At 46.1% G+C, this 72,089-nt stretch overlaps 1 protein-coding gene, 2 long non-coding RNA genes and 1 other non-coding gene across 6 annotated transcripts in view; 3 read left to right on the top strand and 1 right to left on the bottom strand.

Moving 5' to 3' along the window:
• LOC144175095 (protein lin-9 homolog) overlaps positions 1-9,380 on the top strand; it is a 61,327-nt gene extending 51,947 nt beyond the window's left edge. For all 3 annotated transcript variants that reach the window (XM_077704159.1, XM_077704161.1, XM_077704160.1), the window contains exon 16: positions 6,685-9,380. In XM_077704159.1, the coding sequence (XP_077560285.1) occupies positions 6,685-6,793 (109 nt within the window). In that variant the 3' untranslated portion in view covers positions 6,794-9,380. The remainder of the gene's footprint in view (positions 1-6,684) is intronic.
• Positions 9,381-26,965: 17,585 nt separating this feature from the next.
• Positions 26,966-38,867, bottom strand: LOC144175094 (uncharacterized). The gene is made up of 3 exons (XR_013323610.1): positions 38,649-38,867; positions 38,103-38,245; positions 26,966-28,268 (listed from the first exon to the last, which is right to left on the bottom strand). It is a non-coding gene; the product is annotated as an uncharacterized LOC144175094 (long non-coding RNA).
• Positions 38,868-39,240: 373 nt separating this feature from the next.
• On the top strand, positions 39,241-43,729 carry LOC144175093 (uncharacterized). Its single transcript, XR_013323609.1, has 2 exons — positions 39,241-39,394; positions 42,331-43,729. It is a non-coding gene; the product is annotated as an uncharacterized LOC144175093 (long non-coding RNA).
• Positions 43,730-63,402: 19,673 nt separating this feature from the next.
• On the top strand, positions 63,403-63,519 carry Trnal-caa (transfer RNA leucine (anticodon CAA)). Its single transcript has 2 exons — positions 63,403-63,440; positions 63,474-63,519. It is a non-coding gene; the product is annotated as a tRNA-Leu (tRNA).
• The last annotated feature ends 8,570 nt before the right edge of the window (positions 63,520-72,089 follow it).

Raw genomic sequence — 72,089 nt, 5'->3', positions numbered from 1 at the left:
TAAACATAGCGGGATTACTAGTGCAAATTGTAGTCCGGAGTCCCCAGGCCATGTTTCGACCACTCTAGGCGCGTTTACGCGATTTTATTTAGTAGAAAAACTAATTCGAAAATGCTGTCCTCCTCTCTTTACGCTCGCCCATTTTCTGTGGCGTTTTCGTGTGACGTCAGGAGGGGATGAGCTGGCAATTGGCTGCGCCACGGCTGCGCTACTGCACGGCTCCCCGGCCGACAGAGTCAGTCGGCCCAGCGTTTCGTCCGCCGGCCGCCTGCGGGTCGTCGCAATCAAGGAGGTTAAAAAAAAATTGCTTGGTCGCAATTCGTTCGCTTAGTTGAAACGAAGCCAGGACACGTTTGTGAATGGAAGAATGTGCCTTTCTTTACTTGGTTTGTTTGTACACTGTATCTAGCTCCAAGTCAAGGTCACACAAGCGCACATCGACGCTTCGCTGACTGGTACGCCAGTAGGAATACTAAGGAAATAAAATCAACTGATATTTTTACCGTACAGCGTAAAACTAGGGCGCGGGAAGCACTTTGTTGCGCTGGGCGAACAAGCACAGCGGTCAGCAGCACGACTACGCATCTGCGAACGCTTTTCGGTCTACGAAATGCAATTGCTAGACGTGAGCTACTGTGGAAACTCGGGCGATGCTTACTGCACGATCGCAGTACAACAAATAGTCACCTAAGCTGCTTGAAATACCAAAACTAAATAAAAGTGTAAACCGGTTGTACAATATATACCCTATATTAGCAAGGCCCTCGCGTCCCGCTCCGTGGCTCAGTGGTCTGGGGCGCTGGGTATGTCACCGCAAATGTTTTGCAAGTCACGAGTTCGAATCCCCGCGGGTGCGTGCTTTTTTTTTTGTAAGTTAACTTTTTTGTTTTCTTCCGATGTTTTCTATATTGAGTTCACCTTTTTTTGGGCCGCAGTGTTCATGGCTACACAAACTAGTTCACAAAACGCGCGCAGGCTGGCACTGGCGCGCTATCGAGTTCTCGTTGGCGTGCTGTTGCCATAAGCACCGACTGCTTGCAGGCAGTGGGCACAGGCCAGAATGAATAGACCCTTGGCCTGGTGCGAACACGCTTTTTACGATACAGGCATGAGGGAGGCAAGTTCCAAATATGGGGGAAAAGCGCATGACATTTGGGCGTCTGCGGGTACGTGGAGGGCGTTCATGCACTGCGTAGGTCTCGGCTAGTGAATGCTACGACTACAAGCCATCCTGGGAGGCTTATCTTGTGCATTTTACAGCCGACAACATGGCAGAAACGCGGTACGATGATTACTGAGATATTGAGAATGCCCATCCAACAACGCCATTGGTTATGTTTTACAGAACCGAAACCGAAACCGAAACTTGTGTGATTGCTAACCTTGGGCATCGTCCAATCACGGCGCCCCTCCTCCCAACGTCACAGCCTTAGTTGGTGCGGCCGCCGCAAACTGCGCATGGTAGTTTTTCTTTTTTCGCGCTTTGTAAAATAATTACCGATTTGTCAACCGGATAAACGATGAAAAGTGTGCTAATTTGAGCCAGTCTACGCAGTGCAAGCAAAAACGGGAGCTTGACAAATTCACTTCAGTGTCCCTTTAAGGGGGGACGCGGGTGTTAGAATGGTCCAAAATCGCGAAAATACGCATTTTGGGAAAAACACATTTTTGAAGTCTTTGTACCTTCAAGCACCTACTCTAAAAGTTTCACCGCTGAATTTGATCGGGAATAATCTCAAAAACGACTTTGAAAACGCAGCGGGAGCCGCAAAACGCCGAAAAACGGGCTAAAAAAGCTTGAACTTCGCGCGCGCGCCACACTCGAAGCAGACTGCCGGCGGCGGCCATCTTGGGCTCGCTTTGTAGCTGATTTCTTTGTGCGTATTTTGCGCCAACTCAAAATGGCGTCGCATGAGGAGAACGAGCGGTACCGCCTATTTACCGAAGGTCGTTTCGGAGCCGCTGATTGGCAGGAGCAGGCACGCTCGAGTCGAGCACCCCCATAGAGTTTCATACAATAATAACTAGAGGGGAAACTGGCGCTAGTGTCAACGCGTACATGGCAGCGGCGCTTACGCTTCAATGGGAATGATGGGTAATTGTGGAACCGGATTGCGTAGGATCGAAACAAGCTTCTGGCTGCGCAAATTGTGTTTTTTGACAAAAAAACTCTTATTGTCCGGTTATCCGTTTACAAATTACAAAGCGAACAAAAAAGTTAGTGACGAAAAACTGGTTTTGTACGAAATAAAACGCGGCGTTAAATAAAAAGCAGACGCGGAGTCGAGGAGGTTTGCGGAGCAGGTTTGCCATTTGCCGCCAAATACAGCAGGACGCGGACTTCTTTAAAAACTACTTGTAAAAAGTTTCGGCGCTGGTGGTTTGTAATAGGAAGCGAAAAGTTTTGTGCTCATAAAAAAAAAAGAAACCGATTACCTTTGTAGAAGTTATTCTTGCCTGAATAGTGACATTCATCAAGCTGCGTTCCTATCAACCGCCGATACTGCTGGTCTACGTTGTAGTGGTTGTAGGAGCCGGCGTTCGCATGGTAGGCACGGTAGGTGTGGCTGTTCCAAGCGATTCGCAACCGTCGTTAGCTTCGACAATACATTGCTCTGCCGAATAAGCAGCGCCGCAACTCCTTATTCGCAGACAACTTCGCCGCACAGAGCCCGTCGTTTGTGTTTTCGTGCTCGCTGCGCCGGCAACGAATTGATAACCCACCCAATTCGCAACTCTAGTTATAAAACTTTCTACTCAGGGTGGCGTCAGTGCGCGCGCGGCATGTAGTTCAAGGAGAAACGTATTTTGATATATTCTTCCAACACCCCGCATAGGCAAATGCGTTCATGGAAATCCAAAACGAAAACGAAACTGCCTGCAATCCATAGTAACTTCCGCAAGCCATTGAGCGCCAATCCGAATCCACAACTACCCATCACGCCCATTGAGGCGTACGATCGCAGCGCCAGTTTCCCCTCTAGTTATTTGTATGAAACTCTATGGAGCACCCCGTTCCGCGTCTCTGATTGGCCGGCGCCATTGAGCTGCCATTTTTTTTTCGTTTTGTTTTTGCAGGCGCGCGTTCGGCGCCGCAGTATTTTCAATTCAGGTGTGTTTTCTTTGCCGTTAGTGACTGCAATTCTGTCACAACGTCTTTACGTCTCGCGCCGCAATGCCTGGAGACTTTTACCTCAAGGAACTACGCGCTGCAAGCGTACGGAAACACGATGGAAGACGCCGTAGACGGCGGTGCCGAGATCGCCTGTCACGTACGAATCTGGTCCGAGAAGCGCCGCGTGAAAACGTCCGGATTTAGTTAGCTGTTGTGCTTTGGTCTCATTTGTGAAAAACAAAGTTGGCAGCACAATATGTTTGTGCTTTTCTTTAGTTTGCATAGACATTGAAGGAAGTGCAAAGTAGGAACTACCATACTTGAAGTTCAGCCAGGAGTGCAGTTTTCCAGCGCTGTTTACAAAAGTTTTTCATTACTTGCATAGAGCCTTCCTGATTATTTTTGTGGTACGGTCGCATATTTGTTTTTTGTTTTTCTTGAAGAACAGAGTGACACGGCGCTTTTTATATTGGGCCATGCTGTAGCAAGAGTTAGAAACTAAAGATGCATTTCTCTCTTATTTTGCGATGTCATGCTCTGCCTGAGTGTTTCACTATCAGGCTTTTGACCTAGGGTGATAAGACTGGTATCATTTAATTATTAGATCTAGCAGGTGATGCTGTTTTTATCACTCTGGTATCTATCGCCAAATTGTCTAGCAGGTGATGCTGTTTTTATCACTCTGGTATTCATCGCCAAATTGAAGTCCACTTGCAGCTCTAGTTTATTTTGTGAGGTCACGCTTTTCCTTGCGGGGTGTTTCCTTATCTTACTCTTGAGCCAAGATAACAAGACTGGTTTAGTTTCATTTGTATTGAATTGGTCTAGCAGCTGATGCTATTTGCATCACTGAAGCATTGATGACCAAAGTGCATTTCACCTACAGCCTTGCTGTAGGTTTGAGATGCATTGCAGGACAATCTAGTTCTGGGTGGCTGCTGTGCTTCAGTCTCATTGGTACCGCAAAAATAACAACAGCACATGGTAATTGTGCCTTTCTGTATTCTGTAAAGACACAGATGAGGATATACAGTTTCTGAGGTGTAACAGTAGAAAATTTAATTTTCCTTTGCAATTTGTATGGTATTCGTGTGAATTTACGTCAATCTTTTCAGAGTTATTTTTGTGTTACAGTCATACTTGGTATGCTTTTCTTCGTGAAGAATAGAGCTACAAAATGATGCTATTTATATTGTTGTAGCTATGCTGTAGCAAAAGTTATCGTGATCTGGATCTTCAAATGCATTTTTCTCGGTTTCTTTTTTTGCAAGACCAAGCTCTGCCTTACGGGGGTTTTTGTAATGTTGCTCTTGGGCTAGGATGACAAGACTGGTACCATTGTATTCGTACTGAATTGATCTAGGGGGTGATGCTATTTTTATTGCTCTGTCATTGTTTACCTATTTGCAGAAATTAATAAAAATTAGGCAATTTTATACGAATTGCTGATATCAAATGTTCACCTCTTTCATGCTTTGCAAAAGTCCAAAATTAATAAAAATAGCATAGCCCCCCAGAGTAGACCTTTGGCATTATGTCCGTATAAATCATCATTGAGTTTCCTAAAGCGAAATTGCTCTAAACCCCCGTAAGAAATGCCTCAATAAATAAATTTAAAAGTGTTGTATTTCTTGAACAAATGAAGCTATGTCAAAACCAATTGCATATTTGAAATCAGTGTTAAAAACTGCTTAAGACTGCCAATTTTCATCTAGCTGGCACTAATAATAAAAAAAATTGTCTAAAGACCCACCTCCCCCCTTAAGTAGCACTTACTTTTCGGTGCGATAATTTTGCGAAAAGACAAACTTTAAGCATAAGTTTGGTTCTTTAAATGCGTTAAGGCGCCAAAAAGTGTCCGAAGGGAAAAGTTCTACTTAAAGGTGTTGTGCCACCAAATTTTAACTCTGTAAAAAGCCTGCTGTGGGCTTCCTCTGCATGCAACGACCCTCAACACGAAGTGCTGGGTACAGCAAGCGCTTAATATATATTTTAATTCGCTTCTAAAAATTACCTAAATGCTCTTCTGGAAATCGGGACCCATCGCTAGCGCCACTAACCATGACGTCAGTGAATTGCCAGCACAGTAAAGTTTGTGACGTCATACAACGTTAGCGACTCGAGCGACGTCAACGTGAACTCCAGTTACCACAGTTTGGTCGCTTGGTCGTATCGACACACTATGCCGATACGAAGGCGACGCCGACGAGTCGCCAAAACATCGGCCAACTGCCGAATTGCCAGACCGCGTTGTCACACTACGCCGACGGCGACACAAACACGTCGGCCGATGGAAAGTCGCCGTAGTGTGACTGACTCGCCGACCGAAGACGCCAACAGAACCGGTCGCCTGACTGGTCGCACGACGCGTCGTTAATCGACCGAGAAGCGAAAACTGCGCCCCGACAACATTCGTGCCGCAATGAACGCGGCTCTATTTTGTTAGTTTCTGGAGGGTAATAAACTCAGTAAGTTCCATTAAGCCCATACAACTCAACACTAGCGCTAATGCGATTTGTATTTTGGCGTTCGACGCTTCGGCCGTGCTCTTCGGCGACGCCGCTACCCCGGAATGCGTGTGCGATCGGCTCGCCTGTAGAAAATATAAGGTCAGTTTCGTGCAGAAGAACAGTTACGTAAGGTAATTTGGGTAATAAGAGATCAGTATCGGCAGAGGTTTTTAACGTAAAACGTAAAACCAAAGTACAGCAAGCACTATCCCTTCAGTGCAAAATCGCAGCCGCAGCCGGGCACACTTATTTTTGCGCGCGCTTTCGCAGAAGAGCAGAGTTGATAGCGATAAGCTGTCGTGGGGGCTTCGCGGAACCTTGCTGCGCAAGCGCTATTTAAGAAATTTGAGTTTACAAGTCAGGAATTCTGTAAACTAGCTAGTAAACACCAACGTACGACTGCAAGGATGGGCCTCCATCTAGTACACCGGCTATATCGTGGTGCGAAACCCGTGTGTTCGCTGGCTCAGTGGTCTCGCGCGTTCCGCCCGTACGGTCAACGTTGCGGGTTCGATTCGCGGCGGGGGGCAACTTTTTTAGCATTATTATGGTTTGCATATCCATGGGTTTCATTTGTCTGCATCTGAGGATGCAGACAAAGAATCCGCGTCGGAGCTGTCGCGGCTTGACGTGACGAGTCGGCGTGTTTACTTCCGTGGTGAAGCACGTATGTGGGGGAGCAGACGCCGCAGTAAAGTCGCAACGTACCGCAGCGCCGCCGTGGCAGAGCCTCCTCGCAACACTGTGACGTTACTGCTTCAATCGGCGCCCAGAAACCGAAACCGAATCCTGTTCACATGAATCGTGCGATAATAAATTTTTTACTCAGAATATGCGCATGTGAGAGCATGTATCATGCTTTCTAACGAATTATAAAACGTTTGCAACAAAGAATGCACAAGCAACAAATTTGGTGGCACAACACCTTTAAGTTAGGTTTGTGAATACGGGGGTGAGACCATCTTGATGGTCATGAAAGAGAATGCATTGCAAGTTGTGACAACTGACAACTGCATGTCTTTTTTTTTTTTTTTTCCCTCCTTTTTTGTCTTCCTGCAGGCTGTTCGAGAACAAAGTTCAAATACATGTCAACCACATCCAGAACGGCCTCAGTCAACTGGGGAGCCTGTACGCGTTCACGTCTTCGTCTCACAACGTCGCCGTTTAACCGCACCACCGCACCACTACTACTACTACTACTACCCTTCGCTTGGCCAGCTTTTCCGATGACGGCAAGAGGCTGTCTGGGCCTCGGCAGCGGATGTCATCGTCTTCATCGTTCACTCGCTCGTGGCCCCCAGGGCACTCTCGGCCTCTACACCAGCCTTCCTGCACTCTCCGCTCGAGAGGTGATGTGGCCGAATGGAGGCACCGTTTCGTGACACACATTACCTCTGTCATTGAAGGTGCGCGCGGTAGCACCTAGCACTCCCAGATTAGAAGAAGTCAGATGCGTATCGGAGAGTTACACCAGGCCAGTGCGTGAACGGCGCGCCCGCACGCACACGAGTTTGAGCAGGGTTGTACACCGGTCACGTGTATCGAGCCAGTCGTTACAGCACTAGCTTTTCCAGGCCTGCCATAACTCTCTACCCACTGTGAAAGTCGGATAACAACACCGTCCTGGTGTTGTTATGTACAGTTGCTTCAGCAATGCCCTGGTTTTTGTTTGTTTGTTTGGTTTTAAGTAAATTGTGAGCACACTTGTTTGTTTTTGTCAAAAAGCGCACAGCGTGACAAGTGGGAGGAGAAATATGTAGGCACGTGGTGGACATGGTTGAAAGCTCCTGGTTTTGGCTGACTGTAGATGTGAGCTAGAAGTGCTCTGGGGAGGCCCGGTTCGCGACGAAAACACATACAAATTGCTGAGTTACAATTTCGGTGTGTTTATCGTGTTTTGTAGTTGTTAGCGATTGTCATCATCATCATCACCATCATCGTGTACATTACATTAAATGCATGCGCTTTGGTTTCCTCCTGAACCGAGTTAGCAGCAGTCTGATAGAAATGCAAAGCTGCCTGCATCAGCTGCTGTACTTGTCTTTTTTATAGCACCTTGTGGAATGTATTGTGTGTGTAAATAGTGTTCTCATTTGCGGCGCGTAACGGCGCTTGTTGAAGCCACTATGAAGTCATTGTCGCTAACATAGGCTTGAGCTTTTCTAATTTCTATTTTTGTTTTTGTTTTTTTACCCCTGAAGCAGCACACTCATTGGACTTGCTTGCTTGCTATATACAATTTTGTTTTCTATTGGGCCATCTTGCCTGTGGTAATGAGAAATGTTTGCAGAGGCCAATTTTGGCGCCATCTCGACGAGCTTGTTTTCGAACTGCTTTCATTTGTCTGCCAACCCGTCCGAATAATAGTGACGTGCTTAAAGTTGGATGGGGTTCTTTGGGGTTTCATTTGGTATCTGTCCGCAATTGGTTTTGATGTTTTTGTCTTAAGAAGGGCTGTTAGAAATAGATGAGCAGCTACTTCATTCTGGGGGGCAGTTCTCTAATCGTGGTAATTTTAAAACCGAGGCAATACATGTTTGCTGGGCAGATCAGTTACAGCTGCTAAACGCATAAAATTTTCTTCTGCTTGGTGGTAAAAGGCGAAATTGCTGGCTCTGGCACATCTGTGCTGATTACAGAAAGTTTGGCAAGGAAATGCCGTTGTCTAGTGTTGCAAAGGTTTTTGGGGGGATCATTTCTAAAAGAGGCATTCTGTTAGCCATGGCAAAAAACAAATTTACGAAAGGAATGTCAGAAATGATATGAAATGATTGTTATAGTACCATTCCTGGATGGAACCCTAATTTGATGAAGTATAGCAAAAATAATTGCAGCAAATTTCCACCCCAAATTCTCCAGCTTTGTGTATTGCTGTATGAGCCTACATGCTGTATGGGCCTGGTTGCCTTCCAGTTAATTGAGCTAAATTTTTCTCCAATAAACCCTCCTCTCTCTCTCTCTCTCTTTTTTTTTTCATCTTTTGTTTTGTGTTGTTCAGATGCTTGTCACAGCCATCGGCAGGATTTTTTGTCAGGCAGTTTGTCTCAAATTCACGCTTTTTCCCTCAGAAGCAGTGCTGACAGAATTGCAGTTTTCTTATTCAAAAGACTTGGCATCTTTGCTGTAAAAAAGAAAAAGAATATATCTATATATATTAGTGATAATGAGGCAGAAAACTTCATGCATCCTGAAAACAAGCCTTCGTATGTCGTGGCAGTTGTATTATAAAGGTGATAGTAGTCTTGTATAAACTTTTGTCCCCTCTTTTGCGAGCGAATTTCGGCCTGCGCGTTTTTAGCCTCGGAGAAAAGTGTTGCTGGCTGGCAGGCGCCTTTGAAGCGGAGGCTCGGGGAAAGGGTTACACTTTATGTGCAAGGCAGTTTTTGAGCTGTGTTTTGTTGCAATAAAGCTTTTATTTATTTTCTGCAGAGCCTCTAGGCCAACTGCCGCAATCATACGAGTCAGCAGCGAGTCTTGCATCCTAATTTTTGTGTCCACCTTACCGTTTTGTGTCCTTTCCTTCAGATCCAGCAATTGTGTACTGTGTGGTGTACAGAGGGATGCTTGTTGTGCATAGGGTTTTTTTTAGATTTACTTTATTTTCTGTGCAAATGGCTGTGCAAAAACGGGAAATAGTGGGCACCTCTTATTAAAAGCTTACTAAATAAGACTAATGAAATCACGTCAATCATTTTTTGTTTTAAAGGCAACTAATTAAATTTTTTCAATCACTTTTTGTCGAGAGGTGAATCATAGTGCGGCTTAAACCTTTGTCAGAATAGATATTTCATCATTACCGTGTGTCTCTTTGCACAACCTAACCGTATCCAGTCTAATCGACAGGCATGGAATGCCTAGGTTTTATTCTTGATTTCCTGAAAGGCAGTAGCAATTGCTGAACAGGTGGTGAAGCGCTTTTATTAAAGGTAGTGAATGATTTGCATCACAAACACATGCTTAGGAACGCAGTTTGTGACATCGGCATTCTCGTTTGCTGTGTTGCACATTCATTTTTGGCAGCTAAACGTTTACTTTTTGTTTGGGTTCAAAAATTAAGACTTTTTATGGACAATAAAGGGGGAGGGAAAAATCTACCAGAAAAAACAGTGCGTGCTGCAATTAAAAATCATGAAGTTACAATGTCGGCAAGAAAAAATTCACAATAAATGCACCGTCAAATCAAGTTTTTCATCTCATATTCAGGTGCTAAGGAGGGTAAGAAATATAATGGGATTATTGTGAACATGATAAAGAGAGAAGTCTGTATGTGATTGTGAAAAACTATTGAGCGTGGTTATGGCAGCATCCTTTTTTTTGTGCATACAGCTTGCTCCATCTGTGAGCAATATACGATTCGTGCTGCAAGAATGTCTAGTGGTTGTTTTGATGTACGAAGGCATAGAAAGCTTACGATTGACTACAGCATCGGGATCTCCTGACATCCCATATTTCCTGAAGCCATCTTAAGGGCTTCATTTTGCCATCTTTACTGAAGCTATGCTTTTGGCCTGAATGGTTCAGGTGCTTCCACTGGTCCTTGCAGTACATCACTCTTTAATCTTTAAGAAATTCATCAGTTAGTGGCTATATAAATGTTGACTACCCAGTTTCCAGATGGCGTAGCATTGGTAGTTGATCTGATAGTGATTCGCTATATCAATTTTCGGCATTTGTTATGCACAGCTGAAACACAGTCATATTAGCTGATACAGCTGGCTTCCCGTAAGTTAATTTGCAAACTTCAGCATTGCACAGCTCTGGACTTCATTTTTAGGTGTCACCATTGCACTTTTTGCGACTTTAGGCTGACAAGGTCGCGGGCAAGTGACTGAATTTTTTTTCCCCAATTCATGCAAACTGTAGAAACGTCCCTTGGACAAGCATCCCTTGGCACTGAAGTATCATTGGTCCATTGTGGACAGCTCGGTTGGAGGCTTTTTCCAGTGTTGTATGGCGTAACTATTTTGTATTGTCTTGCCTTCGCTTTTGTACAGCTCCCAATGCTTTGCTGAAATGTGCACCAGTGCTTACCTGACACGACGTTTAGATGTTACGACCAGTACAGAACCCGCAGTTTATTGCGTTGGTGCAAACTATCCTGGGGAACAGTACGGTGATGTTTCGGCATCATGGCCAAGATTGAGACGTAGCCCCAAATACGAAGACTTGAGAATGCAAGCGAGGACGTGTGACGTGAAAACAGTGACGGCTAGCTGTAGTAACGCCTTTGTGCTGTTAGTGGTGCAATCTACAGCCGCTTATTTAATACTGCGGTTCATCTTAGGTGAGGTCTGAATGCACAACCTTGCAATGGCTGTGCACATTTTGAGATTGTCTGCAACAAGGGAAACTACCTTCGTATCTACTGCCGCAATTGATATGCTAGTTAGATCAATGGAATGAACCCACTTGATCTATTACTTCAAAAAAAAAAAATAAGCAGAAGTGTACCTTATAAAATTATTTTCCCTCTAAATCCTGTCTCTTAAAAGGCAGCGACAAATTTTTCAGGTTTTTGCAAGGGGACAGAAAAAACGAACTGAAGGTAGTTTCTTACCCAGAGAGTTAAAACATGTAGATATGATGTCAGCCTCGAGCAAGGTTTGTTTAATCAAAAAGAAGTCACTTGCATTCATGAAGCGGCAGAAGGATATTCGGGTATTGTGACAGTTTCTTCTAGCGTAGCAATTACTGCGCATGTTCTTCGCTAATTTGCTCTCAAAGGGAACCCATTCTGATGCCGTCTAAGAATGCCATTTGAGGTAGGAGAATGATCCAAGAGCAGGGGGAGTGAGTGACAATGTGTGGCAGTGGAGTTGGTCCCGAAGACACTGTACTGCTCTGAATAGCTTGCCTCATTTCCTCAAACTCTTCCACAACAACTGCTTATCTTTTTGGGCGAGAGACAAGTGCTTTTTACGCTTTTCTGTTGCCAGACTGCGAGTGCATGCTTGCTCAGCGGTGTGTGACCGAGCATCTTCCAATTGCTGCTCGATACAAATGTGTCCTTGGGCATTGTAGCAGGCCGTTTATGCCTTTCGTGAGACTGACTTGCTTTTTGCCGATTGTGTGCAGTAAGTGCTTAACTGGCCAGTTCCCGAGCACATTGGATTTCCAGGTGCGAGACGATTGTGTGCGCTTTAGTACGACAGGTAAGGGTAGAGGTGTACTGCTTTGTAATTAATGTTATCCTATTGATTGTGAGCTCTGCACTGACAAAAAATGACTAGAGGTATTTTGCGATGAAAATAAAAGTTTATTTACATGTATCATGAGTGTGAGACTGTCTCTGTTTCCTATTTCGTGCAGCCAGGCACCACTGGCTGTTCGGGAGAAATGGGAAGGCTGTTGTCATGCTGTACTGGCACCGTTCGATGGAGACATACCCTATCTCCCCCTTAAAGAAAAAGAGAACATGTTCTAGCACATTTTTTCCGTAACAGCTATGTATAAAACACTTTCTCACTAGTATAAGCCTACTCAAATTTGGCCTGAGCTGAAAGGGGACCTAGGTTGAACATGCTGTAACACTCAACAATCCTCCAGTGTGAGTTATGTGCCGCAAAGCATGAGGCATTACTTCCGCTAATGGAGCTGTATATTAAACGTGCAATAACGGAAGGCACTGATGCTCGCATATCGAAGCCACATTGAAACTGGTCCTACCAAATATGTGTGGTTTTAGTCAGGCGGGACGCCAGGAAGTCTTTCACAGTCACTGGTGTCACTGTGTATCGTATATCCACGAGCACAGCAGCAAATGCAAACACATTTAAAGACTTGCACCATGAGAATAACTAAAAGGAGCAGGAAAAAAATCGGACATTTAAGACTTTTTCCGCATTATAGGCGACAGCCTTATAGGTATCCTCAGGTTTATTTAAAAAATGCTGAGATTCACTTATAAGCCGCATCGAATCCACGTGGACGACAAAGAGAGAGAAATAGTTTTGAAAACAATTGTCTTGGGCTACTTAAGACAAATATTTGTCTGTCTATTACTCCACTCAACCGCTTGCTGCCGGTTGGAAGGCAAGTGAATGATTCACAAAATACAGGCAAGACCATTCCAAACTATTAAAAGTGCTGCCCTGGCCCATATGCGTCCACATATTCAGAGAAAAGGAAACCTTAGGTAAATTCGAGACAAAACGTAAGTGCATAACTGAGAGTACTAACATTCTTTTAATGACAAGTGCACATATTTCTTTTTACGATAAAAAAATCTGAAAAAAAAAGCATGTTCAGAATGGTGTCAAAGAGCTGAGATAAAAGCAAAAAATGTCAGCTCAAGCTGTTGCTCCAAACATTCCATAAACAAAGTCAACTACCCTTCTGTTGAAATGACAATGCAGGGGGAACACGAAGCTTTCCAAAATTACGTACAACACCGAACAAACCGACGCAGAAGCGAGTGAACCGTTTACTGCTCTGCAATTGCGCTCTCTATAGTGCTTTGCTGATACAAGAATTCCATGACTTTCCATAGTGTTCAACAACCACCATCGTTAGGCGAACGGAAGCATGATCCAAACTGCTTAGACCTTGTGGGAATGGTGCAATCAGATAGACGTCGGCTTCATAACACGAGGAACCAGGACCGTATCCTACCACGGGAAGCAAGTTACTCTTTCTTGAGCAACTTTAATGCAGAAATTTTGGTCTGCCTGTATGTCTGTCTGTGACTCGATTCAGCCACCCGGCCAAAGTGAAACAATATCTGCGCAATAGTCTTACATACCCACAGCCAAATCCGATGTTAATGTTCATACTTGTCTTGAACAAGAATAAGACATTAAGCAAATATAAGGCAGAAAATCAACACATAAGTGATATCTACAGTGTTTCTTTATAAAAATGTTCATGGTAAACCAACCAGCAGGTAAACCAACTCTCCCGCCTGGCCCTGACATCTACCGGCAGAACGGTCCTCCGATCTCTGGATCGACCAACCCCTCCACCAGCAGAGACACTCCAGCATCTCCCGCAACCTATACGTAGCTTCATCAGAGTAACCCCCATACCGCGCCACATGCACCCAGAGTACAACAAGGGCCGCCGTGAAGCTCGGGTCAATTACCTCAACAGACGTTATTCTGGCCAACCATACAGCAGATACACCGACATCGCGCACTGCATTTTCACATCTCGTGCCACCCTGGCAGTCACGGATTCTACAGGTGCTATACTTCACCTCGGCCACCTTACCTAACACCACATCCGCAACAGCAGAAGCAACCGCCATAGCCCTGGCAGCCACGACCACTACAAGTACGGGCCACCTCACCATCTTAACAGACTCTCGGCAGGCCTGCCGCTACTACCTCCTTGGCCGCATTCCCTACCAGGCTCTCAAGATACTTCAATCCCTCAAGACTCCCCCAACCATCCAGATAGTGTGGACACCTGGGCATGCCTTCCTACCTGGGAATGAGGCGGCACATTCCGCTGCCCGTGAACTCATTTTCCGGGATTTCCGTTTTAGGACAGACGACTTGGCATCCGCACCATCCCCCGCCCTCTGCCGCTCAGATACACCGACCTGCTTGCCCACTACCGCCACACTCGTCCTCCCCACCCGTCGCTCACTACAGCAGAGGCCCGGACGTGGCGCCGGCTACAGACAGGCACATACTTCAACTACCGTACTGTCGCACATCTCCCCTACCACATTCTCCTACTTCTGCCATTCATGCAACCTCCCCACCACAACAACCCATCTTGTATGGTTCTGCCCGCACCATCCCGATCCCCTCCCTTCCCCATCCCCTGAGCGGTGGGAACGCGCACTGACCAGCCTGCACCCGGAGGACCAGCAACCAACGCCTGATCAACCGGGCCACCCGGGCTGCGGAAGCGCGCGGCTTCCTGAACTAAGGACTCCACCCACCTTCTTCTTTTTTTTGCTCAATAAAACGTTTTGCCTCCTCCTCCTGGTTGCTTGATTTTTGATAAATGAAATACTACATCCACTGCAGAAAAAAAATTCACTCCGTTGCCTGCTGTCACCCGCGCCACTATAGTTTCTGGCGGAGTTTCTGGCGAACAATACCGTTACCCCGGGACGCTGCCTTGGTGCTCTATATACTTGGGTCGAGCGAGTGAGCTAGGGCGACAAGGCGAGCGCCTAAAGTGCTCTGCACTTAAAAAAATTAAAGCCGTTCCACGCAATGTGAAAGCTGTCGGAAGTGCAGAGCAGTGATTCACCATAATGGGCTGTACCGCCGTGCTACCACCCCATGCAATTCAAATTCCCCGCCTTCGCGGTGCTCGCGCGCCCCCCTGACTGAAACTGCTCCAGCGGGAGTTCTGTTCTCTTTGTGCTTTCTCCCTGCATGTGCCGGCGTTGCACTGCCACATTTTGCGCTTAATCGTAAAAACCAACCCAACGGGCGTCCTTAACTACACTCTTAGTCAATTCCTGGTTATACGACCCGCATGCAGGCGGGTCGCCGCGTCATTTTAAAGCCGCTTATAAAGCGGCGGTTCAGGCGGCCTCACGCCCAAGCGGCCCGCCAAACACGCGGCCCACCGAACACGCGGCCCCGCGTTTAAGCGGCCGTATTGAGGGCCGCTTAACCAGCGGGCCACCTAAACACCGGGCCGTGTGTTCGGCAGGCCACTGGCCGTAATTTTTCTACGCGGCCCGTTATGCTAATCTATTCCCGCTTACGAAGCGGCCCCCAAATCAAACGGCCCCTCAAATAAGCGGCCTTGTTGCTTTTCACATAAAAAAGAAAAAACAAGGCACTCGGCCAGAATTGAGTTTATCCGTTTTTTTTTTCGCTCGCATTGCCAGGCCAACGTCAGAATCCCGTGACGAACGCTCTAACACATGTTACATCATACGCGACACACAAAGTGCACATAGGCACACACACGCAACCCTACAGAGAATCGAACCTGTGTCTACTACAACACATGAAGAGGCGGGTATCATAACCACTGCGCCACAACCCACGGGTTGCTGGGGAGAGCAAACATGGGCGTATAAGTATTCTGCATGCTGTTGCGCGTCAAGCAGGAGTCTTAAATAACACATTCGGCGGCGAGTGACTTTCTTTAGACCACCGTTTTTTAATCACTCTACCAAAGAGGCATAATACTACGGTTTGGGGGCTTTAAGTACATTTGTACGAGCGGAAACCTTTTGTCATGCTGTGTGCCCGATTCAACAGTATGATGCGCCATGCGGTGATTTATTCCGTCGATGCAAACGGAATTGATAACAGTTCTTCGGCCTTCTTACCAAAAGTATACTTGGACATTGCCGGAAAGTGCCCCCTATGACAATGCATGCAAATAACTAGCACGTAAGGCACACTGTCGTGCACTGAACATAAGAGATGTCTGGTAACGAGGGGCAAGTATACCAAGCATGAAATGGTGCACTGAATTTTTTCTGCTCGTCTTAGCTCTTCTGATGGTGTGGTTACATGCCTTCACCTTTATTTTTGTAATAGGGGGCGCTAGTAATTTACGTATCTGGTAATGTAATGAACCAATAATAAATTACTCACTCTATATAACATTGTGTCCCGACGCCTGCAGAATTGCTGCGTCGCCTGAAGAATTGGTAATCGCGAGCACACAAAGAATATCTTAGCGTTTTCTCGCGCAGACCGGATGGGCGCTAGGCCGTGTAACTTGTAACGGCCTGCATTTCCAGAAAAATGCAGTTTTCGCGGTAGTTCCACCGTTAATCGTTATAATATCGGAAATAAAGATCATTGGTCGAAACAAATTTTGAGAAACCAAAAATTAAGAAAAGTATTAGAAAATGACGGAAACTGGCAAACAGTATAACGGCCTGCATTTCCACAATAATGCACATTTCGCGGAAATTCCACTTGTAATCGTTATCATAGCGTAGATCGAGATAACTGGCCGAACATAATTTTGGAAAACTAAAAACCAAGAAAAATATAAAAAATACGGAAAATTGTGAGCCGTGTAACACCCTTCATTTACAAAAAATGCAGATTTGGCGCAAATATTACCTGTGATCGTTATAATAGGGTAAATGGAGATAACTGCACAAACAGAAATTTGGCTCTAAAAGACTCACACTCAAGAGAAGCGGCATAAGAATGCTGGGCATTAGTAGACAATTCTCTTAATTTCTGCAAGTTTTTTAAGTGGCCTCATTCCATTCGCGCTTCTGTTATTAAGGAGTTATATTATTTTACGCGGAAGCGCAAGGTCGCGGTTCAGCATTTTCAACATTTTTAAGGCCGTTTACCAAAACCATAGCACTCGGTCATGAACGCACACTTGTGCATCTGAAGGTTAGACCGTATAAAACAATGCCACCAATAAGTGGGTTACAATGGCTGCAATTGCACTAACACATTTGTGATTTGTGCACTTCTGGAACATCTTCATAACCTCAGTTGTCATGCAATGAGGTTTTACCTTTATAATCTCAGTGTTTTGCCACCTGATCTATCAGGTCTCAATGCACATACCCCGAATTAAAAAAAAAAACTCCATATATTTATAAGGCCATGTTGCAAGCAAAGCTGTAAAGCAAGTATCTGTATACCTTAAACCTAACCGGATCTTGAAGTGATAGTCTACTTATACAAGCTTGGGACATAAACAGAGAGCTGAGTTGGGTATGTAAATTTTAAGTATTTTCTCATTCTCGAATTCATGAGCATGCACAAGTGTGAGATGAAAATTACATTAATGACACCATGCCGAAGGAACAATGTTTTCTTTTTATTTCATATCAAAAATACAAATATGAACACGAAATACTTATACTAAAATAACAAATACAAATATTAGCAGATTGCAATTGTGGAACACACAAATGAAAATATTCTTTTGTGGAAGAGCAAATAAGGACCTGTCAAGAAAAAATTATTGCTTTAATTTATGGAATTTTCAGCAGCTTGCTGAACAGGGAGGAAACTCATCTTTTTTGCAGGCTGCTGACTGTATAAAGCCCAATGTTTGGCCTAAAGCTGACGGGTATCTTATGACCTAATGTGATATATTACCAAACAAAGAAAAAGTACTTTCTCCGCACTTCAAATCATGGTCCAGGTACACCACTTCCGATGATGTAGAAGGCCTTTGTAAAATCCCCCAAGCAATATTTGGCCCGGGAGCTGCTGCTTCCGGAATTTCGTCGCCCTGAAATGTGGTAGCATTCTGGGTAGCATTCTGCTGTGTTGGCACTGCGTGAAGAAAAGAAACAGCAGTTGAAAAAGTGACCAGGTACAAAATTGTGGTGTTATTTATCGGCGGCAAAACAGTATAGCCTGAAGGGGCGCAGCAGAAGTATCACCAACGCCTTAGCAGATATGTGAAAATACCATAAATCAGACAGGTGCATCGCTGTAGTTTAGGCAATTATTTCTTTCTTACTGCTTTAGATTCAGACGCTTTCCAAAAGGACGTTTTCATCATATACATAGGAAGGCCGAGCGGTTTTTTAGTCCAAAGGCGTGCGAGAAAACTTTGCCATAATTTTATTTGACGCCGGCACGTCAACTGGACGTCGCAAAAAAACTGTTCGCTGTTACACACGGGAGGTAATGTGCCCTAGTTTCTTTTTATGAAACAATTTCCAGCAATAGTATGGCGCCAAACATTATGAAAAATCGAACAGAACCGCTAGCAATATTTTTTGCTAAAGCATAGGTAAACTGCGCGCACCGAGCAACAGCCAGCGCATCTGTAACAACCATAGCCTCAAGTATAACGCCTTTACAGAAGGCGTTGTAACAACATTAGAAGCCACCGCTTTGAGCAACCCTACGCCGGCGCCGCGGCGCGTTTGCGCTGCCAATGCTATCATGTTTCTGCAAACCGCGAGTTGGCACTTCAGACAGACCACAGCCGTGCCGAACACAACAAGATGGGGACTGGTGTTACTCATGAATGTTGCTTCGTGTGAAAACTTTACCACTTAAACGCACCATAAGGAAGTTCCTAAATCGACACAGGATCCAGACTACTCAACGTGCCAGAAAATTCACTAGCCGAAACGACGACGCGAAAACCGAGTTACGAAAAAACGTTACCTAACGTTTTGCTACGCCTACCGAAAATGACAAGCAGTGGCCATAGAATATTGAAAAATACAAAATTCAAACTGCGTTTTATGTGGCTTGACCTCGACAATGGGACGCGTGTAAAAATGCAAATTCTTAATGGCACCACGGTATACTCATTATGGCAACGGAAGTACCTCACATGTGCAAGCGTTTTCGTTTTTCTCCTGGATCCCGAAACGGCCGCCGCACTGGGAAACCGAATCCTCTCTATAAAGCACGTCAAATTTACCGTACGATCCCGGGTATCGGAGAACGGTTTTGGCGCGGGCTTCTTACGACGACGCAAGAGGCATAATTTCGTGGCCCTTGCTATATTGTCCGCAAACACAAATTCTTACAGTCTGCGCTCCCCCATCCATCGAAAAAAAAAAAAAAGAAATCCAGGGACTTACCTATCCGCTCGTGTTCAACCGGGCTATGCCCGTAATACACACACCAGCCGGCTTGACATGGCACCGCTGCTTGGCTTGCGTTCCTGGTGGCCCTAATAAACCCATCGCATTCGCAGTTGCTTCCACTGTTACACCGACCTCGAAGCGCACATTTGATGTCAGCGGAAGCGAACGTGGTCAATAAAGTGTGAACGCTCGGAACTAAGTATGAACTATACAGAGCAAGAGTCAAAGCGCGGGACCCCAACTTGCCCCACGCTGAAATTACTCCATACTGCGCACGCGCGGTAAAGACAAATCACCAGACCACCGCTCGCCACCATAGAGAAATAAAAAAATTAGAAGAGTGGACACACGGGCTTATCGCGAAGCGACTAAAACCCGCCCGCTGACCGGACGTTGTTGCCAGCATACTCGAGAAACGCGTGCTGGCAACACTGATTTGTTCCGACCGCGACCGACGCTGGACGCTGCCCCTCATGGCTATGCTGGCAACACTTGCAACGCGCCCGGAACAACGACCGTGTTGCGGGCGGGTTTTAGGGTTTTAGCACGACCGGCTCCGGTCGTGGGTTTTAGTCGCTGCGGTCTGCTGTGATGCTGCACAGCACGGCCCAGCACTACAGAACCTAGAAGCGGGTATCGCGCATCAGCCGATCTACAGAAGAAGCCGATGTCCACTGTGCAGCGCCGGAAATGTGCCCATCTTGCTGGTTGCTTTCATCAAACTGCTGCTGAGTGTTCTCCGTGCGATCCTTGTGTGAAGTTGGCTCACCTTGGTGCATTTGGTGCAGCACCGCCACCCGTTTGTGCCAAGGAATCGGAGAGTGGAAGGCTAGCTTTACGCTCCCTGCAAGCTTTCGACATTGGTGCCTGTGCTTCTTCGTGTATTAGCCGGCGTGCTTCCGGCCGTCACTTTTATCTCGTAGTTGTGATGGAATATGCCTAGCAATAGTGACTAATTACCCAGGACTTCTATGAATAACCTCATTCTACTAGAGCCTGCAAGCTCCGCTTCGGTATGTTTGTAGTGTATCAGCTTGTCAAGTCTGTTTGAATTTGTAGTGTATTCTAGCCTGTTGGATCTTTAGTCGTTGCATAATATGACGTGTGCCAGCATTTGTGTTCAGTTTAGAAGAATCTAAAAAAGCATGTAATCTTAAGTTAGTGCGAAGGGTGAACAAGGAAACGGACAATGCATTTTAACTGTACAGGTCCAAGCAGAAGTAAACGGAGCACGGGAGCGGTGGCCGAACTGCATTGCTGCGCCGCGTATGGGCGCCGACGGGAACCATGGAGCGCCGGTCAAAGAGTGTGTTCGCACTGTCCCCGCCGCCCTATCTGATATGTTTAATCGCCGCTCAGCTGTCGTGTCATGTTGGGCGAGACGGTCTTCATAAGGCAGCGCTGGGCTATGAGAGGGGCGCTGGTTGCATTGCCGCTCGCAGGCATCAACGGCGACCGAATCCGCTGCTCATGAGCTACGAAGCTGCGCGCGCACGGAAACGTGCCTTGTTGCACGCTGTAAAGGGCGGAATAAAATTGTAGGCCGCCGCGGTTTGGCGTACGCGTAGTATGTCATTTGCAATATAATTTTATTGTAAGCCGGCAACAAAATTGCCCTGGACAATATAGAAAGCACAATCACAAACATGTTCGTTGTTGGGAAGAAAAAAAATCTCACTTCCCCCATTTTTTTTTTAATTTTGAGTTTGTCCCAAGTTATTGCTGCCGCTCAGTCCAGGTCTGTTCTGTAGAAAGGGGGGAAAGATATCCATGCGGTGGAAATTCTGTATTAGAGAACGCCGTAAAGAATAGGAACAATCATTTCCTGCTATTATAGCGGGCCTCATAGGGTGCGTATTTTGTTGTGGCATTAAAACCGACGTTGTTGTTTTTAACAAGCACCTTATATTAGTTAAAACAGTGTTGCAAATTTAAATTAAACTCCGCATTGAATTGAAAGATGGCTTCACCGCATGACCTAAATGTCTTGCAAAAAAATCGCCGTCAGGGCCCCAAAATGACCGATGATGAGTATAGTCATCATGACCGATCCATACTCGTCATCGGCTAATTTGGTACAAAATTTTGTGACGGCTATCATTGTTAACGGGAGCGAAAGGGTTAATGCGACAACAAAATATGCGCCCCATGAAGGCCGCTGTGATCGCAGGCAACGTTTGTTCTCTAATACGTAATTTCCACCACATGGACATCTTTTCCCCCTTTCCAGAGAACAGACCTGGACTGAGCGGCAGCAATAACTTCGGACAAACTGAAAATTAAAAAAAAAAATGGGGGAAGCGAGATTTTTTTTTTTCCCGAACAACTGAAATGTTTGTGAATGTGTTTTCTATATTGTACACGGCAAGTTTGTTGCCGTCTTACAATACATTATATCATAATGACATGATATGCCAAACCGCAGCGGCCTACAATTTTATGCCGCCCTTTACAGCGCGCAACAAGGCACGTTTCCAGGCGCGCGCAGCTTCGTCCAGCTCATGAGCAGCGGATTCGGTCGCCGCTGATGCCTGCGAGCGGCAATGCAACCAGCGCCCCTCTCATAGCCCAGCGCTGCCTTTTGAAGACCGTCTCGCCCAGCATGACACGACAGCTGAGCGGCGATTAAACATATCAGATAGGGCGGTGGGGGCAGTGCGAACACACTCTTTGACCGGCGCTCCATGGTTCCCGTCGGCGCCCATACGCGGCGCAGCGATGCAGTTCGGCCACCACTCCCGTGCTCCGTTTACTTCTGCGCGGACCTGTACATAGAAGCTCTAGTTACTGCATGTGGCTTGTGCTACCCACTATGATGCCTGCATCGCTTATTAATTTCAGCAAGGTAGGTACAAAGACATACACAACAGAAAAGTGCCGCGCTGTTTTATACCAAATCACCCAGGATTGAACTAACAGGACGGACGCTACTTGCAACTGATTTATTTAGGGTATGTCCATCACGTATGAGAAAAGCAATAACAAAAGGCCACAAGCATTCGACCAGAGCGCACACAAAAAGAACTTATCTAAGAAGGCACATTCCTTAGAGTAGATTGATAAAGAGGGGTCTCACTCACATATTGTTCTCCTTCATTTGATACAAACTTAATGTGCCATTACACCACAGCTTCCTTCCGCTATTTTTGTTTATCAATTTGGGTACACAATTACAACCTTTGCAATGAAACAGCCTGGGTAATTTTCTACCGAAAGTCCGTGTTTTCAAATGGTCCCTAATAATTTAGGTCATTTGGCTGATGTAAACTTGTCAAGTCAAGGGTGTCTCATCACACACTTAACAAGAAGCTTAGCATGCTTCTTACGACCAACTGTGTGCAAGTGTGCTGAAGAATGGCGCATGCCCACTCGAGGATTGGCAAGGGCAGGGTATTATTAGTGCACACGCACTAGGGAGGCTGACCACGAGATATTCATGCACGTGTCTGGTGCCTCAAAAGCCGAACCCCTCCGACGGAAACGCTTGAGTTTGTGCAAAGCATTTCCAAATTAGCCATTTAAAGAAAAAAAAAAAACCAAAGGAAGAGCAACTTATGCTGCGTCTCATTCACACACGCTAAAGACAAGCGGGTTCCATCTGGGCCCACTTAGTAAGGGCTGTAGCTGCACAGGATACACAGAACGACAGTAAGGAGAGTAGGGTAGAGCATATATACAGTAGATGCTCATTAAGACAAACTCGAGGAAACCGTAAAAATATGTATTACCAGAAATTTCTTTTAAGCTGAGGTTTTTGCGTTGTGGATGTTACAAGCAAGCAAAAGTGTTGTTCATCCTATTCATGGAGTTCGTCTTAACTGGAGTAGAGGCGTGAAGGTTTGGGAAAAGAGAGCTGAGCACAACCAGTGGTCAATTTACTAAAACAGCAAAGAGGACAGCCGCTGACTGTGAGAAGCGGGGAGCTCAAGCTTAGTTTTCTTACAATATATATATATATCCGCTGTCCGGCCTTTGCGGCTTTATTGCCTCATATTCGTGCAGTGCATTGGCTCTGCAAGCTAAATAGTCTCACGGGTGGACAGGCAAAGTATTTCAACTGATATCAATGCTCAGTGTCACACTCGTCAGTCTGAACAAAAAAAAAATCAGAACGATAATCAAACTGTGCTTCCCCCGCTCAAGCGCTACTACTCACACACTGAAATCAAACGACTGCCAAATTCTTTTTTTCTATAATGGAGGGTATGTAATTTACAGAAAAAGCATGCTGTGCGCGTTGCTTCAGATTGGGGAAAAAAAAACTTCCACTTCCTCCAAAGAAATTAGATTTACTACTCCTGCGATACACCTTTTTGCAGGGGTGTACAAATATCAAATTTTGTACCGCAAATCACACACGAATAGAAAAAGTGACTGCAGATGGAATAAAATATGTTCGACTGAATATCATTGATTTAGCGTGTTTACAGCTTTGAAAGCAGAGCTCAAAGAGAGAGAAAAGATAAATTGGTTAATCACAACCTGACATGTAGAGTTTGTGCACTGATTTAGAAATGGTTGATTGATTGATTGTGGGGTTTAACGCGCCGACGCAACGCAGGCGATGAGGCGCGATTTAGAAATGGTACAAAAAAAAAAAAAAAAATGGTACAAAAGAAATGGATTTAGAAAATTAGAAATGATTTAGAAATGGTACAAAAAAAAAGGTGAATAAGAGACTGGAGCAGTGAAAAAAGTTTGGCACACATTTTCTTGGAGACATGTGGGTTCTTCAACGTGCTCTAAATAGAAGTATATTTGACGGGCTGCAGCCCCTCCAGTCATTGAAATAAGGCCCTTGCTATGCATGCCTACTAGGACCAGTATGCTACCGAGGCATAGCCAACAAGTAATAACTCAATTTCTCGTTCATGCCATCCCATTGGCCGGACACTTCTTTCCGGCTTATTAACTTTGCACAGGTAACATTCCACTTCAGTTACTGTACAGCAGAGTTACCACTCTGGCTTTGCTCAAGGTGTTGCTTGCATTAGGCTTTCTTGCAAGGCTTAGTCGTCGTGCAGAAAAGCCGACCCAAACAGGCGTTCGTTGTGGTGAAGCTTGAAGGATTGCGTGTTGTATGGCAGAGCAAACTTTTATAGCTCTGTTCGTAAATTTTGAATACCTAGAACGGTAAAATTTCACTTCGGATAGAAGAAGCGTACAGCATAAATCTGCCATTTGCTCTCTATAGTAGCAAAATAGCGTTAACTGAGGTATACATGCGTGGCACCTGTGATATCCAGCCGGACGTCACATTTGCAAGCTGGCTTTCCTGACTAATGTGGCCCTGCCTGAGGCATAATCAAAATAGGTCAAAAAAGGAAAAACACAGCATAATTTACGCTAGGTCACTCACTTTAGAGGTGCTGTTAGAAGTTTCTAGGCTATTGCGTTCATGTGTTCCATCGCATTTTCTCACTACTTACATTTTGAAAGCTCGGTCCATATAAGTTTGGATAACACATTTGCCTTAATCGTGGGTCTCTATTTTGCGATCTTCTGAAAAACGTCTTCAGGATCTGCCATGTGTTCTATAGCTTGATACAACTTAAGGAGCTGTGCGTTCTGTAGGGAACCTTAGAAGGTTATTGATGCAAGCAAAAATTACCAAAACCACTTTTTGTTCTGTTTTAAATTACGTTTCTGCTAACAAGAAATAGATCCAGTTTAAATTAAAACCATTATGTACTACCCACTGTAACGGCCCAGCGGCTAGGATGTTTCACTGACAGGATCGAAGATGTGGGTTCAATCCCAGCCATGGCAGCCATTTTTCTGGTAGAGGCGAAAAAGAAAACCTGTGTGTAGAGATTTTGCTGCACATTTCAAGGTCCCCAAGTAGTCAAAAAAGCCCCCAATATGGTGTGCTTCGAGGTGCATGTGCAGCTTCGGCCCACAAGTTGAACCAAGCCTCTCTCTCCCCCCCCCCCCCCCCCCCCCTCCCACACACACAAAAAGGGTACAAGTTTCAGCTGTTGGGGTTGCTCAATTACATAGACCAATATAGGACCTTTACTTTCAGATTTTATAATATTACGACTCAAAAATTTAGTGCTGCTTTGACAGGCCAGTGTTATTTTATTGCAGCCTTTCAGAATTTGGGGTATTGTTTTCAACAGTGAGCAAACCATGGTGTACACCAGATATTGCCTTTTCAGACAAAAATAGCAGACAGGTAGGCAACGCTCTTTGTAGCAGTGCAAAGTTGTGCCACCTCTGTAAACATTTCGGTCGAGTTGTTGTCCCAGTCATGTTACGAATGGGAGCTCCTTCAATTTGTAATACTTCCATGGAGGCCTTTCCGGCCAGCTAGTGTACACAGACCAACAGACAGTTCTTCAGTGAAAATTTTCTGTATGCACTTAGTGAAAAATAAAGTAGGTTTGATGACTTGCTTTGCTGCCATATTTTCATTTTAATCTGTTAGGCAGGACCTGGCGATGAAGGTTACTCGTAGGACTGACACTTGGACAAGTAGATGCAAACTATATTGAAAAGGTGCAACACAAGAAAAGGAATCGCTCTTGTAAATAAATTTTATTTACACAAATGCACTGTACACACCATTTGTGTGGTTACAATGAGGTGTACAAAACAAAACTATAGGCACCAGAAAGAATAGCAATAGCCATGAGAGGAAAACACGTGCCCATTCAAAATTATATCCTGGCATGCTGCAACTGCACTTCAACAACAATACACTTATAATCCATGTGGATTATGTGTATGGTCAGGTGAAGAGGATGAATGAAAGGATCTTTCCTTCTGCGCTGTTTTTTTTACTCCGCTGCGGCTAAAACCAGGCTGGCTTCATAGATAGCGACCTTCCCATGGCAACCGGCGACAATGAGGGCCAGCGTGCTGAAAATTGCTGGGTAGGGACGGCGCACTCCATCAGGTGGTGCTAAATAATCTCCAACCTCACCAGCTTCACTTTGCTCACAGAGTGACTGTTGGCACGAAATGCAGTGGCTGTACCAATAACAACCGACCGTTCTAGTTAGTATGTATATCACCAGTCAGCACCTAGAATACAATGGCTCGTCCAGACCTGACTCTCACCAATGGAAAAGTCAACGTATACAACTAAACCACACGGGTACCACACTTTCTGGCTCGACTACCATTATTAATTTTTGAGCATTCCCATTCATTCAAACATTCATAACCTTTACTAACCTTGGCTCTACATGGAGAAGCTTTCTTTTGGCGTGACGGTCATTTGCGCACATGCGAAATTTGACAGGAAACGCTTGAGTTTGTGCAAAGCATTTCCAAATTGGCCATTTAAAGCAGGGAAATGCCGTCATTCTTGCGCGGGAGCATAACAATTTTCCAGCTGCAGGAGCACTAGTTGATCCAAACTTCGTCAGGGGCTGCGGCTCTTTCACATAAACTGTGCCACTCTTGTAGCACCGTCCTCAAGGTGGCTCGCCAGCCCTACAAATGGCAAAGTTGGGTATACGAGAGTTGGCCCTGGTCAGGGCCGGCGATGAGAACCGTACACATAGTTATCTTTGTGATATCTTTTTGAGCCACGCCCGTATACCAAAGCGATAAGAACCAAAGAAAAAGAAAATGCTTTTGCCATGCCACTGCTGGCCTTGCTCAGCTGTATGCAACAGTAAACCATCGGGTTGACTCAAAGTGCAACGCAAGAAAATTGCACAGGATCTCACCATATTCTAACAGGGTGAGAGCGCGACAGCTTCTTTTATGGCTCGGTTTGTTGTCGAGCGTTCCGCCAATGCCGCCTATAGCCTACAATCCTGACAGTGAACTTGGTGCAGCCACTCATTACAGAATCACTATCCATGCTGCTGCGGCACTGCCTCGACTGAAGCAGAGGGCCAACAAAGACTGCAGTAGCAATTTATTTGAATGCACATTTATTTTTGTGTTGCACGTTTTACGGAGCGTGTTGCAAGGAAATCGGAATTGAGCAAGCGCCAAATGTTTCTTTTTCTGCAACAGTATATGCAACAGTGCACACCAAGTGCTTCTTGTTTATTTCTTTCTGGTCCATGCCATGGAACAACCATCCATGGAATTCCATGGATGTGCGCACCATTCTGTGACATGGAATGTTAGGAATGCATTAGGAAATTGTCAGCTGTTGTGGACGCTTTTTGCAGACAATATCCGAATGTGCATTCTGTGGACACCGACCGGGTGCAAGCGTTTCGCAACATAGCAAGTAATATTTTCGCATTTAGAAAGTGATTCACTGAAGCACACTGTCGAGCCCACAGGTGTACTTGGCGCAGTGTCAATGAGCCTATAAAAAGTGCAACAAACTGAGGAGGAGGCGAAATACCATTGACAACAGGCGGACAAATAGCTCACAATGCTTCAATGGGGATCACAAGCAGCACAAGCCGGTGCACTGGCATAGGAAAGAACTAAAAAAGGCCAAACAAGGAGAAAAAAAAAAACATTTGGCATCAGCGAGCATGGGAGGTCACTGTATATAAAGTCGGTCGGAGCAAAACTGTTTTTCATAAACCCCCTCTCAATTTTTTTTAAACTCATTCCTCACTCCGCTGCTGTCATTAAAACAGTTGCACGAGGTGTGCATTTCTAGAGCAGCTGTTTTTCTTATGAAGGCAAACAAAATTGCCTTCGTGCGCAAAGTCTTAGACAACATTACTGCACCAACTGGTTTAATTAGCCGATAGTCTGCAACTACGGTATGCATTACAGCTCAAGTATGGCTTCCGTGCATTAACCTACAAATTTTAACTGCTGTACGGAAAAGAAAGCAAGCTTCTTAAATATATGTGCTGACAGCAATGTAAACTTAAAATTCCTTATAACAGAGCTAGAAATTCTTTCAGAGCTAAAATGCAGTGCTGAATGATGCAAGGCACCACGAAGTACTGTCATATATGTACACGCAAAGAAAAAAGTTTAGCAGTGTCAGTAACTCTTCATAAAACTTTTCTTTGTGCCCTTTGGCAGGGCATGAGCAACAAAATGTCACTGAATTGCTCCACAACAATCGCTTTCTTCTTGCTGCTCTGCAAGTGCCATGGCTCCAGTCCACCGCTCAAACAGATGAGACACTCTACCCCGCTGACCACGAACAGAAGTTCTTGGCTCGCTCCAGGGACACAACACCAGTGGTACCAATCTGCACCAAGTTTGTTGCTACCTGGCTTGTGGCTCCCTGCTGGCAAAAGAAAAAAAAAATGTGCAGTGAGAGTTAGACAAGGGATTGCAGGGAAAAAAAATCAATTTCTCCTTTTAAATGATTGCAGGACACACTTCGATTTCACGTATGCATTAGCAAACACACATGCACTCCTTAATGGAGGCTTCATGTCGATGAGGCATGGGTGACATAACATTGCCCCTTTGGAAGGGAGGTGTGTTCTCTTCATCTTGCTGGATGGCATGGCCAGCATGACAAGGATGGCAAGACCCGAGGGAAGGAATGATGATGTGGAACAGAAACAGCGGCATTCTACTTATTCGTAACTGTCGCACATAAGAAGCTGCACCACTTCATGACTCTTACATTAGTGAGGTCCACATCTTCTTGTAAGCACAGTCGTGATCCCGCCCATTGTTCCCCACCCTCTCCTTAGCGGGCTGCGGCTCCTCCCCCGAGTTAGTGGCGGCTTTGACGGTGTGTAGTGATGCAAGTAGTACGGATAAATTTTAGCCCAAGCTTGGTAGCTGCCCTACCTTATCGAATCGCATCTGTTATTTTGTCGAACTGTGGAGTCAATGGGCATGGAACAAAAAAGTGACGTGCAAGACAGAAAAAAAGAGAGTAACAATGTTAGACCACACAGAAAACACAGTGCAGTAGAAACAAAGGACAAGGTGAGGCTGGGGCAAGAGCTAACTTTCGACAAATGCTTTATTGCAGGACCTGCGCTTATAAAAACATCTGGCTCATAATAGGAGAGAAAGAAAGGAAAACATCAAAACGAACAACGAAAGATGAGACAAAAACCACCACGCGCCGCCTACACCAAGAAATAAATCTCTAGCTTTCATAAAGCCATAGATGGTCTATTGATGCATTGATCACCGGAACTCGCCATCTCAGCTGCTTCCAGAAGTTCTTTCGTCAGTCCAGACTGGTGGTAATGCAAAGCAATCATCTCGTCGTGCAGGGGATAACACGGGTACCCCGATACGCACTTTTTACAATGGGCAGCCAGCTGGCCGTCAGTGGCAACGCTGCTTACTTTATTCTTGTACTCTTAAATGGACATTCAAATATCTGCTTGTTTGGCCAGTATAGTCGCTGCCACATGAGAGTGAAATTTTGTAGACAGCATGATGCCCACAGCGTACCAGCTTAGAGCAGACCGGTTTTTGCACACGCGTTAGGCAGGTTAACCTGCACAAGCCCAAAAGCCTGTTCGGGGCTGTGAACAAGACATTGATCCCACTAACAGCCACCTAGCTGCCCATTGTAAAATGTGTGTATCGGGAAACCTTTGTTATCCCATGTACGACCGGACAATTGTTTTTCATTACCACTGCTCTGGGCTGACGAGAAACTTGTGCAAGCAAGTGAGATAGCATGTTCTGGTGATCAGTGTGTCCGTAGACTGTCTGTGGCTTTATCAAAGCCAGAGCTTGATTTCTTGGTGTAGGCGGCATGTGGCGGATTTCGTCTCATCTTTTGTTGTTTATTTATTTTTTATTTCCTCCTCTTACGAGCCAGGTGTCTTTATATGTGCTGGCCCTGCAATAAAGCATTTGTTGAAACCTTGCACTTGTCCCGTCCTCGACTTATTCTGTTTTTACTGCGCTATGTTTCTCGTGAGAGTATGAACCAACACGCCCAAACATTTTCCCTTCTGCTGGACAGCATCCAGGGCATAACAAAAGTTCACAGAGCGAAAGAATGTTAAGTGAGCAAACGAGCTTTTCTAGGCAATGCCCAGGGGCGTCGAGTATGCTAGGTACAGCAGTTGCTGCAAGAACGAATGGAGAGTGCAGTAACTGCACAGAGACGGCAGTAAGAGGAGGAGGCTAGGGTATATATAGTCAGGATTCAGCTTACATGGCCTTATCGTCTGGTGGTAGGGCAGTGTATCGCCTTTATCACCTTCCAATAGTTTCAGGGAGAGAGGCCATGTAATTCAGCTGATATTAGTGCTCATTATCACGCATTTAGAACTTCGCAGAGTAAACAATGCCAAGGTCATCATGAAGTGTTGAACCCAGAATAATGGCTCAACTAGTTGCACAAAACAAGATAAGTAACAGCCACTAAGCAGTGCTTAGTGACTGTTCGAGCGCTACCACATCGATTCACATAAGGTAAACAAATTTTTCTCATCCGGCATGCATTGCATTCTGTAAGCATATATGCTGGTGCATGTATATATGTGTGCCAGCATATGTTGTATACATATGACTAGTGGCATAGGCAAGATACATAAACTTGTGTATAGCTTGAGCCAATGCATTTTGGCCTTGGCAACTACAACACCACCTGAAGGTAAGGCTAGCCAGATGAAATTGTGGTGGAGGAACTCCTGACGTTTGTACTGTGGATACAGGAAAATTTTGATATAGTCAGGTACACATCACATTTTCTGATAAAATGTGGCACTCCCCAGCATTCAGCTGAGCGACAGTGGAGTGCTGGTACTGGATGAATTGCATGGACATTGGAACGTAACGAAACCCTGCAGTGTATGAGCATAGCATTCCAGGTTACTCCATGTGAAGTAATACGTGATAGCTTAAGCAAAAAGCACCATATTCGTTTGGTCGTGGAAGTCAACCAATGTGTGAGCAAGGTGCTCACTGCATGTTCCAAAACATGCAAACGTCTATTGCAATCTCGTCCTGTCTATTATGTTCGGCTATTATGCACGCTTTCAGTGTTTAATGAACTTCTTATTTTCGCTACACACGCCCATTGAACGTCCGCTCCACAACCAGCTGCGCCACCGATGCAGTGAGCAATTTTTGCGAGTGTCGCCCTCGCCTTACCGCGGTCCAATAGGATCATACGTTAACACTAATTTACTCGTAAATTTTAACCCCATAAAAATCAGATTTAATCAAATTTAAATGTTTAGAGCATAATATTCGATCACTGACTGATTCGCACAATCGTTACTCGCAAGACATCCAATCGTCATCGCATCGTCACTGCAAGTTCTTGATCCGAATATCGGCACATCGTAACGGTCATTCTACGTAGTTTTTAACGAAATCGATGCCACAAGGCAAGTTACACTGACTGCAAATCATGCCTGAACATCCAAGGAGTACTATAAAAACAAGGGCGCAACCGCAAACAGTAGGGCTCTTTAATTTCCAGTCTCGGACTCGCCGCGGACTCCCCGAGAAGCAGTCCGGCATTCGATTTTCCCATGTATCCCTATGACTTCGGGGAATCCTCGGACTACCCACGGTGAGTCCGAGACTGTGAATCGAAGAGCCCCAATGAAGCAACCAAGTTACAGCCACGGGACGTGCGACAACGCCGGTAAGCAGTTCGGCCTCTTCCACTGGCTAATATTAGTACTTTACACAGGTTAACTGTACAGAACCGCTAGGCTCCGAAGCTTTTCCGGCTTCGGGTGCGTCACGTAAGCTCAAAAACAGCGTAATATAGACCGTAGCTAATGAATAAGCGGTATTTGAGTTCGATAACTCAATTGCCGTAAGCATACATGGGCGCCGCCATCTTGAATGTTTGTTTACATCAATGTTACCAGACCAGCATCGACATTCCGCTAAATTTAGCGGCCACTTAGTTATTGCGATCTGAGTACTCGTTAAGCTTCAAAAGAAAGCAAATATGAAATGGTAATTGAGAAAGCCAAAATATCACGGTATTAATCCACAAAAACGCGAAATCCGCTGTAGCAAATCATGATGCATGAATGTGCTTGTAGCAGAAGCAACAGCATGGTAGATTGGCGGCAAATTTTAAATGCATACAAGCAGATTTGTATACAGTGTTCGACCTAATCTCTTGTTAAGTATTGGTGACAACATATTGTTAATTAGGTACGCTGTCTTTCGGTGGGTAAGCGCGCTTTTTTCCGTCATGCCGCTGCTGCTGACTGTGTGGCTTGCTGCTAGTTTTCTTTCAAGAAAGCCCCGCATTTATACGTTCCTTTCTGTGTGACCAGCCATTGGTAACAGACACGTTTTCACTGTCTTTTTCATGTGGTGCAAGCTATGTTCCATCAGGTGTATGTGACACCTGAGGTAAGCTTCCACAAATTTCTGCATTCTCCAAACGGGTGAAATAGAACAAGCTATGAATCTGACAAAAAAAAAAAAAAAACAAGAAAAGCGGCGGGCAACCAAGAATACCTTGTTTTTTTTTCTTTTGGTTCAGAAACAGCGATTTCTTGTGTATGGTTGGAGTATTGTTGGAAAAATACACTGGCACACTGGAGTCCAGCCTGATGATACCTTTGCCCTCTGTGCATATAAAGCTGAAGTATCATTCGAAAACTCGGAATGCAAAATAAATGTGCTGAATACTGTCGGCAGACCAAGTGTGTTTTGTTCTTCAATTGCAGTGAGCTGTTTACGGTGTGATTTTGAGATTATTGGTAGCAGCATATCTGCATTGGGTGCGCTAAAAGTAAACATGATACAAAACTAAGATACTGCAAACTTTTCTGAACACTGCGCTACGAATAATCATCAAAGAAAAAACGACGGCTCAAGAATACGATACTCCCTAATGCAAAATTGGAGCGCAGTGCGAACTGCAGTCTTCTCGGTGACAGCGTGTAGCTGCTGTGTCTCAGGAAGTGATCGTGTCATCAGTGAACACACGACGCAGACGCTACTCTGGCGTTTTCTCACAGCGCCTCGGTGCCACTGAGCATGTCTCGCGTGGCCTCTGCGTACTGCCCTCCCTTTCACACTTTCATTTTACTTTCCTCTATCTCATTGATCTCCAGTGCCCTCTTCTTCATTCGGTTACAACAAAGTCGACGGCCACACGAAACCACAGGAGTCAAGTGGGCACTTAATTTCGACCTCTTTCGACCTCTTGAAAACACCATTTCCGTATAGTCTGCTGAAAAAGAAAGCAAGATGCAAAATACAACGGCTGAAATACGCGTGTGGACGCCGCAAGCAGTCAGCAAAAACCGGCGATTTTGAAACCGAAATCGAGGAGAGCGTGGCCATTAAAATGACATTGCAGCCATCCAGCGAGCGGCCGGACGGTGTACGGGGCAGCAAACGGGTGAAGTGTTCGCAGCAGAGCTTGACCGGTTCTCTAGCTACATGGCTGGCCAGAGGAAGAAGCCACCGTCAGCTGGAGCGTCACAGGCGTGTCATGGCTGTTTACGCAATCTGCCGGCAGGTGCAGTGTGGTCTACGGCGGAGCTTTTTTAAACGCTTCTGACTGATTAACGAGGCAGTTCACGGGGCTACCACTCGTGTCCCAGCTGATGTGGGGGTACTTACTAGACATTAAAATAAATTTGGTCGAGGTGAAATTTGAGTGCCGTTGGCCACTTAAGAGGTGTGCTCTAAAAAAGAAATGGCAAGCAGACTGCCTTAGCAAGCTGCGTTGCAAGAAATTATTTCTGTAGCTGAACAGTTCTGAAATTTGGTTGCTTCTGAAGTTTGTTCAATCTATCCCAGTCAGGAAGAGTATGATATACAGCTGTATAACTCCAGCCCTTTTTCATTTTTAAGAAGTGTTTTTCCCTGTTTTTCCTTACATTTCTTTTTTGCTGCTGCAGCAGCGCTGGGAGCATGAGCATGCAAGACAGAATGTAAAAAGTGGTATGGTCACGACACCTTTCACTTGCATTACAAATTTCCTGATCCACTTTACTCGAAGTAGTAGAATAATTAAGTGAAGTATCAGTTTTACAGTTAAAAAATGGGTAAAAGAAGTAAGTCCACCACGGGTATAAACATTTAAAAAAATTAGATGTCTATTTATGTGTTGTATTAGCTGGCGCAGAATCTAGCAGTGCACCCGATGTCGAACCATATTCCATACCGAGACACGGTGCTAGTAACTATAATACCTTCGACAAACACCACGTAAACTGATAGGTTCGCCTGGTGCACTGTCGAGGCACGAGTCATGAGGGCCCCAGACAGCTCCGATGAATACCACGCAATCTGATGGCTTCAGCTGGGAGGCTATGGAGCCCTGCAGTGTTGTGGAGCCACCAAGGACTTGCTTTCGTTTTGTATGTTATTTCTCCTTGTAAGCCATGCTCCATGTGTACCCAGGGATTATAGTGGCTCTTCACTGCTTATAACACTAAATATTTATCCTCATGGAGCAGATAAAGTTTGCAGCTCATTAATAGAGAAATAAAAGTTGGCTCTGCCACATGACATGCAAGCTTCCAAGCTTCACTGCATGGCATTTTCTTTAGTGTTAGCTTTTTTGGCACGACGCCGAAGCCATGCAAGAAAGCCTACACAAAAGCCTTGCACAAGAGTGGAACTCTGGCAGCCAATGTTGGCTGAGGTGCAACGCTACCTGGGCAAAATTTATAAAGTGGAAAGAAGTTTCCCATCAATATGGTGATATGAGTGAGAAATCAAGGTTTATTACTTGCTGGAAATGCTTGCATTAAAGTAAAGGTCATACCAACCACTAACGTACCTAACGTCTTTTCAATGCCAGGAGCAAGCCATTCAAATGCAGTCGACTCTTGATCATCACCTAATTGGAATTTTCGGGTAATTGGAAGCAATGCTCAGGTCCCACCAATGTTACATTCAATTCAGTAGAAGAAATTGCTTGGTAATTTAAAACTGAAACCCAATTTTTTGATTAATTGAAAGTTATTTCGAATAAAAAGCATCAAGGTGAACTTCACATCTTGATAAAATTGGAAATTTTAAAGCGTCAAAACACCGCCGTGTCCTGCAATGTTGGCACCATCACAACCGAGGCAGCGCATAGCTGATAAAGCAGCTGGTCACCTGAGACTTGTGCCAGTGTAAGCATCTCTCTTTTGAGGCCCTCAACCTTCTTTGTTGCACACAGCTCCGTGTAACAGTTTGCGGGGTGAAAGCTTCAGGCTTCAATTTTAACCACAAGTCTGAACTATCACGGCAAGCTGTGTCACATTCGAATAGGCAACAAAACAAAACCAAGAAGATAAGACTGTTGCGGACCAATAGCAATGCGCTTATTGTGCCTTCTGTTTTTTCGTTGCGGACTTTGTACTAATGGTAACCAACTGTATAATTTCTCTGGTCACAACATGTTGAGGAAACCGCATTTTCCACGGCAGGGTGTGCCAAATTCCATTCGGCTGCCTTGCCATACTGTCTTAATCTTTTAAGGGGCAACCACACGCAGCGACGTGAAAACTAACTCAATGGGTACACCAAACAGATAGCACGAGTGACAGCAACAAGTGAAAACAATGATCAAACTGCCGCCAATGCCCTGCGTTGTCGTCGTTCGTCGCTGCTGCTCACTTGTGGGCTGCTTCTGTCCAGCAAAAAGCAAGCGGCGGCATCAGCCCGTCGCCTTCTGCTGTCGACTCCCTTAGCAACATGCTTATAAACATTTTCGCTTGTCACCGTCATCCACACTACCAGTTTGCTGTACCCATTGAGTTACGTTTTGCCGTCGCTGCATGTGGTTGCCGTTTACTTGCCATTTTTTGTACCATTTTCCTATCGATACATAAACAATCTAATGCCTCAGGTCCTGACGACTGCCTAAGTTATCTTTTTTCTCACTTTGTTTTAAAAACTCTATAAACAATGAAAAAGATATCTGTATTCGAATATATTTGATTCATTCAATCCAGTCAGTTTTTGCTATTTGTATTTTATGCACAGTTTGAAATTTCCTGTTTGCACATCTCTAGTTAATATGTTATGCAAGATTAAATGAATGAACAAGCTGACCAATTGTTCAAACTTTCTAGGGAATGTGAGAGCAGTTGAAAAAACTAATGTACACAGAGAACGAAATCTCACTGGTAATAATCGTGTGTAGAAACCAGGGTCGGAGCAAAAAAAGAAATGCCAAAAGCAGATATCTAACGCACAGTAAATGCCCACAACGAAGTAACTTGTGATGCTTCCATGTGAAGGAAGAGAAAGAGCAGGCTCAGAGGAGGTTGGCACTGGACAACTTCTTCTGAGCCTGCTCTTTCACCTCCTTCACATGGAAGCATCACAAGTTTCTCCGTTGTGGGCATCAATTTCCTGACTACCTGTGATTTTGTACCCCTTCTCTCTCTCTTCTACCGTCTTATCTTTTCTTCATATGCTGCATGGCCAAAATATGAAGTAAAAAAAAAGAGGTTAGCAGAGGGTAGTACATGAAAATTCTAGTTGAAAGCTGTAGGATAAAGCGAACAGCAATAGGGATCCTGCGGTTATTGCCATTTTAACCTCTCGTCACGGCAAACAAAAAGTCAGAAAAATCAGATGGTGAATGGCTTCAGCATATTAAGTTTCAGATGTCGTTATACAGTGGCACAATAGGGTGGACGGCAGCGCCACTGATGTGTCTGAATGATTGGACAATCTAAAAAATCAGACTGTGACTGTGTACAGGTGCCGTCATAAGTAATTGGAGCACAGGAGCTGTGGCCGAAGTGTATCGGAGCGCCGTGTAGCTGCACCGGCGGTAAATGAAAGGACGAAAAGACGCATGCGCGCCTGCCGACGGCGATGGCCCATCTATACCTCTCAAACCCCTTTTTAAATTTGGCTTCGAGTATTGCTCGCAGCACAGTGCTGCTCTCGGCGACGGCGCTGATAGCAGAGACGATTCTGGCAGCGTCTCTGGCGCACTTCCAGCTGCCGGAGAAGCGGCGCACTGTCACGGGAATTTGTAGTGAGTTTTTCGTTCAAATATTTTTACGTGTGCACGCTATCAGCGCTCTCGCCGAGACCAGTATGCTGCGAACAATGCTTGAAGCCAGGTTAAAAAAAAGTGGTTTGAGAAGTACAGATGGGCTATCGCCGTCGGCAGGCGCGCATGCGTGTTCTCGTGCTTTCATTTACCGCCAGTGCAGCTACACGGCGCTCCGATACAATTCGGCCGCAGCTCCCGTGCTCCACTTATGACGGCACCTGTACGTAAAGATCGAAGTCAAACATTGCTTTCAAGATTAATTTTTCATCAAAGAATTTGGCATGACCTACTCGTTCGAAAGCACCATTTGTCGCATGAAAGCTTGCTCACACCTATGACAATGCCACCAAGGAACGAGAGGCCTGAAGAAGACACCACTCAGTGGAGGGGTGTGAGAGAAGAAAACTCTGGGGCAACAAATGGATATGGACAAAGCAAGATAGCAGCAATCGGAAATGCAGCAGGCAGGCCTTAGTTCTTGTTCTACAGTGTACACAAATAGGCTCAGGACGATGACTATAGCATGAGCAATGCGAGAAAAATTCTCGTCTAGTGATGCGAGACTGGCCAAGAAGTGCCCCGTGTTAGCGAAAAGTAGCGATTGCTACCTATTCTTTGATTACCTACGAGACTCCTGGAATTTCGAAACCACACTTGCATTGCTTGAGAAAATTTCTTCTGAAGTGCAATTACGTTAGTAAATTGCAATCTTTAGCAATTCAATAACCTATAAAACGACCATGCTCAGCAACCCTTGTAGTGCGAATATAGCAATTGAAAAAGATAAGCAGCTGCATTACGTACACTCAACACCAACTGTCGGGAATCAAACGTGAGTGTGTTAAGTGGGCCCACCACATGCTACACAGTATTTGTTCATTGAAAGCATCAAGTATCTCTATTGCGCTTTCCCTCCAACAGAATGTCATGACATGCATTCCGTGAAATAAATTCCATCTTCCAACTCCTGCATACAAACGCTGAAAATTCTCCATTCTGTTTTAAAAAAAATTAGAACAGAAATTGTGAGGACAGGTGCAAATTGTATCGATATACACACATACACACACACACGCACGCACGCACGCGCGCCACAAATATATGTGGCTCCGCAACAGAAATATACTTGCACTGCACTGTCTACGAAAAACAGGTTCGGGAGCGCAGATTCGGCTAAACACTTACATCCGCAATGAGAACAGTGGCACCCTGTATGCCAAGGCTTGGAGAAGCAGTCTCTTGAGGTAGGTCTGGCTCTAAGAAACGGAGCAGGTCACCGATCAGCGACTCGTACACATGCTGGGACTGTGGTGGAAATTTATCAGCCCCTGTAACGAAAGCGCAGTGAGCGGCGTCTCGATGACACATGATACGAAATAAATATCTCCGAAACATTGCTTGCTTTACATTTGTGCGTGCAATCTAAAACCCCTGTTCTGCTTACTACGGCTGTTAACGTAGTAAGCCTCCATGTAATAACTGTCACTAGTGGTAAGCATAGTGACAGCACAGCAGATTCTAGCCAACAGTTACGCATATGAGCCTGTAAGTTAAAAAAGAAAAACATTACGACACTAGCGTGTGTTTCGGGTGTGCTTTCGCAAGAAATGGCACGTAGCTTATCCACTTTGAAATTAGCCTACACTTCTACCACGAACACTAAAGGCAACATCACCTTGTGTGTTTTCTTCTCCGTATGAAAAGGGCGATGTGACAAGTCTAAACACTTACCTCCTCACGACCTTGTTGCTACCACCGACGTTGACGGCCACGAAACCGAGCTAGCGAAGTCTCCGACTTTGCGCCGTCGAAGCTGAGGCGCAGACTGACGTGAGGCTCGGTAGGACCCTAGGAACTTCAGTTGGAGTAAAAGCTGCGATTCCAAACCACGAAGGCGCACAGGCCGTCCGGCCGCTAAGTCGAAACGGTGCCGGAGAAGCAGGGAGAAGCACGGCCCTAACGGACGGACCAGCAAGAAATGCGCAAAACAATGTTGTCAGCACGGCCAAAGGCCCTCGATTTTTCAGACCAAAGTTGGAGACGTTTTGAGGCAAAAACGACAGCGTTGCCAGCATAGTTTGGTGCGTTTAGGCCGATTTGGTGGCGGTCGCGGGCGGGTTTTAGTCGGATGCGGCTTATCGCGGCCGAGTGGCCTGACTCGCGCGCCGTCCGGCAGTCGGCGCAAGTGGTAAAAAATTATATATTTAAAATAAACTAACACACAATATTATACTTTTAAAATTTTGTTACACATTAGACTACACATTTTTATTTATGTAATAAGTTGAATGGCTGTCAATGTAAATTTTTGTGGCTTCTTTGCGCCAAGCCTGGCCAAGCCGCAAGCGCAAGCCGCCATTTGGCTCTTCCGGCAGCGTTTGCACGTGCGTTTCTGCAGCCTCGTGCTAACCTCTGTTGTTGAGAAGGAAACGCCTAGCGCTTTATTTGCGACATCGGTTTTGCATCCTGAACGAAAGGTGAGACTTTCTTTTTTAAAGTGCTGGTGTGGCGTATCATATTTACGTTTCCTTGTACTGCAAACGCTGCGAGCACTGAGTAACCTCAGGGAATGAGGCATAGCTAGTGCTGCGTCTTTAAGATAAGCGCTTTGGAAACGCGCCGGAAAGGCGTAAGACACCATTTTTTAGCTGGACGTAATGGTATTTTAGGCTGGTTGTGCAGTTTTATCTAGCGCTGAGGGATGCCAGCGGTACGCGCCCGTCGTCGCACGTAGCGTTTACGTGCCGCAAACGACGGCTGTGAGTTGCGGAAGTGGCCGGCCGGCCGGCGGTCCGTAGGCGAAGCAGGCGTTGTGCGCTGTCGCTGCACTGAATTACGTGAGCCGCAGGCTGCGTTGTATTATACTAGCTAGCCATTGCTAGCTTGGCCAACTGTTACTGCTATTATGGCCGTGATGCGCTGCAAAGCCGTCCGGGCTAACGTACAGTCGCCAGCAAAAGTTTGCGGGATGTGCAGCGCGTGGCGGAGCGGCACAAAACTGCATTGCTGCGCCATCTGTAGCCAGCAAGCGCCGGGTCGAGGCTCAAGGAACTGGCGTGTTAGGCGCGCTTTGCGCATGCCTGTCCTTTATTTGTCACCGGGCATCTCTGATCACTCGCTTGCCCGTGACATGCTTTCGATATTCGCGGCAGCCGCGGTGGCGCCGTGTGACCATCGCCGTCGTTCTGCTATCACTGGTGCTACATGCTACAAAATACCCAGCCCGCGGCCGCCGCTTGCGCGGCGCGCAAGGTTGAATCCATCTTAGGCTATGTTCAGACTATTGACGCAGAAACTATATCGTGATCCATGGACGTAAAAAGACGGCGTGTCACGCTGGTCGGTGGATTGAGACGTGAAATGACGTCATTCTTCAAAGTTAGTTACGACAGTTGCGGACAGTCAGAACCCGGCCTTATCATTCAAGAGGCACTGCTGGTTGAATAGCAAATACTTTTATTAGATTTCTAACCTAACCACCGATAAACTGTCAGCTGACCCACAATTGTTTTGTATTCGTCTCGGGGGTTAATTATCACAAAATTTCCTTTGGGGTAGTTCCAACAAAACAAGAGGTACAGCCGTTTTAACTGTACATCCTCCTTAGTCTGTCATGTATAGAATGCGGTATCGTTTACGGCTTCCCTAAAAACTAATTATGGGAAGTAAATGTGATTCGGCGTAATTGTATCGGTCTTCCTCGCGGCCAATTCCAGTATGATGTTTACATGAGACCTACATTACATTGAGAGCTAGATCTTTCCCCAGAAAGTTTGCTTTGCCGCATGATTAAATTTGTCGACGGGACTTTTTTCTAAGCACCACATCTAGGTACGCAGTTTCCGCAGGTAGCCTTTATTAGCACCTGTAAAATAAATTTAGTCGTGGACCATTACATCACTTGGAAGATACGATTTATTGAATGTTGCGCGCCGCGCAAACGGCGGCCGCGGGCTGCGTATTTTCTAGCACCCGCCGCGGTGGCTCAGTGGCTAAGGCGTTGCGCTGCTGAGCACGAGGTCGCGGGTTCGATTCCCGGCCACGGCGGCCGCTTTTCTGATGGAGGTGAAAATCAAAACGCCCGTGTGTACGAGATTTCGGTGCGCGTTAAAGATCCCCAGGTGGTCAAAATTAATCCGGAGCCCTCCACTACGGCGCGCCTCATCGCCTGCGCTGCGTCGGCGCGTTAAACCCTACAATCAATCAATCGTATTTTGTAGCACCAGTGATAGCAGAACGACAGCGATGGTCACGCGGCGCCACCGCGGCTGCCACGAATATCGAAAGCATGCCACGGGCAAGCGAGTGACCAGAGATGCCCGGTAACAAACAAAGAACAGGCATGCGCAAAGCGCGCCTAACACGCTGAGTTCCTCGAGCCTCGACCCGGCGCTCGCTGGCTGCAGATGGCGCAGCAATGCAGTTTTGCGCCGCTCGGCCACGCGCCGCACATCCCGCAAACTTTTGCTGGCGACTGTACACGGCGAAGTAGCCGTATCTGCATTAATTTGGCTTATCTGGGCATAACCAGTAGCCGTACACTCATCGTAAGTTTTACACATGGGTGCATACCAAGCTGCCTGCGTACAAAGCGAACCCGCTCGCCGACGCCGATAACGCGCGCTCGTCGCTTCGCTTTGGCGCGCCAGGTACGGTAAAAACGCGTCTTTCGTCGGCAGATAACAGCTTTGCTCGAGGCGGGGTGAGTGGGCAGTGCATTGAAACCATCAAATTTGGTCTTCGTTCTACATCGTATATCAATTCCGGTATCGCAGGCATTGCATACAACTGTTCCACACTTGCCGTTTTTTCAAGCGTTTGCTCTCTTTTCTCTGGTCATATTTTGGCTAGTTTCATTAAACACGTATTGCGCAGATTGCACCTATTCAGTCGGAACTGTGTGTTTCTTGTCATGTCTTTTTAAGGCATGGCCTTTGGCGGTCAGTAGTACTCAGTACGACGCTCACTGCTGCTTGCCATGGTGCCCACACAGCGCCCAAATATACTTTCGCCAGGTGCCCGTTCTCGGGATGCGTTTCTTTCGCGAGCCCGTGGGGCAACAGGTTTGTTTAACGTTCAGCTCGCTCTCGCTCTTTGTCCTGATTTTACAAAAAAGACAAAGGGATTCAGGCTATGTGAGCAGCGTTATCATTCTTGTTAACCCAAACAATAGGTGAATTGCATTAAGAATGTGCCTAACCAGTGTTGCGAAATTACAAAGACCCATATTTTAAGTGTTGCTAATAGCTTGACTGCATGATTGCTGAATAGAATAAGAGAACTTGTGTTTTAAATAGGTGGCATGCACTGGAGGCAATACTTGAATACTAGTTGCAGTGAAATTTACAGACTATTCGCATATCATCTGTCATTGCAAGCAGTTTGTGTACTATATCACCTATCACCTGTGCAGGTCTACAGGTGCCCTCAAGACAGAGCCAACCAGCCAGCTGCATTCGGCATACCAAACATGGTGCAAGCACTTCATGAATCGTGCCCTCACAGGACTCACAGAAGTGGCCGTGCCAACTGTTCTCCCAGAGTTATTCAGTTGTATTGATGACTGCCTGCAATGCTTCTTGCTACCTCATTGATGCTTCTGATGGATACCGCAACTGTATTCCATCTATTGAACCTTGCCATTAGCACCTAAAATCTAACGCAAGTCTCGGCACTCAATAAGGCGTGACCACTGAAAAGACTATCGTTGACTCAAGGAACAAATGGTTTTTTATCACTGACATGCCTCATATCATTAAAACCACTAACAACAGCGTATACAGTCTCCAAACTCCACTCGCAAGTTATTGTTGCTGCTAGTTGTAATATTGTGAAAACAGTACATTCAGAAAAACCCTTTTACATTATGAAGACTGCCAGGGTAAGAGGTCATGCTAAATGTCGTTTGTCACCATATGTGCTGCCTGTTGTCGAACTGGCCTAGATGAAGAGAACCATGCTGGGACCTACGTTGTCAAATGCTTATGGGATTCTGTAATGTGCCACCATTGTCTCATACACGAGAAGCATATACTGCTTCCCTGTTTCTTATATTAAATTGTTCGTATTGACAGCGGAAGGCATGAATTTGTGTGCCTTAATCGAGCCTGGAACCTGTCGGTTGACTACGTGCACGTACCTAAAATATCCCCGCCTGGCCCTTTGCCTTTACTGGGAAGGCAACGCTTTCGTAAGGTAACCCGGCTTCTTGGGAAAATGCACCATTGCAAGAAACCAATAGTAAGGTGATTTTTTTCCTCTTAACCTTTTGCGTGTGCATCTCCACATAAATGGGATTTCTGTTCAATTACTGATACTGATTTGAAGTTGCCCCGAGGCAATAGATCTCATTAGCGTTCATCAAATAAGCGAGGCCATCAAAGCTAAAGTTTTTCCCTTCTTCCACATCCTAACTGGAGAAATTGCCAGACTAAGAAAATTATCTGCGGAGATAGGGGTTGTAAACAGTTGCAAGTATCCGAGTGTCTAGATTATGTTATTGTTGATATTTTTGTATGACTGCAACAGCGCACACAGTCTGAGGGTGTCGTAGATACAAGTAAACCTGTGGATGGCTGAGTTTCTGGGTTTTCTGCATTTTCAATTACCGTGGAGAAAAAATCCTTTGTGTGGTTGTGATACCTTTACTTGTGCATTTTTTTTTCATTCCTGGAAACGTATTTTCCTCTCACTACTGTGTATTGTCTCTGTTGTGTATTACTCACTGTTTATTATTATATGTGTGTTGCAAAGAATGATGACAATTTGAACTTGTTCCGTTTAGTGCCATGCAATAAATATTTCTTCATTTATGGTGTGTCTCTTTTATGTGGCTCGGCAACATGTGAACACGCGACAGAATTCTTAACCAAGTGTGAATGGTACTGTAAATTGCAATTTCACGTTTTCAGAAAAAAGTTTTTTTTTTGTAAAAGTATACGGGCACTAAGCCTGAGAATGATATATTCAAATAAACACTAATTATTGCATGAAAGCGTCCGAATACCGTACCGATGCCCGTCGCTGTGAGCAGCGCTTTCCAGTCCTTCAAACTACCCGCCAAAATCGGTGTCCGCGAAACCGAAACCGAAAGTGAACGTACGAAAGTATGGTTAGTAGTTTGGCTCTCCGTCCGCTCGGTGCGCTACACTACAGTACAGTCATTCGGCCGCAGGGCTCTATGGGAGTGTCCACTCTTACCAGTATTTGTTTCTCTATGTCGCCACGTGCGAACTTTTTTCCACTCCTACTGCGCATGTGCGCGCAAGATTTTTTTTAGTGTTTTTCGGCTTTCACCGCGTCCCCGGGCGCTCGTCGTCGGCCACCGCAAAGGAAGGTCGCGGGCCTTTGTGTGATTGGGAATACGCGCATGCGCCGCAAGCCACACATATCGCTCAGAGCTTCATGATTGCCCCCCTCTTTTCATTTATTTCCTGGCGTCAGGTTTCCCGCTAGTTTATAGCCGTGACACGGGTCGTTGGCGCAGAATATAAGCGTGCTGTAACCACCTGAGGTTTTGTCACGGAAAAGAAGTCTGTCAGGGCCTCTTATATCACGGTATTGAGGATGCCCACCGCATATAAATAGGATGCCATCCGGGACGCGACTAAGAGTGTAAAGAAACGCGGGCGCTGCCGGTTAATTACGTATATTTTTCCTCAAATGTACCTATTCTTTGCGCTAAACAACGGGAAGATGTATGACAAGCGCCAGCGTTTTACGAGTTTCGAACGCTTATGACTATAGAAACCGCTTGGCTTTCGAAGCCTCTGGGGTACGCCGCAAACAACAGCGTTACCCCAGGACGCCGCCTTGGTGCTCTATATACTTGGGTAGAGCGAGCGAGCTAGGACGACGAGGCGAGCGCCTAAAGTGATCTGCACTTAAAATGGCTCCATTCCACACTGAAGGTGGTTGGACTGGGAAGCTGTAAGCAACGCCCACAACGATTACCCATGCGACGTCACTTGAGTGGCTTTACAAATAGTGAAACCAGAGAGACTGTCAGCCGCCTTTTGCGGGAGCGGAATCCCAACGCAGCAGTGACGGCAGAAAGAAAACGGAGGAGCGTCTGGCGAAGGGTGAGGTGGAGGGCGGCTATGGCTCTCTCACTGCCTCCCCCTCACGCGTGTTTCGTGAGTCACCGCGAAGGAGCGCCCTCCCCAGACGCTGTTCCGTTCACCGCTAATCCAAACCACATGAAATCATACATTATGCGCTTTGCACTTAACACGAGGGCATTCAGTGAGCGCAGGCGGTATACCCGTCGCTGTGCTTGTTGAGTGCACCGTCTGTCTCCCCGTCTCGTCGTGTGGGCGCAGCAATTAGTCGGTAAGACGACAGGCTGGCGCTCCGTTTTTTTATTGGCGGTGAGCGCGACCACGGACGGCGCTGCGAAGCGCGTCTCCGTGACGTCGGCTTAGGTATACGCGCATTTGTCGTCTGTTTCACTCGGGCTTAAAGTACAGTTTTAAGTGCAATGCACTTCTTAAGTGACCCTGAACCTGCGTCCACCGGCGATGTCCGCGCACGTGGAGATGGGCGCGCGCAGCCTGGCCGCTGACATGGCACATACCCACGTGTGGGATTGGCCAGGAATCTCCTCGTCTTCCTTGGCAACGGGGGGAGATGGGCGCGCGCTGCCTGGCCGCTGACATGGCACATACCCACGTGGGGGATTGGCCAAGAATCGGGCGTGAGAAGGGCTAATGCACCTGCTTAAAGGAGTACTGACACGAAATTTCGAAGCTGAGATCCGCTCTAGCAATCAAGTACAAGGACAACACAAATAGGTGTCTGTGAATAAATGCATCTTTCTTTCTTTGTAGTTGTGTGTGTGTGTGTGTGTGATCTCTCTTTCGCGAACATTACCGAACCGCGCAAATTCAACTCGTGCATTCGCACTTTCACATTCTTCCCCTCGGGGAAATGCGGGAATTTTTCGATACCGCGCTCCGGAAGAAACATTGCCAACGTCAATTCATTCCTTGCGAAAGCGGTCCTGTGCAGAGCACGTAGTCCCGGAGCTAGGCGTCAGCTATCTATATTCAACAATCTTTAGAACAAAGGAAACATCCAGAGCCTAATAACCGACAACAGCGAAAACTTGGCAGAAGGCATTGCGATTCCCGGTAATCGTATGTAAGGTAAAACAGTTTTCGCAACCTTGCCGAACGCTCAAAAGTATTGTATCGCATCGCTTTACGTTGTCATGGCATGAAAGTGTGCCGGCATGCGCTATAGGGGCCGCAAAAACTAAAGGTTAAATTCCAAATAATCTTACCTACTGTATACGTAGAGGCGCGTGCTGGTTTTATACCAGGCTTTTAATCAGCATGGCGGCTTACTGAGCAAAACGAGTCACGCGTATGGTAAAAATAGTAACGCAATGTTTGTTGAGACCTGGAGGGATATTTTGGTACATTTCGCACGGCCACATCTTCCCAGTATTCAGATATGCGTTATAGTAAAACTGCACTCAAGAGGAGGAAAATGTGGGGGAGAGACTTCAACAGTAAAATCGAGCTGATTAGTGGCGGGCTCCTCAGTCCAGGAGTAATTTTGCGTTCAACGTCATCCCGAGTAGGCCAGGATTTGTTGTGTACTCCTAAAAGGGTTGGGAATTGAAACAATCATTCATCGGTTTCGGTTCTAATTATACTGAAAGCCAGCACATATACTATTTACTGCGTGCCTTCAACAACGTAATCATGTCATAATTGCTCGGGTTGAGAGTCAGTTCGTTATGATGACGATGGTTACGATAGAAGTTCGGGGCACAAAAGCCGCCTTCGTTACTCCGCATGGATCCGCGCCTTTTCGCGGTGGCGTAGCACAAACCTTCTCATTGCATTTGCTGTGAATAAACAACGCACGCTGCTTATATGCACCTTCTTGTACGCAGCCATAACGAAAGCCAATAAGAAGGTATGCCTTACAACCCGAAGAAAATATCCACACGAACTTCGTGATCCTCCCAAACATCCAAAACCTCCTAATAAGATGTATGTGCCTGTCCTGAAAAATTAATGCTTTGGGCACAGAAAAAGCATTCATCTGATACCGGTCAACAACAACGAAAGAAACAGAAGACAGCCGTTTTATTTCTTCTCGTGCGACCCATTGCTTGCGTAGCATTAGACTGTTTAATCTTCATATCTCAAAAATACTTTAGGGAAGCCTACGCATTTTGAATAATAATCGAGGAGCTCTGAGCAGTGAACCTCGCAAATAAACTAAAAAGGACGAGTTACACACGATCACCTCAGAGAGAGAGAGAGAGAGTTAGCCGAGCCGTCGCGTTCGCTTGCTACGGTAGACGACAGAAGAAAAATAACAACAAAAATAACTATAAGAATGAAAAGATGCCATTTGATGCGCCCAAAATTTTCTGCCGAAGCTCTGTAGAAAGTGGTCTCTCTCTCTCTCCTCGTGTGTTGCACATACAGCTTGAAATTATTCAGAGGTGTCAGAAGCTGGCAAAATAAATGAATTACTGGAAATACGCTTTTTGATCCCCATCAAAGATTCACATTATAAAGCGGGCGATTTCTAGCACAGGCACTGCTGCCCCTCACAAGCGAACGACAGCGGCGCGAGTGCAGCAGCGGCTCGAGTGCAGCAGACGACAGCGGTGCGAGTTCCTAAGCTGACGTCAGAGCCAGGGGGCGCCACTCAAATATCTCACCGCCAGTACGGGTCCAAGTTCGATTCCTGGCGGTGCCATAATGTCTTTCATTTAGCCTGGCGTTTCCTGCTGACTCGGGCACGAAAATTTCACTGGCTGTCACAGGTATACTGCTTCGCAATAAAACACATTTGGGTGTGTGTTGGACTGAAGCCCGGGTCGCCAGAGCTGCAGGCAAGTGCGCTAACGACAGCGCTAGCCTGGCACCCGGGCAGACTCGTGGAACAGATTTACCTGAAGCGTGCCCCGTGACAGGGGAACGGGACTGCACGTGAGCAGATATACTAGCACGTGGACGAGAGCTCTGAGCTGCCGCGTGAATTCATGTCACAGGGCCAGTCAACGAAGGCGAAGAAAAAGGCGAACACGATGTAGCAATAAAGAAGTCATTGATAATCGTATATAGGTTTTCGCATTCAAAGCACGCGAGCAGGCTTAAGTTCCCGGCGTCAAAGGTCCAGGCTCGGGCAATGTTTACAGCGGCAAATATTTCACGTGACCCAACGTTGGCGCCCACGCGGCAACCATTCTCGAGGATTACACGGCTAGAACCAAGAACTTACCACCCCCCCAACTCCCCTCCCCGCTTCCCCCAGAAGGATGAGGAAAGTAACTTGACTGACGACGCACGGCAGTGCGCGCCATTCCCCTGCAAGACGGGGCCGATGACCTCGAGAAAAAAAAAAAAAAACTGGAAGCGGGTAAGAAAATGCAGGAAAAAGGTATGTCTTTATTTGTGCGTGTTAGAGTCGGCCGCCGGCTACCTTTTGTTGTTGCTGCTCTTGTCAACTTATTCAATAACGTGGCCAACTCTATAGCGCTCCGTTATGAAATCTGCGTGGGACGCTGCAGCTTCCGTTGCTCAAACAGGTCGATTGCTCGGGAAGTGGTAGTCTGGCTGGGCTCCTGACGCGAAAAAAAAAAAAAAAAAAAGGCCGATGTTGGGGAAAGTCCGCGTGGTTCCCTGAGAATACTGCGTCCCACGCAATACATCGATTCCCGCCGCCGTCGTGTGTGGGCTGCAGGCTGCCCTCGCAATTCGCTTATTGTATTCATGCGCTTGTGTCACGCCCTCACCTTGCACCTGTAGCAGCAGCTGCGGCATTTTCGCCTCTCCGTAACGTCCTTCCTGACCTTCTCGGATAGAAAGACTTCAGCGAGAGAAAAAATGTGGAAGAGAAACCGACGGCGCCTAACTGCGAAAGAAGAGTTCTCATTCGATTTGACAAAGCAGAGGAGTTCTGTTCGCAGCGTGTTCGTTTCGCCGCTGTCTACCTGCAGAATCTGCTCTAGAGTGCCGCGTGCCGCTTCGCTTTGTTTGCTGGCGAACAAAAAAATTTACAGCTTGAACCTCGTCCAGACGTCGCGGCTTCGATTACCGGCTTGGAAGAATGTATTTTTGTCCACATTTTTAAGGCAAGCTTATATGGCTAGGGTGCCGCTCATTTTTCACGTCCGCGAACAAGAACTCCCGAGGCTCCGCGGTTCTTTGAAGCGCGAGGCGTTAGAGAACGAAGTCCCGGTGTGCGTACTCGTGTTCACCGCCAAAGTCACGCGCCGTTATTAAAATCATGATTTGGACCTCAAGCGTGTACACGTCTCATCACTTGGATATGCATTTTCAGTACACAGACAGACAGGCGCCATTTTCAAGATTAAAACACGACGTTGATCTCAAGCTGATATGTCTCATCATTTGGTATGCATTGACGTAGTACCCATTTTCGAGATCCGTAGAGTCAAAACCAGAGTGTGTGCGCATATATACGTGCCTTTATACACACACAGTCTGCTGGTGCCCAGCTTTTGCAACCCACCGTACATTCAAATCACCCTAACCACATCCCGATCCACAACAAACGGATGCACAACTATGATCTGAAATTGCAGTTTATTCAATTAAAAGTGGTATAGCGCGGGTTGTTTGAGTGCTCCTCCCCCGAACAAACTGGCAACTTGTGCGACCTCCTGACTCTATTGCGATCACCACGAACTCGCCCATTCACTGCAGATTCCAAGAACTGGCCCAGTTATTAACTCTACTGAGAACGGCCACGACTTGTTTAGTTTCTCTTACCCTTCCTCCCCATTCCTTTCGTCCATCGTGACCAGTGGCCATCCTTTCCTAATAAGGGTTCTCTCTCTCTTTTTCTTAAAGATGACCACCATCAACGCTCAAAAGACAAAATTTCATTATACCAGTCCACGTAAACTCGGTGTCACCACTATGTCGTGGGCTAAAAAAACTTATCCATAGATCAGCTCGATATGGATCAAGCCATATCGGCTCGATACAGTCTCTTAACCTTCTGTGACATCACGGCACATTACCGCCTCTCAATCCGCCAGCTTCCTCCGGCACACCCGGATTTATCCAACGCCGAAGAACGGCTACGGCGATTGGTAAAACCACATGTTGGGGAAAGGTATCAGGGGCAGGGCGTCCGGGTACGTGACGAAGGCCAGCACGGCGCCGGCACTGACCGCGACCGAGATGGGGATGTCCAGCGTGTGGGCTATGTTCCCGAGCACCGACAAGACGACTAGGGAGGAGAAGGCGCTGGTGGCGAAGTCCACCAGGGAGATGAACTTGGTGCTGGAGCCGACTTCGTGGTGGAAGGGCTGGTAGCTCCCGTACACCAGCAGGACTGAGCGAGTAGAAGGTCTGCTCCGTGGCTGCCCGCCAGACGTCCGGCTGCCAACGTAAGTGTAGGAAGGGTAGAAGGCGACGTCAGCAACATTAGGCATGTGACAACAGTTAGCTCAGGTCAAGCATCATTTTTTTTTTCATCGCGCGAGCGGCGCGAGAAGACGAGATTATGAGGAGAAAACTCGTGCTTTTGAGCGGTTAATATGTAATGAGCCTAAACCAGGTATCCCATGCCTCTAACCTGCTCTCGTAACTACTTACTGTGCCCGTACGAAACCACCGTGATTATTTCGTGGGTATGATATAAAAATTGTTTTGTCGAATGGTTGGCAATCATCAAGTGTAAAGTGCATATAACACATACCAAGTTTGGCAGTTTAGTGTTGTCGTTTAAATGGCTTTTGGAGTATATTATTCGTACTCCCATTATGGGTATCACTCAGTAACAGTCGTAATTACCTGCTTTCTTATATAGACTCAACGCAACGCCTGATCTCCGAGATGCTTAGGAAAGTAAAGACCATAATAAAAGATAGGTCCAAACGTAGAACTATGTTACCGTTTGCTGAACTCTAACGCACGAAAGGCGCCTTTTCCCCCCAATGGATAAAAAGAAGGACATTGAAGAAACAGGCTTGCCTTGGTCCCCTTGAATATGACGAGGAAAATGACGATCCAGCAGAGCTCGTAGCAGATGACCAGGTTTCGCTGAATAAAGCCGACCTCGGTGAAGGACCCCGTCGAGTGCAGCACGAAGCGGCTGTAGAAGGCCGCGGTGGACGAGATGTTGCCGTGCACGCAGCCCGCGAAGCGGCTGTCGTACTCGCTCTGCGGGATGAGCACGCTCACGTTCGCGTAGGTGACCACGGCAGTCGGCTCGAACCCGGTTGCGTTGACGTCGGTGAACACGATGCTCTTGCGGATCAGGTCGCACACGCCGTCTGGGGCACGCCCCACCACTCGAAGCAGTCGGTCCAGGGAAGCGGCCTCTTGAACGAGTGGAACAGGTACACCACCGAGTTCAACTGGTTGTGTATGTATGTATGTATGTATGTATGTATGTATGTATGTATGTATGTATGTATGTATGTATGTATGTATGTATGTATGTATGTATGTATGTATAGGGGTTCAAAAAGAAGGTCCCTTCCTCCCCGTATAGTCTGAGTGGCCCTGGCTACCACCCTCAAGCGTCAGATACAGTTGTAGTAAATATAAATACCCCAGAAAGTGAAGGAGAACACAGTCGCCCAGATAGCCGAATCGGTAAGGCATTCGAGATCTAATCGAAAGGCGTGGGTTCGGTCCCCACTCTGGGCGCGTGTTTTTCTTTCTTTCTTTCTTTCTTTCTTCCTTTCTTTCTATGTAAACTAATAAAAAATATAATTTCACTAACGGTCGAAAAATATTCTAACCATTCCCCTATGCCTCCTTTGGCGTTGTAGACTGCCGGCATTTCTTTCTGTATTTCCTAACGAGCCCCTCATTTCCAAATCATATTATCCTGCGAAAGCTTGGCAAGGGCCTCGGTTCTGGCAGCCTTGATGCCAAGGTAGCATAAGAGGGCTTCCCGCCAGTTACCCGCTCATGACAGGCTGTAGACGTTCGAGTCACGCCCAGGGGTTCAAAAAGAAGGTCCCCTTCTCCCCGTATAGTCTGAGTGGCGCTGGCCACAACCCTCAAGCGTCAGATACAGTTGTAGTAAATATAAATACCCCAGAAAGTGAAGGAGAACACAGTCGCCCAGTTAGCCGAATTGGTAAGGCATTCGAGATCTAATCGAAAGGCGTGGGTTCGGTCCCCACTCTGGGCGCGTGTTTTTCTTTTTCTTTCTTTCTTTCTATGTAAACTAATAAAAAATATAATTTCACTAATGGTCAAAAAATATTCTAACATTCCCCTATGACTCCTTTGGCGTTGTAGACTGCCGGCATTTCTTTCTATATATATATATATATATATATATATATATATATATATATATATATATATATATATATATATATATATATATATATATATATATGTGTATATATCAAAGGTGCAGTCCTTATTGCCAGTGCTGTTTGGCGTTTTAACAGTGTTTTATAGTGCCGAATGAGGTATGATTGCCTTTTTTTTATGCAGGAATAAATAATTGAAAATTCAAGTCGAGAAAAAATGCGTTCGAAAGCGGGAATCGAACCCACAACCTCCGCATAACGCGTGCGGTGCTCTACCATTGAGCTAGTTCCGCGGTGACTCCTCTCTCGACTATACCGCGGGGTTTTGTATTTACGACTGCTCAGAGCCCGGTCAACTAGCGCCGCCCCTCGACCACCGCGGGAACACGTAGAACGTCTTTTCCCAGCGGCCGCACGTAAGACGTGGTCGGAAGTCGGGGATAGCCAAAGGCATTTCAGACTGCTGAAGCCAGAACCCTCGTAATGCATTTTGTAGAACAGAGACGTACGGGACGAGGGATTCCGTAAGGACACATATCAAAGGTGCAGTCCTTATTGCCAGTGCTGTTTGGCGTTTTAACAGTGTTTTATAGTGCCGAATGAGGTATGGTGCCGAATGAGTTGACCGGGCTCTGAGCAGTCGTAAATACAAAACCCCGCGGTATAGTCGAGAGAGGAGTCGCCGCGGAGCTAGCTCAATGGTAGAGCACCGCACGCGTAATGCGGAGGTTGTGGGTTCGATTCCCGCTTCCGGAAAAAACGACGCATTTTTTCTCGACTTGAATTTTCAATTATTTATTCCTGCATAAAAAAAGGCGATCATACCTCATTCGGCACTATAAAACACTGTTAAAACGCCAAAAAGCACTGGCAATAAGGACTGCACCTTTGATATGTGTCCTTACGGAATCCCTCGTCCCGTACGTCTCTGTTGTACAATATATATATATATATATATATATATATATATATATATATATATATATATATATATATATATATATAGTTATATTTATATATATATCTGGATTTGTGCACGTGCATGCTTGCGGGCACGGCGCGAGTGATCTGAAATCACGCTATTGGTGGAATGTCAGAAAGCTTCTTAGCCGTAAGGGGGAAAGCGGTTGAGACGTTCTCTCAGAAATAACTCTCAGAAATAAAGTTGCAACAACCACAAGCGAGGCACTAACGGCACTATGAAGAACGTTCAACAAACATGGTGATAGTCTGCGTTCAGTACCTAAACCGATTTAGCGATTGCCCAAACGCCAAGGCAATGTGTAGAATTGAACTTTGAGATTGTTTGACAATAAAAAATTGGCAATAAAATTTAGACTTGCTCGCGCTCGAACCCAGGTGTTTAGCGTCAAAACCCAGAGCTAGACTTCGAGGCCACTGAGGCGCAACGGTTTTAGAAGTTTCCTTGCATAACAGCGGGGGTGTTGAAAAAGAATCAGTAGATGGCGCTAGGTTAGGTTATACCGGAAGTGCATGACTTGTACCCACAGGGAAAAGGAAGCTCGCAGCCATGGGCGTCGGCAGCATTTTGTCTTGAGAGTGGACAATTCATTGTATTGAGGGGAAAGAGTGAGAGAGCGAGGGGGCCGGATAATTGTTCTGGGGTGACTTGGGGGCGGGAGGGGGGGGGGGGGGCACTGCCATTTTTGCACCCCTCTGCCGACGCCGATGCTGCAGCCCCAACACTCAACGAGGTAGGTGCATTGTCCAAGACTTACAACAGAACTCTTTTCCTTTTGCGCGAGTCCGAAAAGTCAGTCTTACAAACCCACAATACACCACATATCCGCTCTAATTGACTCTAAGCTCGACACAGGCAAGCTGGGGCAGCTGTTGCTGTTGTTTCCAGTTAATTCTTTACGAAGACTGCCTAGAGTTCCCCACTCTGCGGAAAAGCGTCGTCGTTGTTGTTGCCTGGTCAAAAAAAAAAAAAAATTGCCCAATACACTAAAGACACGGGTGGCGCATTGAGATTTGAATAAGGGTATCCATTGTAGCAGCACAATGCGCTAGTGCTACATCAGCACGTTGCCAGTACCGCAGAACAAAACTTCTTGTCGCTGTTGTCGTTCCTTTCATCGGGTACATACCCACTTTGGGTGTCGACCACGAATCGAATTTTGGAGAGCAATGAGTCCGCTTCTGACCCCTCCCCAAAGAAAAAAAAATTGAATAGGCAACGTAGAATATAGTACTCGCCGCTCGACAACTGAACGGGATGGCACTTGAGTAGGCCTATAGAACACGTTCACTCTAGCAGCGCAGAACCCTGACTCAAGGAAAGCCATGGCGCGGGCCAGTTTGCTTGCTGACGTAGTTCTCGCGGTAAGAAGAGTAAACAAAAACGAATAAAAAGACGCAAATACGGCGTAGCAGGTTGCTCAGGCATGTCGCGCAACGCAACCTTCCTATCGCAGCATGATTAGCACAAAGTAGATAAGCAAAAAAAAGGACGATTTTTGGGCTGGGGAGCGGTCCGCTTCGTGCGTGGGTTTGCGCATGGCCGTCGAAATTTCAGCGGTCATGAACAGCTGTTGCGCAGCTGTACTTGCTAGTCGGCAAGCCCCAGCTCGAAGGGAGCCGTTAGGGTCGGGCTGGCCCGGCTGCCTCTGCGTCCACACGGAGCGACGCCTAGAGAATTACGCTACGAATGGAGTCGCGCGGACATGTAGCTTCCGCAACGCTTGTTGCTCAGACAGCCTGCAGAGGCTACAGCACAGAGGCGCGGGCTGAAGCCGAACGACCCCGCGAGTGGCCTACACAACTTTTGAACATTTAAATAACCATATATACGCTGACCATTCAGCGAGAAATATCGAGTCGATATCAATCCCGCTTATGCGATTCAACTAATCCACTAGCTTTATTCAACGGGTCGTCATCGCAATGAACTTCCTTGTCAAGCGCAATAAATTCAAATTTGTGGCAGAAACTGTGTGAGCCCGGAGGGCAGTGCTTAAGTTGTCAATTATTACATAGAACGTCCCTCAGGCTTAAACAATTTACAATGTTCTTCAGACATTATTTCATTATTCGCATGCCTGACCCTTTCTTATAACGAAACGTGCGCGCGCCGAAACGTCCGCGTACTTCGATGTCCGTGTACCGAAAAGACTACCGAAACGACCTGTGCCGAAAAAGACCGCAGCCGAGCTCGGAACCTTATTTATGTTGCTTCTTAGGCCCGGTCAAGCTGTGTACCCATGACATTTGGTCCAAGACGTCTTCTCATATACCTCGGTAAAACAAGGAAGAGGAGTAGGAATAACTAAACTAAATTGAAATGGACTTGAAGGTTGTCAACCATAACGTGAGGGCCCCCCCCTGCTCCCCACCTGTTACGAGTTAGTCAGATTCGGTGTGAAGGTGAGCTTGAAGCTCCTACCTTCAACTTTCAATACGGGAAGCGAGCACATTCAAGATCATTTTTATCATATGATCGAGCGGGGCCCCTGACCGCTGGGGGCCCGGGGCTGCAGCCCCCGTAGCCCCCCGCTTAATCCGGCCCTAGTTGACCTGTTGGTCAAATCGCTTTCAGGGGCGAAGCCCCTTAGGGGCTGGGGCTGTTGGCGTCTCCTGCCGTCGTCGTAATTGTCATCTCATGTAGTCACGGGGCTAAAACACCGGGACACTCGTTTACGCCTCGCGCTAGAACGTAACGCGCACTAAAAGAACGCCGGGACACTCGTTTACGCCTCGCGCTGGAGCGCTTCGTAACGCGTACTAAAGAAACACCAGGACACTCGTTTACACCTCGCGCTAGAACGCTTCGAGCTTCGAAGACACGAGACTTTCAGCAAAGCTGTATACCTCTACGCCCCCCCCCCCCCCCCCCCCCCCCCCCCCCAGTAGTTTCATCTGCGTGGACAAAAACGCCAAGGCGCCAATAGTACACTTACACACTGCATGCTTCGCCCCTCCCCAGGTTTCACGTTTGTGGAGATGGCCCGGGATTTTCTTTTTGTCGCATTTCTCGGAAGATTTCTCTCAGACATCAGGGATGTGCCACCCAGAAATGCCATGAAGGACGCTTGGGTGACACATCATGATAACAGGCTGTGCCCTCGACGTTTAGTTTATCCCGCACCCGAGGAAGGAAACCAAAACAATAATACTGCCCCCGTAAAGCATATATAAAAACGAATGAATCAGTAGGGACCATACAGCCTCATGTGACAAATGGCTCCCGCGCGGAGGAGGAATGCGTGCGTTTAGACACTGCTTCGGGCAACGTTATATTTTGCCCTACAAATATATTCATTTCTACGCTCCTAATTAGTTTGGAACACACCAGAAAGTCGCCGCGAGGGTACGTTTGAAACGATTCCAGGGAGGACCATTTAGTTCCATAAACTCTGATGGTCAATGACAATTTGACAGTAAATAATACATACGCATACGATAACGCGGTTTGAGCACAGCTTCTGCGATTGTCAGGAAGGCTTCTTTTTTTTTTTTTTTACTTGGGCGAGGAAGGAATATAGTACTTCTGTTATGCGACTAAAAAAATTCCGCGACATCTCCACTAACGTGAAACCTAGGCAGGGGCGAAACATGCAGTGTATAAGTGTATTCTTGGCGCCTTGGTTCCTTGGAGATAAAAACATTGGCGGGTAGAGGTATACAGCTTTGCTGTAAGTCTCGTGTCTTCGAAGCACGAAGTGTTATAGCGGGAGGCGTACGTTGGAAAGCGTGTGTCCTGGTGTGCTCTTTTAGTGCGCGCTTTTTCAAACTAAATTAAACGTTCCAGCGCGAGGCGTCGGAAAACGAGTGTTCCGGTGTTTTAGTACCGTGACTACAGGATACTACGACGACATGAGTACCGTGACTACATGATACTACGACGAAATGAGACGCCGACAGCCCGAGCCCCTAAGGAGTTTTTCCTGTAAACATTTTTTATTGGAGCTAGACTCGCCTTTTGCGTGGTTCTTGACAAAGGGGTTTGTCAAGACTGTCAACGCGAAGAGTCAATAATTTGCGGAAAGGGGCTTGTTACTGTTTCCAGCTGTCTTTCGTGTAGACAGAAGCTAAATCGTAACAGGCCCGTTAAATGGGGGAGAGGGAGGTGAAAGCGAGGAGGCGGAAAGAAAATTCGGCCACCTTCGCAATTGAGATGTGAAGAGTGAGGAAACAGCGGAGCTGGTGGCCTGCACTAGCTTTAGCTTTTTTTTTTCTTAAGTCTGCCTCTTTCTCAAGATGTAGGTGGTTAAAAAGTGAAGCTTTCTCTGTGCAGACTGAGTCAAATCCAAGTCCACGACCCACCCAGAGTTACTCAATATAGACACAGAACAGGGAGACAGTTGCGAAACTCCGCTTCAGAATCCGGGCGGCGCTAGTCCCCCCACTCCGTGGAAGCTGAGGGGCAAGTCGACACGCGCGGCACCTAGGAGATAAAAACGGAACTTCGCTAAACTATTATTATTCAAAATTTTTTCTGTAAAATAAAGATTTCTTTTTAAATTAACATGCATAACGAAACTTTATTTCAGAAGGTGTTTTAAATTAAAACACAATAATTACGTAAAATTTACTTGTGTTTTTGCGGCTTTTCTTTTTATGACTTACGGCAGCAGCCGCAAGCATAGAGTTTCTCAATATTACCTAGAGCGGAAAGTGTCGCTGCGATCGCACGCCGACATGGGAATTGTGGGTAGTGTGCGAATCGGATTGGCAGCCAGTGGCTAGTACAAAGGACTATGGATTAGGCTTCTCGGCTCTGAAGTGCTTGTTAGTTCTGTTTTCGGTGTGCGTTTCCGTTTTCGGGATGCCAATTTCTGGCATTCAATGGCTATCACAGATATGTCTATACAGTGTGTTGCGACGATAACTGGATCACTTTAAAAATTTTTCCTGAGCGATCCGCCGCTCTATTCACGCTCAAACTTCACACAAAGGTCGCATTTTGTGGTCTATTTTGTTTGACATCGGGAACAACAACGGTAGTTACCTGTTTATTCTGAAAATAAATAAAAACGATTTTCGCCTATGGGAAAATGGCGGCGATTTGGACGTGCGAGCCCGAAAACCGGGTTTTCTGATCGTCTGTTAGCTCATTTCTAGGTGCATTTTCTGATCGTCTGCTGCACCATTTGGCTCAGTACGTGAATCCCAAACATGCGTTTCACTCTGCAGGTGGTTCCGTCGTTCCAACATCAACTTGCGCTGGCTCGCACGTCCAAATCAGCGGCCATTTTCCCATAGGCGAAAATCGTTTTTATTTATTTTCAGAATAAACAGGTAAGTACCGTTGTTGTTCCCGGTGTCAAACAAAATAGACCACAAAATGCGACCTTTGTGTGAAGTTTGAGCGCGAACAGAGCGGCGGATCGCTCAGGAAAAATTTTTAAAGTGTTCCAGTTATCGTCGCAACACCCTATAACAGCGTGATTAGCACTTAACGCATGTGCTCGCGTTAGCGGCGAGTTTCTTAAGATGAAGGGGTGACCACATGCAGTGACGGCGACAAGCGACGCCGAAAACGTAACTCAAAAGGTACAACAGCAGAGAGTACTGGGTGACAGCGACAAGCGAAAAAAAATTGATACACTGCCGCCAATGTCCTCTGTCGTCGTCGCTCGTCGCCACAGTTCACTGTATCGCCGCTGCCGCTCGCTTGTGGGCTGCTTCTGGCCAGCAAAAAGCGAGCGAACGTCCCAGCGGCGCCGCTTGCCGCCGCCGCGCACACTACAGCCACTAAATAAGCTATGTTAGCCCACACTATCCCTTTTCTGCACACATTCAGTTACGATTTTCACATCGCTCGTCGCCGCCGCTGCGTTTACTTACCCCTTGAAGCATTCACTGCCTTGACCAAGCGCAATGAGACAACATAGCTACTCGACAAGCCAGGATTTATTTGCCATTTAACGCATTCATGCAATTTCATCGCGCGTGCTTGAAGACTTACTTGCGGTAATAGGCATCGCCTCTAAGTTTATTTAAATCTGCTTGGACAAAGCAAATAAATACTACGTTGCATCTGTTCTGCCCACGACCGCCTGCTGAAACACGTAGCATACGATAATAATACTGTATTGAGAGGAAGCAAGAGCACAGTTTCAGACAATCTAAACATTTTTTTCAGCAAAATATTAGAAAAAAAATCAAAGAAAAGCTCACCCAGTTTGGAGTATGTAATAATTTAAAAATAAATCCGGGACGGCCCGCTGTATCTGGTGGCGTGAGACAAAGGCAGCACTTCTGCTTTTTTTTCTTTGTAACACCCAAATTTGTTTGGAAACATAAGCCCTCTAACACGGTGTCTTATACAAAATAAAATTTGTTAACAGCGGCACTTTTGGCAGCAATTTTTTAAACAAAAACTCAATTTGCGTAGCCACAAAGTCGTTGCCGGCCAAGCCACGCCGAACTTCCGGCCGAACTACACACTATGGCGGCACTCATGGAGGCGTAGAGCGCCTCCGCCGAATCACGTTGACGCTAGCGCCAGATTCCACTCTAGGTGAGTTAATGAGAAACTCTATGGCCGCAAGCACTTGAGTACTGCTTCAACGTCCTGCCGACAGACGACAGGCTAGTCAACTTGCCCCGTGCTTGCCCCGGCGCAGGGGGCAACCGAAGACCGGCTTTCGATACATGGGGCCTATGGGGAGTTTCGCAACCAGTAACTCTGCGACCCACCCTCCTAAAGTACGAAATCCAAACTGCCAAAGTCCGAATCCAAAGTTCAACTTATCCAAAGCCAACGCTCGCACTATGAACTCAGAGGAAATGCTTTGCGCCCGGAATGTGGCGATAGCGCAATCGGATAGATGCCGGTTGCATAACGCCAGGGACCCAGGCTGGATTACAACCAGGGGAAGCGGTGTTTCTTGAGGCGCGCATCCCAACACCAGCTCTTGGGCTCCTTGCCCCCTCGCCACCTTCCCTCACACTTCTTGGCCTAGCATTTTCCCTCTCTCAAGTTCGCCGATCGGAGTTTCCTGTTCCATTGAACGAAACGATCCGCACGGACAGAAAAAAGCTTTAACAGCTTCGCTATTAAAAGGGGAGCTGGGATGCCAGTGTGGTCGTGTACATACGTCGCTCTTGCAAACACGCGTCAAACGCTGTGCTGGCGTAGCGCTGCGTCCGGGAGAGCTTAATTGACAGGAATGGTGCAGCGACGGGGCTTGTCTTTAGGTGCGGAGATGGGCAGATGCTCGGCATTTAGGCACACCCGCTGCGAGCGAAACGAAAAAAAAAAACAGTGTGAAAAGACACAGAGAATTATCTACTAATGTGCAGCATTCTTATGTTGCTTATCTTGACTGTGAGCTTTTGTGGGCAGATTTTGCTGCGACTATCCAACTCTTTTGGTTTATTTTGTTGTTATGTAGTTTTATTTGTTTTTTCGGCAATGATGCACATTTACACTTTTGTAGCGATTAAGTGGGCTGACATTGCCGACTATATAATTTTGCGCACATGCAAGGCGCAGTGTGTCGTGCAAAAAGCGCAGAACGAAACTGCATTGACGGCCCCTGGCCATTGGAAGCGCAATCCATCGGACTTGGCCCCGCCGCATGGCGGGCACTTGAAAACCGATTTTCGAAGCTTTAGCCGAAAGCGAGAGAAAGGAAAATGGCGGGACGTGCAGTCGTCGCCAGAGCACAGGCCCTAGAATATACTACATTCTAGGGACCGTAATCGGAACACCAAAGGAGCTTCTGCTACCCTCATGAAAATGGTCTTCAAGTTTTAATAAACTTGTATTGAGGTTCTGTATACCCAATAAAAAGTCAATTGAAACTTACTCTATGGACTGACATTATGAGGAAGTCAAAAACCTTTTTATTGCACAAGCTTAACCAACATTCTATTGCCGTCAAGGCATGAAGTTTTAATTCATTGTATATTGCGTTTCTATAGCACGAACGAATGCCCCAATGTTATAAACTGCGGCCAATAGAAAGTCAATAAACTTTTTATTGCAAAAACGCAATAGGCATTTTATTTCGTGCGGTATATTGAGTGTAACCAGGCGTCATTGCACTTCTATAAGGTCAATCGAGCTGCTAATTTGTAGACTCCGGTCATTAGGCAGACAATAATCTTGTTATTACGAACACGTAGCAAGCATCTTATTGTCTTCAACATGTTGAGTTTTAGTAGGCTCTTTATTGCGTTACTATAGATGACCCACGGAGGTCTGGTAGTTTATCGGTGCATATATATGAGGTGCTATTGCGTCGCGTGCCCCGGCGCATGAACCGAGATAGCGCGATGGATGGCCGTAGCCGTCTTGGAAGCACTTCTGGGCCCGCGGTAAGGGTCAGGAGGTCGCGGGGGGGGGGGGGGGGGGGAGCGGGTTGGCGCGTACTGCCAAAGGAGTTGCCCCTGACGAGCGTGAGAGGCAACCTTTTGTTTGACTAGCGGTATTTGGCGACTTGGGTGCGCTGGCGGCCACATCCCGTAGAGATGAGGTCGCTGACAACGTCGCTCCCCGCCGTATGTACAATGCGCGGGAAATTAAACGCGAACACGAAACTATGAATCTGAACACGGAAATAGCGCGGTTTCGTTCCATACAAGTAAAAATGACGCGTGGCTTGGCTACAAAAACGAAGTCCGGAAATTTGGTTTTCCGAATACACCAATAGCGCGTTATTATTAGACCTCAACGAACAGTATTTTTCAATTTTGCATGTTCTGATTCATATCTTTGTGTTCCCGTTTCATTTGCCGCGTATTGTACACACTTGAAGTTTATTACCCATGGAGGTCTGGTAGTTTATGAATGCATATACATGGAGGAGGACGTGCGCCGCGCTCCTAGGTCGGATACAGACAGCCGTCGAGGTGGTGGCTCCTGCAGGGTGACGGACATCACCGCCGGACAGAAACGCTATTCAAGCGTCACTCACAGGCAACAAGATGTTGCATTTATACTTAACAAAAATTTTTTGGAAAGTTAACTGAGCTGAATTTCATAAAAACCTATCAATTCTATTCAAATTTAGCTCATATGCAACAAGATGTTATGACTGGGCACAATAAGGATTTTACTAGAGATAAATTTATTGAAAGGCCTTCAGAAACTATATTAAATATACTAGAGATAAATTTATTAAAATCCCGTCAAACACTATATTAAAACCTGACTCGCACGCAGCAGGACGTTGCGACTACACTGAATAAGAATTTCATAGAAAGGTAAGGTGAGATAAATTTAATAAAAACACGCCAGAAACTCTATTCCAACCTGACTAATAGGCTGCTACGACTATACTCAGTAACAAGTGTATAGAAATCTTATTGAAAAATTTAATAAAAACCCTACAAGAAACTTCCAAGAAACTATATTCAATACCAGTGAGGTCTATTGACTTGGTTCTATGGGCTTTCAATTAAAATTAGGCGGCCAATTTGTAATGTAAACGCAATAAAAATATACTATGAAATGTTAACAAGACGCTTATAGAATTCTTTTAAGCAATCTATATAACAATTTAAACAAATCTCGGTAAACATTTTGATTATGGTACGTATATCTGATTGAGTATTTTAGCTTACCAGAAGTGTATATGCTTGTTTTCTTCAACGTTATCGTCACGGACATATAGTGCATGGTTGGGGCGCTTCAGAATGTTTTTATTCATGTTTCCGTCCTTCTTTTCGAAGCCTATTTTTATTTTTACTTCATTTCCTGGGTGAAATGTATAAGACGCATATTTTTGATTTTATAAATTCACTCTTATCGTTTTTCCTATTGTTTGCATTTTCTGGCTTTTTAATATTTCGTTAGGCCAATTATCTTCAATTACGCTGTTATAACAATTGAATGGGTTAACTACACCAATTACACAATTTTGTGCAAATGCCAAACGTTACACGGTTGGGGCTATGGAAATACCCGGCTCCGCATTATGTGCTACGCATTAAATATACAGAATGCTTTCACAAATTCAAGTCTGATTCTCTGATGATCATCGCGTCCGTCTCGTAGCAGAGCTGAACAGCTGCGCACAGTAATTTATAAAACCCCGCTAAGGTCTCGCTGTCATGTCGTGCGTCAATCCAAAATGCGAAAAAAAAAGAAACTGCTGTACCGGCAGAACAGATACAGCATTCTTTGTTCGCCCCCTAGGCGAGACAATTTACGCCTGTTGGTGGATCTTCCTTTTCCAAAGAACAATAAATGCATACATGTTTGACTGCCAAGCGCGGCTGCCCTGTCCTGTCAGGATGGCCGAGTGGTCTAAGGCGCCAGACTCAAGGTTCTACCTTACCTCATCCCGAGGTCTCGAGGCTTCTGGTCCACGAATGTGGGCGTGGGTTCGAATCCCACTTCTGACAGATTTTTTTTTTTTTTGGCACCGCCTGTTTAAGTAACCACTCTATTAGTGCCTATCCTTCATTGACAAGCCGGGTCGAGGTACCTGGTTCAAATCTCGACGTAGGATTTTTTTTTTTTCAGCGAAGGTTTATTTGGATCTTTTCGCGGAATATTCTCGGAGTCCATGGCAGATCGAGTAAAATTCGAGTAGCACATGACCAAGCGACAGCACAGACAAAATACCAAAGTACAGTCACGGCCAAATGAAACGCGAACACGAAAATATTAACAAAAACACACAAATAGCGCGATTTCTTTCCACGCAATTCAAAATGACGCGTGGCTTGGTTAAAAAAAAATTCGGAAATGTGGCTTTCCAAATATACCAACCTCGCGCTATTATTGGGCCTCAACGAGCTTTATTTTTTAATTTTGCGTGTTCCGGTTCATATTTTCGTGTTCGCATTTCCATTGTCTATGATTGTACATAACCGAGAGTATACAGCTAACGCAGAACAAACTAACACACGAGATGGTTTGTTTCGTCCTCCATGTGAGCGCGCCTCGTAGCCCAGGTGCAGCTTCGGCGCATAAAGCCACCAATATTTGGAACTTCTGAATTTGATCGGAATATCGCGGGAAAACGGCATATACTTTCGTTTTTATGTGTTGTCCAATACCACACAGGGGTAGATGCTGCTACTGTCTGGGTATACAACACATTGGCAGGATTCAAGGGGCTTCTGGGTACAGGCCTATATTTCTTGTGGTTGACCCGCCACGCTTGGGTTCTAATGTACCAAGCTTAATATTAACCGGTATTCAAAACACAAATGTGAAAATGTGTAGAAGTGTCCCTAAACCAGTGCTTGTGGTGTATCCCTAAACCAGTATATGCGCAGCTTAGTCCTAACGTTCCGCTTTGAGGTTTTACAACGTCAGACGGTACCTGCAGCTTGGAGTAGAGTGGGTACTTCTTCCAATGGGCACCAGTTGGCAACGCTCAAAGGTCAAACTCAAACCATGACGTCAGGCCTAACGTCTCCTGTTTGGACTTAAAATTAGATCAACTTGCAGCTGAGCTTTAGGACGCGCCAAGGAACCGCATACTCACCATATGTCGAGATGCGGGTGCTGGTTGACGACGTTAGGCCTCCAAGCGTGACGTTAAGCCTAACACCAGGCCGTCGCATGCCCGCGTCGCCCTCTCCATTTGCTGCACATCAACCTTTGCGCAAAGTGAGTTATATACTGAAAAATACGGGTGGCTTCAAGAAGCAGGCTTCGCTAATTTCGAGCGGAACCAACACAGACAGAATAATAGTGCTTACGCGCCACGCTGTACAGGAGGGCAGCGCGGTGCGTGACTCGACGCGAAAACATTTGTTTACATCTGCATGCATAGCCTCCGCGATAAGCCCTAATACGAGAGGAGGAAAAGGTCCAGTGCCGAGCGGGAAAAGTGGGAAAGGGTGTTACGCAGCGAACGAAAAGAGTATGCCGGGCATACGTTGAAGGGGCGCGACAGAATATCTGTTTAGCTAATAAAAGGACTGCGTTGTCCTGATATAACAACGACACGAATTTTACCGCAAACTTAAAAAAAAAATTATAAATATATTAAGGAAAACAGACGAAGTAGTGGCGACTCCCTAGCCGATTTTCGGCGACTTTTCTATGACGTCACAGAATCTTGTTTGTGCGATTGGCGGCCGTCGACCAGAGCCACCGACAAGAAACTCGACTGGGTAATTGTAGTGAGGCCCCTGGGTCAGTTTGGTCACGTCAATTGATTGCTAACGTGCGGTTAATACAGTCATAACTACGTTTTTAGTGCTGGCCCACATTAAGTCACTCATGCCCGTGATACGCCACTGGAGCGCGAAATTCAAGTTTTTCAACACTTGTTGCCTTTTGTCTTTCGTAGCCGGAACGAAGCTGAGGGAATTACCAAAGGCTAATTCTTTCGAACTGATAACAGTTTTACGTTGTCTGCGTGGCCCCTTTAAAGAGATTAAGCAGTATCTATTGGACCCCTTTATGTGAAGCGAATGACGAAGACAAGGGGTGTCTGCGTGAGGTCGTCCCATAGTTTATTTTTATTTACAAACTTTTGGGTTTCAATCGTAAGCCACCAAAACCGTTTCAATATTTGTTTGGCTTGTTCGGGAAAGTAGTGGGTGAGTCACCACTTTTCAGTCTGCATTCAATAACTTATTCTAATTGAAGTTCGCATAAAAAAATCAGCATTGGTGCCATTTGCGAGACAATCTTTCGATTGGAGCTAAGTTGTACGCTATATTTATGGTCCCTTTAGCACGGCTCGCAAAACTAAGCACAATATAGCGCAAGTGTCTAACGACATAATGTCGCCAACGAGCCGAGTCACTTATCGAAATGAAAAGCGCTCCCGGACGATAAAGCTATTATGCGTGTGATATAATTTAGTGCTTTAAAAGCGTAGCAAACATATAGATGCAGTTAATTTAAAAAGAGCTCTACATTTTTCCGTAGAGACCGTTCATTCGAGAAATGGTTGCGGGGACAGCGATGAACGAAGGAAGCGCCGCGGCTTTTATAGATATGAAATGATAGAAATATAGAAACTATATAAAAATCGTGAGAGAAAAAAAGCTAGCTGGTACACGTAAACTAAAACACAGAAATGTGGACGATGGGATGAAAAGTAATAAATTTTCACGCAGGGTCGTTTGCAAGCGCGTCTCTGCCGCGCTACCGATAGCGGCGTGTGCGAGAGATACTGGGTGCACTTCATTGGCGGATAGATTAGAGTTACTGTATATGCTCCGTGCGGGAGCATCTACAGTTTTTCTTTCTTTTTTGTATTTTTCTACCATTTATTTTTTTCAATTTCTTTTTTTCTACAGTAACAGTCGGTTTCCAGTATATGCAAAAATCGAAACGGATAAATATGTCCAAGCAGCTCGTCATTATTTTCCAACCCCTTAAAGGGACACTGAAGTGATTTGTAAACAATGCGGGATTACGAGCGCAAATTGTAGTCCGGAGTCCCTAGGCCCTGTTTCGACCACTCTGAGCGCGTTTACGCGAATTTATTTAGTAGAAAAATCAATTCGAAAATGCTGTCCTCCTCTCTTTACGCTCGCCCATTTTCTGTGGCGTTTTCGTGTGACGTCAGCAGGAGAGGAGCTGGCAATTGGCTGCGCTACTGCACGGCTCGCCGACCTTCCGCGACCGAGTCAGTCGGCCCAGCATTTAGTCCGCCGGCCGCCGACGAGTCGTGCAATTCGCTCGATCAGTTTAAACTAAGCCACAACACGTTTGGGAATGGAAGAATGTGCATTTCTTTACTTCGTTAGTTTGTACACTGTATCTAGCTCCAAGTCAAGGTCGCTTCACACAAGCGCTGCACAAGCGCACATGCGACGCTTCGCTGACTGGTACGCCAGTAGGAAAATATAAGGCCTCTTGAAGGGGGACAAGAGTCAGCGAAGTCAATACAGGTACTAAGGAAATAAAATCAACTGATACTTTTACCGTACAGCGTAAAACTAAAGTGCGGGAAGCACTTTTTTGCGCTGGGCGAACAAGCACAGCGGTCAGCAGCACGACTACGCATCTGCGAACGCTTTCCCGTCTACGAAATGCAATTGCTAGACGTGAGCTATTGTGGAAACTCGGGGGACGCTTACTGCACGAGCGCAATACAACAAATAGTCACCTAAGCTGCTTGAAATACTAAAAGTAAATAAAAGTGTAAACTGGTTATACATTATATAGCTTATATTTCCATCATCGGCATCACCCGGTGTGTAATGTGTTTCTGTTCGCTAAACTGTGGTACGTTTTGCAAGTTATTCATTGGTCGCGTGCAAATGTACAAAGGTTACATCGTGTATGTGCTGTTTTTATCTGGGGCTCGACCTGGGAGCGGACGAGTAGAACTAATCTTTTCAGACGTGTGCGTGATGGTGGTTTGTCACTATCGCATCTTTTTCTGCGACAAGTAGTCAATAGATTTTATTTTTTGCGTGAGGTGAAGGACCCCCTACTTCGCACTGTAATTCAAGTTAGGTTAGGTCGATTTCTGCCTCAGTTTGTTATTACGTCATCTTTGTGTTATACCGGAAGAATTCACGGATATCTAAAGGAAGTCGTACAGGCAACACAATTTGTATGTTCGCGTTTTTCCATGGAGTAGTTGACTTCAGTGTCGAAGAAGAAGTTGTACAAAGATCTCGTTGAAATCTGCTTTCCTGTGCCACTATACAGATCCATGTTTCGAAGTGGACCAGGACAAAATGTTTTGAAACGTGTAAAAGCAATGGTTGTTCCGCCGGGTGTTAAAACGTTTTTCTTTAAGCTTCATGTTGGTGTGCTCCCGGTTAAAACGTGGATGCTTGAGAAGGGTTTGTTCGTGCCCTGGGGAGCAGACTGCTGGCTATGCAAGAAGCCGGAAACTGTTGAACATGTATTTTTGGACTGTTGGGATGCGGTGTTTTTGTGGGATGTACTTCAGAGAACTTTGAAAAAGGAACTTCCCTTGGATCCTCATGGTATACGGTTTCTGGCAGTTGAGAACGATAATGGAGTGCCTTACGACCTATTGATGTTGCTGGTCCTCCACGGAATATGGAGGTCTCGATTGGCAGCTCGTTACTCGGACGTTGATGGACGGCCCGCGAGGCAGTATTTCTGTGAAAGCGTTCATCGCATGGTAGAAATGTGGAAGGGTCAACCTTGTACACCCGAGTGGCTGCAGGAAGTAGAGAAAGTGTTGTCTATGCCCCGTTTTTAGACATAACACGCTGGCTTAGGCAAAGCTAGCGTTTGTTATCTGTAGCACGTTTTTGTGATGTCTGAAACCGGTAATAAAGAAAAAAAAAAGACCGTAGCCTAGCTGTCTGGGGAACTAAGTATGTCACCCGGAGTGTTTTGCCAGTCTAAAGTTCGAATCCCCGCGGGTACATGCCTTTTTTTTTTTATATAAGTTCACTTTTTTGTTTTTCACCGATGTTTTCTATACTGGGTTCACATTTTTTTGAGCCGCAACGTTCTTTGCTCCACGAACTAGTCCACAGAACTCGCGCAGGCTGGCACTGGAGCGCTAACGAGTTTTCGTTGGCGTGCTCATGGCGTTCTGTTGCCATAAGCACCGACTGCTTGCGGGCAGTGGGCACAGGCCAGAATCAACAGACCCTTGGACTGGTGCGAACACGCTTTTTACGATACAGGCATGAGTGAGGCAAGCTCCAAATATGGGGGAAAAATGCATGCATTTGAGCGTCTGCGGGGACGCGGAGGGCGTTCATGCACTGCGTAGGGATCAGCTAATGAATGCTACGATTCCAAGCCGTCCTGGGAGGCTTATCTTATGCATTTTACAGCCGACAACATGGCAGAAGCGCGGTCGTACGATTACTGTGATATTGAGAATGCCCATCCAACGATGCCATCGTATGTCAAACATGTTGTTTTACAGAACCGAAACCGAAACCGAAACTTGTTTGATTGCTAACCTTGGGCATCGTCCAATCACGGTGCCCCCTCCTCCTAACGTCACAGCTTAGTTGGTGCGGCCGCCGCAAACCGCGCATGGTAGTTTTTCTTCTTTCGCGCTTTGTAAAATAATTACCGATTAGTCAACCGGATAAACGATGAAAAGTGTGCTAATTTGAGCCAGTCTACGCAGTGCAAGCAAAAACGGGAGCTTGACAAATTCACTTCAGTGTCCCTTTAAGGCGTAAATAACAAACGCTGGAAGAAAATTACTCTAGCTTTCTTGTCCTTGACTGAGGGCCCATTCCACTAATCAGCTCGATATTACTGATAATAAAGTTTTCTCTTCCTCCCCCTACTCTTGAGTGAAGCCTTACTGTAACGCACACTGTATATTGAGAAGACATAGCTGTGAGAAATGTACGGTAAATATCCCTCCAGGTCTGAACAAACATAGTAGTGTTACTGTATTTTTACCGTTGACGGGACTAGCATGCGTGTGTGTTATGGTGGAAACATGTCGTGACAGCGCACCTGCAGAAATGATGGAAACCGACTAGCACTGGCTCTTCTCCGTACCGACTTTTTGCACTCTGTACTGACTTTTTGTGAGCCTAGAGTATGTCTAGAGTATGTAATATAAATATATCCTGGACGGCAGCTGTATATGGCGGCGTGAGCCAAATGCGAGACGCCTGCTTTTTTTTTCTTTCCAACCGCAAAATTGATTGCTCAGCCTAAGCACGCTATCATGGTATTTTTATACTAGGTAAAATTTATTATTTGTGGCACTTTTGGTAGCAATTTTCTAACAAAAATGCAATTTGCGTAGCCGCAGAGTCGTTGCCGGCCATGCTACGCCGAACTTCCGGACGAACTACACATTAAGGCGGCACCCGTGGAGGCATGGAGCGCTTTCGCAGAAACGCGTTGACACTATGGCGCCAGTTTACACTCTAGGTAAGCTAGTGAGAAACTCTCTGGGCTGGAAAAATTTCGCCGTGCTGCTCGAACTTCATTTCACAATGTAACTATTGCATGTCGCTTGTAACTACTAGACCAGGGAAGAGAGCACACACAACGCAGACTGAAGCTGGCTTATAACTACCACTCAATGTTTAAAACCTTACGATGCCCTTTTTGCGTCTTATGCGTGATTTGTTGCTCTGGCCGAAAGTGGGCGCTCAGTGCGAAAACGGTCGGAAGGCTTTCCCCGTGGTGGCGGGAAAAGTGCAACGTTTGCCACGTTTGCTGCCGTGTATTGCATCGCTAGACTTGTTTCGTACCTCTAGCTGTTGATTATTTTACATGACTTCATAATACAACCAGTGTAGTAGGGGCATCGCCGTAACATAGCAGAAAAAACAAAACAAAATAAACAAACGCCGCAGAAGCCGGAATGCCGAGCCAGGACAGCTCTAGACAAAGACATTATTGGGCCTCGATAGTGTCAGTAAACAAAGCTTTTAGCGTAGCTTAGTTAGCGGTTGTAGACCTGTATTGCCAGTCACGCACTACCTGGAACGAAATCACTCGTTCCTCGCACGTACTTAGATGAAACCCCGTAACGTAACGCGTAAGAACGAAACGCGTTTAAAAAAAACACCGGGACACTCGTTTACCACTCGCGCTAGAGTCGGTACTGACTGTGGTCTTTTCAGAAATGATACAGTGACATAGCGCAGACATTATGCGTTGCAATTTACGTGTTTAACATTTTTGCACTGAGTAGCGTGTCAGTGTGTGATGTTCTGAATTTACTCATCTCTCGTGATCACCTGTCATTGTATGTGCTAATGACGGCTGCAGTGTAAGTGTCACTCGCTGCTGCGAAATAGCGGCCGTTTGTGAATGGGCATGTCGGCGACTACGCAACCTCCACAGCAAACAGAATTCCGGCAAACTATGCAACCAATGGCCACGCGATATAGCTGGATAGCTTTGAATAGGCTGTTTTCCGCCTTCAAGATTCCTCTCACCTATCGAGAGAGAGAGAGAGAGAGAGAGAGAGAGAGAGAGAGAGAGAGAGAGAGAGAGAGAGAGAGAGAGAGAGAGAGAGAGAGAGAGAGAGAGAGAGAGAGAGAGAGAGAGAGAGAGAGAGAGAGAGAGAGAATAGTCTTTAATGATACTGGTGAGGTTAGCCTGGCCAAGGCGCCTAGCATGCTACACCAGATGTATGAAAAGATGAAATCGATGAAGAGACGACCTATTTAACGACCGTTTTATAGAATTGGTAAATTTGGTGTTGGGGGCTAGTTGTGCATCATGAATAACGGCTGCGAAGGCTGTCTTCGTCCTTTGTCACGAGCAGTAAAAACAAACTTTGTCTCATTTTGTTTGTAATCTTTTTGAGACTGTGCGATATGCTGCGAATATAGGTATTGCAGTCAGTCTTTACTTGCCAAGCAGCTTTCTTTTTTTTTTTGCCAGTTTCCTGTAGCCTTACGTCGGCAAGCAGAAACTCTGAGATGCAGTTAGCAGTTTTTACAGGCAGCTTTAAATCTGGTGGACATGGCCAGAAAACTGCGACACCCGTACGTGTCTAGTTTGATTTGATTGATTGTGGGGTTTAACGCGCCGACGCAACGCAGGCGATGAGGCGCGCCGTAGTGGAGGGCTCCGGATTAATTTTGACCACCTGGGGATCTTTAACGTGCGCCGAAATCTCGAACACACGGGCGTTTTTGCTTTTCGCCTCCATCAGAAAAGCGGCCGCCGCGGCCGGGAATCGAACCCGCGACCTCGTGCTCAGCAGCGCAACGCCTTAGCCACTGAGCCACCGCGGCGGGTGTACGTGTCTAGTGTCGTCCTTGTTATTGTTACGCTGTTATATTTTATTATGCTTTGCACCATTCGATCCCAGGAAAGACTAATGCAATGACGGATTTGACACACTTTTAATGGTAAATGGCTGCAATATCTTGCGTGGGTGTGATGCTTAGTGTCACCACGCGTGGTTGTTTGTAATAGCCAGTGCAAAATCTAGAACATGCATTTTACAGACAGAAAAATACTTGGTCAAAACTGTTTCATTTCTATATTAAGCAGTTGAAATATAGAAATATCTGAGCAATTACGGAACGTAAACGTCATGTATACAAAACAGAAC

This window comes from Haemaphysalis longicornis, unplaced genomic scaffold, assembly GCF_048455015.1.
Source record: "Haemaphysalis longicornis isolate Haplotype H1 unplaced genomic scaffold, Haemaphysalis longicornis Haplotype H1 scaffold_3, whole genome shotgun sequence".
Lineage (NCBI taxonomy): Eukaryota > Metazoa > Arthropoda > Arachnida > Ixodida > Ixodidae > Haemaphysalis > Haemaphysalis longicornis.
Note: the sequence above shows the minus strand (reverse complement) of the source record. Positions and strands in the feature narration are given on the sequence as shown.